Raw genomic sequence first — 70909 nt, 5'->3', positions numbered from 1 at the left:
CCGACTGGGATCAGAAAAAGTCAATCTCCCTCCACACCGTCCCATTGCACACTCCACAGGTCAAACACAGATTGAATCTCCCTGCGCATCGTCCCATCACACACTTCCGTGGTGAGACACAAAGTGAATCTCCCTCCGCACCGTCTCATCACACACTCCCGGGGTCAGACACAGAGTGAATCTCCCTCCGCACCGTCACATCACACACGTCTGGGGTCAGGCACAGAGTGAATCTCCCTGCCCACCGTCCCATCACACACTCCCGGGGTCAGACACAGAGTGAATCTCCCTCTGCACCGTCCCATCACACACTCCCGGGGTCAGACACAGAGTGAATCTCCCTGCCCACCGTCCCATCACTCACTCCCGGGGTCAGACACAGATTGAAGCTCCCTCCCAACGGCTCATCATACACTTCTGGGATCAGACAGAGAGCGACGCCCGCTTCGTCCGAGCTATCACAGAGCTCTGATGTTAAACGCAGAGTGAAGTTCCTTATGCATGATCTCTTCACACAGTCAGGATCCGACGCAGAGTGGCATGAACATCGACTTCTCTAACTTGCGCTAATGCCCCACCTCCCCCTCGTACCCCATCTGTTACTTATTTTTATACACACATTCTTTCTCTCACTCTCCTTTTTCTCCCTCTGTCCCTCTGAATATACCCCTTGCCCATCGTCTGGGTCCCCCCCTCCTTGTCTTTCTTCCCGGACCTCCTGTCCCATGATCCTCTCGTATCCCTTTTGCCAATCACCTGTCCAGCTCTTGGCTCCATCCCTCCCCCTCCTGTCTTCTCCTATCATTTTTGATCTCCCCCTCCCCCTCCAACTTTCAAATCCCTTACTCACTCTTCCTTCAGTTGGTCCTGACGAAGGGTCTCGGCCTGAAACGACGACTGCACCTCTTCGTAGAGATGCTGCCTAGCCTGCTGCGTTCACCAGCAACTTTTATGCGTGTTGCTTGAATTTCCAGCATCTGCAGAATTCCTGTTGTTTGTGAAGTTCTATCCAACGTACGCATCACGCACTCCCGGGGTCAGACAGTAGATGTCGCTCCCTCCAGACTGTCCCATGACACACTCCCGGGGTCAGACAGTAGATGTCGCTCCCTCCAGACTGTCCTATGACACACTCCCGGGGTCAGACACTAGATGTCGCTCCCTCCAGACTGTCCCATGACACACTCTCGGGGTCAGACACTGGATGTCGCTCCCTCCAGGCTGTCCCATCACATTTTATGCGGTCAGACACAGAGTGAATCTCCCTCCACACAGTCTCATCACACCATCCCAGGATCAGACACTGAATGAAATTCACTCCACACTGTCCCATCACACTCTCCCGGGTCAAGAGATGGAGGGAGGCTCTCCCTCTCGCCCCTTCTCTCACCCCCCCCCCCCCCAGTGATGAGGAGCAGGATTACGGGGGGATGTCGTCTCTCCTCTTCTCCTGTTGAGGTACTGGCAAATCTGAGCTTTGTTTTCGGAGATGGTTCTGTACTTCGTTTCGAGCTGATTGCATTCATGGCGGAGATCGGTGTGTGTTTGATTCAGTTCTGAGAGTTCGGAGTTGAGGACGGTAAGGTTGTTTTCGAGATTGGAGAGCTTGTTGCTGAGGACGGAAAGATTCTTTAGACAGTTTCTCTGGGATAGATCCAAGCGGGAGTTCTCAGATGTCCTGGATTGAAGGGTTGAGTTCAACTCACGGACTTGCTGTTGATATTGGTGCTGGGTCCTGTTCATCTCGTGATGTTGATCCCAAAGTCTCCGGTAATTTCCGTCACAGGTGATCAGAGACTGACGAGTCTGCGATACTGAGGGTGATAGCAAGGGGTGTGTCAGTGACACGGTGTGAGAAGTGTCGGTGTCACAGTGAGGGTTATGTGCGTTACAGTGAGCGGTGTAACAGTGTGACGGAGAGGGTTGTGTCGGTGTCACAGTGAGTGAAGTGCCGGTGTCACGGTAAACGGAGTGTCATTGTTCCGGTGTGGGTTGAGTAAGTGTCACGGTGAAGAGAGCGGCGTTGTCACAATGACGTGGAGTGTCCGTTACACACTGAGGGGTGTGACGATGTTACGGTGTGGGGCCTGTCGGTGTCACCGTGAAGGGCGTGACTGTGTCCCTGTGAGGGGAGAGTCAGTCTTATGATGTGGGGTGTGTCGCTGTCACTGTGGGGGTCGTGTCGGTGTCACGGTGAGGTTATGCGCTAACATTTCATCCCACTCTGTTTGTTTACAGTCTGACTCCACCCGGACCCCGTTCGACTCACCATGGATCGAGAGCCCGGCCACTATCGCGACGAGGATGGATGTAACGAGGCAGAGTAGGCAGATCTTACGGTACGGTCTATTTCCGATGTTTTCGTTCGACTCTTGTTTATGCGGACCTGTAGAGAGACCATTCAGTGTGCGTGTGAATTCAGCCGTGATTCCCACTGGGATTCCCTTCCACCAACCATCCGCGCTCTTTCCTTCCACCGCGATCACCCCCTCCCTCTGTCAGTTTCATCTACTGTCAGCCGTCATCGCTCAGTGTCCAAATTCCTTGACTTGGGAAAGGCTGACAGGCGTCTAACGGATTCCAGAGATCAGTCAGATCTACCCTGAGCCTCCTCTGCTCTAGAGAAAGCAACCCAGGTGTCCGACCTCTCGTTGTAACACATGGCATCGAATCCAGGCAGCGTCCTGTTGATTCTTTCTGGAGGCTTCCCGACGCCTTGACATCTTTCCGATAATATGGTGAACCAGAGCTGCATACAAAACGCCTGATTCTAACTAACTAGTGATTTTTATAAAGTTGCAACAGAATTCCCTGACATTTGTATTCAATGCCCCGACTAATAAAGACAAGAATGCCTTAGGCCGTCTAGAAGGGCAGATCGTATCTAACAAGCCTGATAGAGTTCTTTGAGAAAGTGGCCGGTCATATAGATGAGGGTATCTATGTGGAGGTGATCTACATGGATTTTAGTAAGACATTCGACAAGGTTCCACACAGCAGGCTTATTGGGAAAGTCAGAAGGCATGGGATCCAGGGAGTTTTGGCCAGGTGGATGCTCAATTGGCGTGTCTACAGAAGGCAGCGGGTCGTGGTGGAGGGAGTACATTCAGATTGGAGGGTTGTGACTAGTGGTGTCCCACAAGGATCGGTTCTGGGACCCCTAGTTTTCGAGACTTTTATTAACCAACTGGATGTGGGTGTAGAAGCGTGGGCTGGCAAGTTTGCAGACGGGACAAAGGTTGGTGGTGTTATGGAGAGTGTAGAGGCATTGTCGAAGATTGCAGAGAGGGAGACATTGATAGGATGCAGACGTGGGCTGAGAAGTGGCAGATGGAGTTCTACCGGGAGAAGTGTGAGGTGGTACACTCTGGAAGGACAAACTCGAAGGCAGTGTAAAAAGTAAATGGCAGGATACTTGGTAGTCTGGAGGAGCAGAGGGATATGGGGGTACATGTCCATAGATCCCTGAAAGTTGCCTCACTGGCAGATAGGTAATTAAGAAAGCTTATGGCGTGTTAGCTTTCATAAGTCGAGGGATAGAGTTTAAGAGACGCGATGTAATGATACAGCTCTATAAAACTCTGGTTAGGCCACACTTGGAGAACTGTGTCCAGTTCTGGTTGTCTCACAATAGGACGGATGTGGAAGCATTGGAAAGGGTACAGAGGAGATTTATCAGGAATCTGCCTGGTTTAGAGAGTTTGCATTAAGATCAGAGATTAATGGCTTTACTCTTTGGAGAGAAGGAGGTTGAGAGGAGACATGATAGAGGTGTACAAGATATTAAGAGGAATGGATAGAGTGGACAGCCAGCGCCTCTTCCCCAGGACACCACTGCTCAATACAAGAGGACATGGCTTTAAGGTGAGGGGTGGGAAGTTCAAGGGGGATATTAGAGGAAGGTTTTTTACTCAGAGAGTGGTTGGTGCGTGGAATGCACTGCCTGAGTCAGTGGTGGAGGCATATACACTAGTGAAATTTAAGAGACTACTGGAAAGGTATATGGAGGAATTTAAGGTGGGGGTTTATAAGGGAAACAGGGTTTGAGGGTCGGCACAAAATTGTGGGCCGAAGGGCCTGTACTGTGTTGTGCTATTCTATGTTCTATGTTCTATCACCATCTCGTCAAACTGTGCATCCGCGTTCTGGGAGCTATGAACATGAACCTCAAGATCCTCTGCCCATCTAGAGTAAGACACAGCATTGTGGGCCAAAGGGCCTGTATTGTGCTGAGGTTTTCTATGTTTCAACATTGTTTATTGTCTTGGCTTTGATCGTGTGCCATTTTTTTCATTTGACTTATCAAGTTGCAACATTTTAGGTTTGCCAGGGTTAAACTCCATCTGCCTGGTCTCCAAAACATATCTGTAACTAATCTACATCCGAATGAATTTTTCTGCCAGTCTTCTCCGCTCTCCACAGCACCGCCTCTCGCCGTATCATCTGCAAACCTACTAACCCACGCATCTAAAATTTCATCCAGATCATTTATATCCATTTAAGACCCGAGTGGTTATGCTGCAGCTACATAGGACCATGGTCAGACCCCACTTGGAGTACTGTGCTCAATTCTCCTCGCCTCACTATAGGAAGGACGTGGAAACCATAGAAAGGGTGCAGAGGAGATTTACAAGGATGTTGCCTGGATTGGGGAGAATGCCTTATGAGAATAAGTTGAGTGAACTCACCTTTTTCTCCTTGGAGCGACGGAGGATGAGTGGTAACTTGATAGCGGTGTCCAAGATAATGAGAGGTCATTGATCGTATGGATAGTCAGAGGATTTCTCCCAGGGCTGAAATGGCTAACACGAGAGCGCACCGTTTTAAAGTGCTTGGAAGTAGGTACAGAGGAGATGTCAGGGGCGAGTTTTTTTTTTTACACAGAGAGTGGTGAGTGGATGAATGGGGGACAGGCGGCGGTGGTGGCGGCGGAACCGATAGGGTCTTTGAAGAGACTCCTGGATGACAACATGGAACTTAGAAAAATAGAGGGCTATGGGTAAAGCCTAGGTAGTTCCAATGGAAGGACATGTTCGGCACAGCTTTGTGGGCCGAAGGGCCTGTATTGTGATGCATGCTTTCTATGTTTCTATGTTTCTAACCCACCCACTTACAATTTCGTCCAGATCAGTTATGCACATCACAGACAGGGATTTAACTGGGGAGCCGAGTGACAACCTTTTATTGCCCAGATGGCGCTCAGTCTGTGGAATGAGCTGTCGAGGCAGATGTATTAGAAACTTGATCACGTGGGAGTATGACACGTGTCCACTCCAAAATGACGTCATTTCTGCGAACTCTGACCTGTTTGTGCAGTGGTTGGCAGCCCGCCGGGTCCCGAGGGAATGGGAGGATCTTCGTCCTCATCGATGCGGGGTTCCTCTTTCCGAAAGTTCAGCTCTGAGTAGGTGGAGGTCAGATCGTCTGGGGGAGAGAGTCGGACAGGCAGATGAGGAAGAGAGTGAGAGCGGTAGAGAATGGAGGAGGGTCTCGGGGAGAGAGAGAGGAGAGAGAGGGGCAAGGGAGGGGAAGAGAGGGGATGAGACAGCGAGAAAGAGGGTGAGGGAGAGGGGACAGAGAGGAGAGACACAGTGAGGCAGAAATGGAGAGCGATGGACAGAGAGGGGGAGACAGCGATAGTGGTGTTGGGCGGGAGATGAGAGAGAAAGAATGGGGAGGGAGAACGGTGTGAGAGAGACGGAGACATGGAGAGGACAGGGAGAGGTGTGAGAGAGAGCGAAAGAGAGGGGGATTGAGACTGGAGAGGAGGGGAGAAGAAAAGTGGGAGAGGGATGTTGAAGAAAATTTAAGAGAGAGAGAAAAGGGCGAGGGGAGAGAGGGTCGCGGAATGGAACAGAGGCGTGGATAGAGAGGAAGAGAAGGCGCAAGGGTGATGATCGGCAAAGTTGGGGACAGAGAGAGGTGGGGAGACCGGGAGGAGCGAACTGGGAAGGATGAGAGGGAGAGAAGAGAGAGGGAAATGGCGCGAGGGGGAAACCGAGAGTGGTAGACACGGTGACTCTGATAGAGGAAAGATGGGAGGCAGTGGGGACATTGAGAGAGGGCGAAAAGAAGGGCAGAGTGGGAGACAGTAGGTAAAACAGGAACAGAGAGCAGGGGAGAGAGGGAGAGAGGAGAGGGTGGGAGGAGGCCAGGGAGGGGAGAGAGGGGGTAAGAGGGAAAAGAGAGTGGGGTTAAGAAAAGGGAGGAGGGGAGAGAGTGGTTAAGGCTTTAGACTGCGCTCCCTCCTCACAGTATCTTCAACTGTGTCCCTCCTCACCACCACTACACGAAGCTCACTCATCTCCGCCTGCCCCCCACCCCCCACCCAAGAGCGCTTTCTCCTCATTGCTTCTTCCACAACACGGCACATCCCATGCTATCTCTCCTCACCGACCCTTCCAGCAGCACTCTTTCCTCAAACCATCCCACGGCTCTCCCTCTATAGCGCCCCTCCCAGAGCGCTCACTGGTCACGGCAGCCTCCCACCGTCTCTCCCACAAAGATCCCCACCCTACCTCCCCCATCGTCTCTCCCACGTTTTCCCTCCGTCTTATGCTCAAACAGGGAATCATTCGTGTTAACTGAGATCTCTCGACAGGAAAGGACACATCAGCTAAACACAGTCAAATCAAGAAAGATGAAACTGACCTCCACCTGTCCGGACCCGGGGCGCCGAGAGGCTCTTGACATTAAGTTCCGCGTATGATACATCAGGCTCGTCTGGGGACAAAACAGTGAGATTCAGAAACAGAGTGATCCTCCCTCCACACCGTCCCATCACACACTCTCGGGGTCACACACAGAGTGAATCACCATCCACACCGTCCCATCACACACTCCCGGGATCACACACAGAGTGAATCTCCCTCTACACAGTCCCTTCACGCCCTTCCAAGGTCAGACACAGGGTGAATCTCCCTCCACACCGTCCCATCACACACTCCCGGGGTCAGACACAGAGTGAATCTCCCTCCACACCGTCCCATCACACACTCCCGGGGTCAGACACAGAGTGAATCTCCCTCCACACCGTCCCATCACACACTCCCGGGGTCAGACACAGAGGGAATCTCCCTCCACACCGTCCCATCATACACTCCCGGGGTCAGACACAGAGTGAATCTCCCTCCACACCGTCCCATCACACACTCCCGGGGTCAGACACAGGGTGAATCTCCCTCCACACCATCCCATCACACACTCCCATGGTCAGACACAGAGTGAAGCTCCCTCCACACCGTCTCATCACACACTCCCAAGTTCAAGCTGAGAGTGAATCTCCCTCCACACTGTCCCATCAGACACTCTCGGGGTCAGACACAAAGTGAAGCTTCCTCTACACAGACCCATCACACACTCCCAGGGTCAGACACAGGGTGAATCTCCCTCCACACCGTCCCATTACACACTCCCATGGTCAGACACAGAGTGAATATCCCTCCACGGCGTACCATCACGCACTCCCAAGGTCCGGTTCAGAGTGAAGCTCCCTGAACTCATTCCCATCACACAGAGCCGGGGTTAGACAGAGAGTGAAGCTCCCTCCACACCATCCCATCACACCCTCCCGGGGACAGACAGAGGGTGAATCTCCCTCCACACCGTCCCATCACGCACTCCCAAGTTCAGGCTGAGAGTGAATCTCCCTCCACACTGTCCCATCAGACACTCCCGGGGTCAGACACAAAGTGAAGCTTCCTCTACACAGACCCATCACACACCCCCAGGGTCAGACACAGGGTGAATCTCCCTCCACACCGTCTCTCTGTCCCTCTCACCTGGGGAAGGAGACCGTGCATCCGTTTTTGTGAACTTCACATTCATGTAAGTCTCGCTGTCGCCCATCCTGTCGAGGATTCCCTGCGTCTCTGAGCTCAAGAGGGGAAGCGACCGTTGTCAGAGGAAGCCCGTGTTGACAACGGAGTCAAACAGACACCAACAAACAACAGATGAGCAGTTGATAAGGAGAGGAACCGAGAACAAGTGGAGGAAGTGCGGGGAGGAGAGAGGATGAGGGCTTTGGGGAAGTGTTTAGAGTGGTGGGGAAGAGTAGTAAAAGTGGGGAGAAAGTGGGGGGACGAAGAGAGAGAGGGGAAGTTTGGTGTTTAGTGGAGAGAGTGAAGCGGGTGACAGGGAGTCTTTGGAGAGAGGGAACTGAGAGCGATAGAGATGAGGAAAGGAGGGAAGGAGAAAGGGGAGAATAGAGAGGGGGAGATTTGGAGATATTGGGAGGAAGAGGGAGAAAAGAGAGGGCGAGCGAACGGGGTGAAGAGAGCTTGACAGAGATGGAATCAGAGGGAGCGGAGACGAGGATAGGGAGGAGAAAGTGAGCGATGTACAAAGGAAAGGAGTGCAGGAAGGGGAGGGATGAGGGAGAAGGAATGCTGACGATGGAAGCAGAGAGGCATCGGAAGGGGAGGGGGGAAAGGAAAGGAAGGAGGGAAGTCGAGAAGGAGGGCAGGAATGAGGAAGGAGGGAATGTCGGAGGGATTTGTGTCACTCATAAAAGCCTCTCTTGTCCTGGAGATTTGCACCCCGTGATTGGGCACTGATTTGCGCGTCGGACGCTCACACAGCTCCGGACTATCGCCGGGGCTTCAGACGCTCTGCCTGGGAGAAACCACGGCCCCGGGACAAAGCCCCAGCATCCACCGAGGTGAATGAGTCCCCTCCCTCGGAGTGAGGTGAGCAGCTCCCCTCGAAACTCGGTCCTCGACTTCCTCGTCCAGTGACGCACTCTTTCTTTCGCACTCTCTCTTTCCTTCCTTATTCCGTGACATTCTCCCCCCCCCTCTCTATCTCTCGTTTCTGTCACCCACAAACACACACACTCTTTCTCTCTCAGCTCTTCCTCTTTCCCCATCACTCTCTCCATCTCCCCATCTCTCTCTCCCATTTTCTCCTACCGTCCTCTCTTCTCTCCGCCTCATCCCGTCTCTCCCTTCTCTCCACTTCATTCTCTCCCACCTTCCCCATTACCTTTCCCTACTCTCTCACCCACCTGCCCCGCACCGATTCTCCTCTCTAACACCCCCACCCCCATCACACCCGTCGCAGTGACCCAGAGATATCCCGACCCGCCCAGCCATTTCACCCCAACAAGGATCCTCACTGCATTTTCGGTCCCGTCCCTAACGCGTTTCCGGCGATGGGGGTGGGGGCGAGATTAGACACCGTTTTGCCCGGGGCATCCCTGTACTGCACCCTCCCCTCTCCAAATCTCCTATTAACCGCCATCACCGCTCCTTCGGTCGTGTCTTCTCTCTTCCCTGCAACCAAACCCTCCACACCAGCGGATCACACGCTCCCGGGGACAGGCACAGAGTGAATCTCCCTCCACACCGTCACACCAAAAACTCCAGGGGTCAGACACAGAGTGAAGCTCCTTCCACACCGTCCCATCACGCATTCTCGGGGTCAGACACAGAGTGAATCTCCCTCCACACCGTCCCATCACACACTCCCGGGGTCAGACACAGAGTGAATCTCCCTCCACACCGTCCCATCGCAGACTCCCGAGGTCAGACACAGAGTGAAGCTCCCTCCACATCGTCCCACCACAAACTCCCGGGGTCAGGCGCAGAGTTATGCTCCCTCCACACCGTCCCATTACACACTCCCGGGGTCAGACACAGAGTGAAGCTCCCTCCACACCGTCCCATCACACACTCCCGGGGTCAGACACAGAGTGAAGCTCCCTCCACATCGTCCCACCACAAGCTCCCGGGGTCAGGCACAGAGTTATGCTCCCTCCACACCGTCCCATTACACACTCCCGGGGTCAGACACAGAGTGAAGCTCCCTCCACACCGTTCCATCACACACTCCCGGGGTCAGACACAGAGTGAAGCTTCCTCCACACCGTCCTGTTGTTTCATGTTCTTTGTCAATGAAAAGTATTATTTTCTCGGGGTGTAGGGTCATAGTTTTAAGGTGCTTGGAAGATGGTAGAAGGGGTTGTCGGAGGTATGTTTTTCACACAGAGTGTGGTGGGTTGCCACAGAGCGAGAATACACTTCCATCGATGGTTGGCGATGCGGAATCAATGGGGTCTTTTAAGACACTCTTAGATGGGAACTTTTTTCTATGATTTTGTTAATGGACTTGACCCCGACTCCTACTTTCCACACAGCCATCTGTACCACAAAATCATTGACAAGCAATGTGATAAGTTGCAGTCCCAATACTGACTCCGTGACGAACACCACTAGTCACTGGCAGTCAACTAGAGAACGCCCCTTACATTCCCATTGGCTGCCTCCTGCCTGCCAGTCATTCCTTTAGACATGCCGGTCTCATTCCTCTAACACCATCGGGTTTTAGCTTGTTAAGCAGCCTCAGGTATGGCACTTTATCAAATGCCTTCTGGATTGCCAGTCAATGATATCAGCTGCCTCTGCTTTGTCCAATCTGCTGGTTACTTCCTCAAAGAAGATGTGTCAGGCAAGATTTCCCTTGACAGGAACCAAGCTGACTTCGAATTATTTTATCATTAGTCACCAAGTGCCTCACAACCTCAAATTTATTAATAGACTCCGACACTCCCTCAAACACTGACTTCAGGCTAACTGGCTAATAATTTCCTTTCTTTGGCCTTACTCATTTCTTAAAGTGTGCAGTGACATTTGCAATCTTCCAGTCCTCCGGACCATGCCAGAATCAAGTGATTTTTGAAAGATCGTGACCAATGAATCCGTTATCTCTTCAGCAACCTCACTGAGGACTCTGGGATGTAGTCCACCTGGCCCAGGTGACTTATCCACCTGAAGACCTTTGAGTTTGCCAGGCACTTTTTCCATTGTAGTCGCAATGACACTTATTCCTACTCCCTGACACTCACGGACCACTGGCACACTGCTAGTGTCTTCCACAGTGAAGACTGATGGAAAGTACCCATTAAGTTCATCTGTCATTTCTTTGTCGCCCATTACTACCTCACCACTCTCATTTTCCAGAGGTTCAATATTAACTCGGAACTCCCCATTACTCTTCATACATTTTGTTTTAAGTGTTAGTATCCTGCTTTATGTTATTGGCTTGTTTGCCCTCATATTCCATCTTTTTCCTTCTTATCGTTTTTTAGTTGCCTTTTGTTGGATTTTAAAAGTGCAACAAACATCCACCTTCCCAATTACTTATGCTACCTTCTATGCCTTTTCCTTGGCTTTTATGCAGTCCTTAATTTCCTTTGTCAGCCACGGTTGCCTACACCAGCCATCTGAGAACAACTGCTTCTGTGGGACATATCTATCCTGCGCCTTATGAAATATTCCCGAAATTCAGCCATCTCTGCTCTGCCGTCATCCCCGCCAGTATCCTCCTGCAATCCGCCTGGGCAGGCTCCTCTCTCATGCCTCTGACGGACACCACACTAAGCGCAGTCTCCCATTCTTTTCCCGCATCGAAGTGTCAGTCACCATACTAGTCCCACTGTCCCACTCTCCACCTCACACCCTGTATCAGTCAGAAGAATAATCGCACTGCTGCACTATCTCCCCGCAGCCCCATCTCAGTCCCAAAAGAAAAGGCATCGTCCCGCTCTCTCCCCAGAGCCCTGTGTCAGTCCCCATACTATCACCTTGCCCACTCTCCCGGTCGAGCCCCAAGTCAGTCCCCAAACTACTCGCACTGCCCATGCCCTCACCACAGCACCCTGTAAGAATCCAAACTGAACCCACTGCCCCCCTCTCCACACAGCCGTCAGTCACTGAGAACCTCACATGCATAGGCATTTTCCAATCCAGTAACGTCCGCTCCATCTAAGTTTTGGAAACAAAATCCTGGTAAATACATTTTCTTTCGTTACCACTCTGCATGGAACGTTATCGTTGGACCCTGGAAGTGTATAACGCAATAGGGCGGAGGGAATTTCGCACAGTTACTACCCGGTGGTGTGTGATGGGGCGGTGTGGAGGGAGATTCACTCTGTGTCTGACCCCGGGAGTGTGTGATGGGACGCTGTGGAGGGAGATTCACTCTGTGTCTGAACCCGGGAGTGTATGATGGGACGGTGTGGAGGGAGTTTCAATCTATGTCTCTCCCGGGAGTGTACGATGAGGCCGTCTGTAGCGAGCATCACTCTGTGTATGACCCCGGGAGTTTGTAGTGCGACGGTGTAGAGGGCGATTCACTCTGCGTCTGAGCCCAGGGTTGTGTCATGGGATGGAGTGTGGGAGCTTCACTCTGCATGACCCGTTGAGTGTCTAATGGGACGGTGTGGAGGGAGATTCGCTCCGTGCCTGACCCTGCGAGTGTGTGATGGGACGCTGAGGAGGGAGCTTTACTATTTGTCTGATCCCGGGAGAGTGTGATGGGACGCTGTGGAGGGAGCTTTACTATTTGTCTTATCCCGGGAGTGTGTGATGGGACGCTGTGGAGGGAGCGTTACTATTTATCTGACAGCGCAAGTGTGTGATGGGAAAGTGTGGAGGAAGTTTCTCTGTCACACCTCGTGGGTGTGTGATGGGACGATATGGAGGGAGCTTTACTATTTGTCTTATCCCGGGAGTGTGTGGAGGGATTTTCTCTGTCACGCCTCGTGGGTGTGCGATGGGACGATATGGAGGGAACGTGACTCTATATGAACCATGAAGTTTATGATGGGACGGTGTGGAGCGAGTGTCACTTTCTGTCTCACTCCGGGAGTGTGTGATGGGACGGTGTGGAGGGAGGATCGCTCTGTCAGGCCCCGGGCAGTTTGCGGACATCCTCACGTGGTATGGCACATACCTTTTCCTCGATTGAGTTCATTTCCAGCAGCTTTCAACCACACTTCGAATATTTTTGCTTCGCTCCAGCGTGAGATTTTGCCACCGTCGATATGAAATAACAAGCTTATTATTTCCAGGAAACAGGAAATATGTGTTTCCTGTTGACCCACCCCTGGAAACACACCTGTTCTGTAAATGGGGAACAGAGAACAGTGAGTGACGATATTGGGGTTTGCTGACCGAGAAACTTTGAACCCAGAGGGAGTCTTCATGTTGTTTCTGATATAAATAGTCGCGAGTACACTCACGAAAGGGAGATTACCCTGCAGCCATCCAGTTTTCGCAGAATCGCTCACTATAGATAACTGGCCTCATGATTTACAGACTAAGTTCAGGAACAGCTGTTACCCCTCAACCATCAGGAAGGAGGTCAGGAGCCTCGGGACTCACACCACCATGCTCAGGAACTGTTACTGGGGGAGATTCAGGAGGGAGTTCTCGGAAGTTCTGGATTCCAGGGTTGAGTTCACCTCATGAATCTGTTCACGATATAGGCGCTGGGTCCTGTTCACCTCCTGACGTTGTTCGCAAAGTTTCATTCACAGATGATCATAGACTGACGAGTCTGTAACACTGAGAGTGACGGTCAGGGGGAGAGTCAGTGGCACCGTGTTGAGGGGTGGGGGCGGGCGTTTCAGATTGTGGTGTGCTATCTACCCCTAGGGTTCATATTGTCTGTGGACTGTCACTTTAAGGAGAAAGAGGGAACCGAGACTGACTGTTTGGCTCTGTGTTAATTTCTACTGTCTGCAGAATTGCCTCGTAGCTCTGGTGACCAGCTCGTGTTATGTATTCTCTGCAGCGTGTTTACTTTTTTACAGGACAGTTACAGACAGAGAGAAACACATATTCAGACTCAAGATGGGTTCGATCAATTAAAGACAACAGTGAGGATCTTCCAGTGACGTCATCGTCCAAAATGGCAGCTCGAATGAACAGCTACTCCGGAAAAAAAACGCATATATTGCCGCGTTCATTTATCAAATATAAGATCTTCCGAAAATATCTGAATTGATAAGGGGGGCAAGAACGGAGAAAAAGAATGGAGATAAAAAAGGAATCAGTGCGGAGCCTATGGACGAGGGAGGTACAAGACGTGTCTCTACTACTCGAACGCGTGCTCGCCAGGCTGACGATGGGCCTCGTTCAGGTGAAGCGGCGAACATGATAAAACCTCTGGAAGAGATACGGGGATTACAAAGAGATATAAACGAGCAACTCAATGATATCAAGTCACAGCTTGACACCGTCAATCAAAAAATAGCGGTGCCCGAGACTCGAATTGAGAAGGTGATGTGATGGTGTGCAGGGAGCTTCACTCTGCGGCTGAGTCCGGCGATGTGTCATGAGACGGCGTGGAGGGAGCTTCACTCCGTATGACCCGGTGAGTGTGTAATGGGACGGTGGGGAGGGAGCTTCACTCACTTCCGACACCGGCAGTATGTGATGGGGCGATGTGTAGCAGCTTCAATCTGAGTCTGATCCAGGTATGTGTGATGAGACGGTGTGGAGGAAGCTTCACTCTGTATGACACCGGGAGGGTGTGATGGGACGGTGTGGAGGAAGCTTCACTCTGTATGACACCGGGAGAGTGTGATGGGACGGTGTGGAGGAAGCTTCACTCTGTATGACACTGGGAGGGTGTGATGGGACGGTGTGGAGAGAGCGTCACGTTGTGTCTGACCCCGGGAGTGTGTGATGAGACGGTGTAGAGGGAGCTCCACTCTGCGTTTCACCCCGGGAGTGTGTGATGGGACGGTGTGGAGGAGGATTCACTCTGTATCTGATCCAGTAATATTGCGATGGGACAGTGTGGAGGGATTTCTACTCTGTGTCTTTTTCCCGGGATGGTGTGATGGGACGGTGGGGAGGGAGCTTGACTACTTGTCCGTCCCCGGGAGTGTGTTACGGGACGGTGTAGAGGGAACTGACTCACTGTCTGATCCGGCAGTGTTTGATGGGATGACGTGCAGTGGCTTCGTTCTGTGTCTGATCCCAGGATGTGTGATGGGACGGTGTGGGCGGAGATTCACTCTTTATAACACCGGGAGTGTGTGATGGGATGGTGTGGAGGGAGATTCACTCTGTGTCTGACCCCGCGAGTGTGTGATGCGACGGTGTGGGCGGAATTTCACTCTTTATGACACTGGGAGTATGTGATGTGACGGTGTGGAGGGAGCTTCAGTCTGTACTACCACGGGAATGTGTGATGGGGCGGTGTTCAGGGAGCTTCACTCTGTGTCTGACCACGGGGGTGTGCGATAGGACAGTGTGGAGGGATTTCCACTCTGTGTCTTTTTTTTTCCCGGGATGTTGTGGTGGGACGGTGTGAAGGGAGCTTCACAATTTGTCTGACCCCTGGAGTGTGTGATGCGTTGGTGTGGGGTAGCTTCACTCTGTTTCTGATCCTGTGATTGTGCGATCGGACTGTGCGGAAAAAAAAAAAGTTTCACTCTGTGTCTGTCCCTGGCAGTGTGTGATGGGTGAGTGTGTGGGGAGATGTACTCTGTGTCTGACCTCGGCAGTCTCTGCTGGGACGGAATAGTGGGAGCTTCACTCTGTGTCTGATCCCAGAAGTGTGTAATGGGTCGGTGTAGAGGGGGCTTAACTCTGTGTCTGATCCCGTGATTGTGCGATGGGACAGTGTGGAGGGAGCTTCCCTCTCTGTTTGACCCTGGGAGGGTATGATGGAACGGTGTAGAGGGAGCTTTACTCTGTCTCCGACCCCGGGTGTATGCAATGGGACGGTGTGGCGGGAGCTTCACTCTGAGTGATCCCTGAAGCGTGTGATAGGACGGTGTGGAAGGAGCTGCATTAGTGTCTGGCCCCGGGAGCGTGTGAAGGGACGTTTTGGAGGGAGCTTCACTCTGTCAGGCCCCGGGTAGTTTGTGGCCATTCTCACGTGCTCTGTCACATACCTCTTCCTCGATTGAGCTAATTTCCAGCAGCTTTGAGCCACCCTTCGAACATTTTTTCTTCGCTGCAGCGTGAGATTTTGCCACCGTGATAAGAAATAACAAGCACCTCTCCTGTTGACCCATCCCTGGCAACACGTCTGTTCTGTAAATGGGGAACAGAGAACAGTGAGTGACGATATTGGGTTTTGCTGACAGTGAAACTGTGTCCCCACAGGGACCCTTCATGTCGTATCCGTATAAATAGTTACGAGTATATTCAGGGAAGGCAAATTTACCCTGCAACTATCCATTTTTCGCAGACTTGCTCACTATAGATAATTGGCCTCATGATTTACACTCAATGTTATGGAACAGTTGTTGCCCCTCAACCATCAGGAAGAAGGTCCAGGAGCCTCAGGAGTCTCACAACCAGTTTCAAGAAGATATACTATCCCTCAACGATCTGAAGGGTGGTACAGGAGCCTCAGGACTCACATCACCGGGTTCAGGGACAGTTATTACCCAACAAAAATCAGGAAGAAGGTACAGGAGCCTCAGAGCCCTACACTACCAGGTTCTGGAAAATTATTACCACTCAACCATCAGGATGGGTGTCTAGGAGCCTCAGGACTCAGACATCCAGGTTTCCTAACGGTTGCTACCCCTGAACCATCATGAAGGAGGTAAAAAAGGCTGAGGTCTCAGGCGGTCACCCATCCAAGTACTGACCAGGCCTGAGCCTGCTTAGCTTCGGAGCAGAGGGAGCTGGGGTTACATGTCCACTTACTTTTATGGGTACTGTAATGGGGACCCCCAACTCACAGGGAGGAAGAGCTATCCCCCACGGACTGATGTTTCCTCTAGCTGAACCCAGGTTCATCTAGAGACCCCAGCCTTGGAATCACACCTTCGTGGCATTTTGTATTATTATTCGCGATTCTTGGTTCTAATTTGTTCAGGCAGTAGATCGATTAAGCTTTATTCTGCTAATTTCAATGATATATTGACAGATGAATACACATGGCTAATGACAAAGTACAATTCATTTCTTAAAACCTACCACCATAAAACAGACAAGCCTCTAACCGTAATAAGGACACGACCTTCACCGTAACACAATCAAGACTCATCCTGACACTGACAGGCCATTCACCATAACATGAACAATGCTGTCACCGTAGCACGGTCACGACCTTCAACGAGACACAGATAGACTCCTAACCACGACAAGGACGTGAGCATCGCCGTGATACACACATGGCCGTCACACTGACCGCAACCAACCCCTCACTGTAACAGCGACAAGCCTTTGACCGTGTCAATGATAAACTGCTCAAGGCGACACCGAAACATATCTCACAATGACACCGACACGCTCTTCATCGTGACAACATCACATTCCTTAAGGTGATCCGCTCAGCACCGCCTCGTGACAAAGACTCAGATGCCAATGTAACAAACCTTACCGAGGCAGTATCGCCGAAAATAGCGATGCACCGCTCACTGAGGCAATTACCCACACCTCATCCTGACACAAGCAAACCTGTTAACGTGCTACCAAATCACTTTAGCCTGGCACCGTCACACCCACCGTGGAAATGACACGCCTCTTACCGTGCCAAAGACACACCCCCCTCTGTGAGACCAGCACACCCCACACCATCGCACAGATACTCACCATGACACCACCAAGCCCCTCTGACATTTCCCTCGCCCTGACATCGAGATACACTTCATTGCGGCCTGGAGCAACTCTCGCCGGGGCACAGAATCATCTATCACGGTGGCACGCCACGTCCTTCACAGCAACTCGAATATGCCCCGCATGATATTGCCGGAGACCCCCATTGGAACAACAACGTAACCTTCACCGACACATTAATATACCCGTCAGCGTGACACGACAGGCCGACGCCACTCACTGTGACGACCTTCAACGTGACACTGACACAAGACTCTCTGTGACCCGCTCGGTAACGTGATGCTGACTCACGTGTCACTGTAAAGGCTAAACATCCTTCACCATCTCTCTCAGTATCACAGATTCGTCAGTCTCAGACCACCCTCGACCGAAACTGCCATGAGTTGAACTCAATTCTTCAGTCCGAGATCAACGAGATGGAAACGAAGTACAAAGCTGTGAACGAAACCAAGGCTCAAATCTGTGAATTGTTGACCAGCAGAAGAGGTGAGGCATCATTCTCATCTTTAACCCGCTCCTCATCACAGGGCAGCCACAGACAGGGGAGGCGTCACTTTGTGTTTGACATCGGGAGTAGTGAAGAGGTGGTGTGGAAGGAGATTTCCTCTGTGTTTGACGGGGGAGTGTGTCATGGTGCTGCGTGGAGGAAGTTTCACTCTGTCACTGAACCCAGGAGAGTGTGACGGGACGGTGTGGAGGTGGATTCCCTCTGTGTCTGACCACGGGATTGTGTGACGTAACATTACAACTTCTGACTCCGGGAAATTCTGATGTGACGGTGGATCCAGCTGCACTCTGTGTCTGACAGGCGGACTGTGTGATCGGACAGGGCCCAGAGAGCTTCACTCCATGTCTGACCCCTGAATGGTATTATGGCACCGTGGAGAGAGAGTTTCACTTTGAATCCGGGAGTGTGTGAGGGGACGGTGCAGAGGGGCGTTCACTCTGTGTCTGATGGGATCGGGGAGAGAGAGAGAGAGAGAGAGAGAGAGAATGTGTCTGACTCTGGGAGTGTGTGATGGGAAAGTGCAGAGGGGAGGTCACTTTATGTTACATCAGATTGTGTGATTGGATGTTGTGAAGGTAGTCTGACCCCGTGAGTGTGCCATGGGAAGTGAGGGCGGAACTTCACTTTGTGTGTGAACACAAGTGGGTGTGATGGGACGGTTCAGATACAGTTGCCAGGGAGTGTGTGATGAAACGTAAGGAGGGAGAATCACACTTTGTTAGACTCGGTGGTGTGTGATGTGGCCGTGCAGAGGGAGATTCATTCTGTGTCTGACCACGTGAGTGTGGTACTGGACGTGAGGAGGGAGATTCGCACTGTGTTATTCTCGGGAGTGTGTGATGGGACGGTGAGGAGGCAGCTTCCCTCTGTGCCAGACAGTTTGCTCTGTGGTGTGTTGAGAAGATGTAGAGGGAGAATCAGTCTCCCTCTGACATTTGTCGTGTGCGCTAAGGGAATTTCTTTCCGTGTCTAACCCCTGGAGTGTGTGATGGGGTTGCAGAGAGAGAGAGAGATTCAGAGTGTGTCTGAACAAGGCTGTGTGAGATTGGACTTTGGGGAAGGATCTATATTCTGATATCTTACTCAAGGAGTGTATGAGCGGCCGAGGGGAGGTAGCTTCACTCTGTGTCTGACCCAGAGACTGTGTAATGAAACGGTGGGGAAGGAGTAACACCCAGAATCTGACACGGGAAGAGTGTAATTGGACAGTGTGCAGGAAACATCACTCCACGTCTGACCGCTGGAATGTGTGATAAGCCCATGAGAGAGAGATTCACTCTGTTTCTGACGCAGGGAGTACGTGACGAGGCTTTGTAGAGGGAACTAAACTCGGCGTCTGATTCCCGGAGTGTATGATTTGACAATGTGGACGTGAGCTTCACTCCACGTCTGACGCCTAGAGTGTGTGCTGAGACCGTGGAGAGAGAGATTCCATTTGCGCCTGACCGTTTTAGTCTGTGATCTGACCGTATGCAGGGAGCTTGAATCTGTGTCTCACCCCGTGTGTGTATCATTGGACTCTGTGACACGGTGTGCGTGTGATGGGAAGGAATAGCGGAGGTGGGGTGGTGGGTGAGTGCGTTTGGGAGGGAGGTCATGTGTGTGACTGACAGCGGGAACATTGACGCGTGCCTGGATGGTGTTCCGCTCTGTGTCTGATAACAGAAGTGTGAGATAGAACGATGCAGAGGGAGCATCTCTAGTTTTCTGACCCCTGTGTTGTGTGATGTGACGGGGTAGAAGGAGCATCATACTGTGTCGGACCACGGGAGTATGCGGTCGGGTGGTGCCGAGAGCATTTCATTTCCTATCTGATCACGGGCGGGTGTAACGGGGTAGTGTGGGCGGAGGTTGACTCTGTGTGTGCCCGCAGGACTGTGTGATGTGACAGTGTGCAGGGAGCTTCACTCCATGTCTGACCCAGGCGTGTCTGATAGTGTGGTGCAGAGAAAGCTTCAGTCTGAGGCTGAACCCGGGACAGTGCGGAAGGAGCATAACTCTGTGTCTGACACCGGGGGAGTATGATGGGCCCGTGAGACAACAGCGTCATTCTTCGTCTCTCCCCGAGAGCGTGTGACGGGTCATTGCGGATGGAAGGCAATGTGTGTCTGACCCATCAGGAAGTCTGTGACTGAATGGCGTGCGGAGACCAACACTGTATAACTGACTCCGGGTGTCTGTGATGGGTCTGTTTCTGATCCTGCTCGTGTGTCACGGGAGAGTGGAAGAGAGCTTCTCTCCATGTCTTTCACAAGGTGTCAGTAATCAGACGGTGCTGAAGCAGCTACACTGTGCCTGATCCCTGGAGTGTGCTCTATGCCTTACCGCTCGATTTTATGGTGGGAGGGTATGGAGCAGACGTCTCTCTGTTTTTCACCCGGGAGTGTGTGATAGGATGGTGTGGAGGGAGCTTCTTGCGTATCTGACCTCTGTGTTGTGTGATCTGACGGGAAAGAAGAGCAGCAGACTGTGTCTGACCACGGTGAGATAGGGCTGAAAGTGTTTCGTTTTCTGTCTTATCACGGGAGAGTGGAATGGGGTAGAGTAGACGGAAAAGTACCATGGACATGTGGTCGATGTTTAGAGATCTCTTGCAGGATGTTAGGGATAAATTTGTCCCGGTGAGGAAGATAAAGAATGGTAGGGTGGAGGAACCATGGGTGACAAGTGAGGTGGAAAATCTAGTTAGGTGGACGAAGGCAGCATACATGTGGTTGAGGAAGCAACGATCAGATGGGTCAATTGAGGAATATATGGAAACAAGAAAGGAGCTTAAGAAGGGGCTGAGAAGAGCAAGAAGCGTGCATAAGAAGGCCTTGGCGAGTAGGGTAAAGGAAAACCCCAATGCATTCTTCAATTATGTGAATAAAAAAAGGATGACAGGAGTGAAACATGGAAACATAGAAAATAGGTGCAGGAGTAGGCCCTTCGGCCCTTCGAGCCTGTACCGCCATTCAGTATGATCATGGCTGATCATCTAACTCAGAAACCTGTACCAGCCTTCTCTCCATACCCCCTGATCACTTTAGCCACAAGGGCCATATCTAACTCCCTCTTAATAGAGCCAATGAACTGGCCTCAACTGTTTCCTGTGGCAGAGAATTCACAGATTCACCACTCTCTGTGTGAAGAAGTTTTTCCTAATCTTGGTCCTAAAAGGCTTCCCCTTTATCCTCAAACTGTGACCCCTCGTTCTGGACTTCCCCAACAGCGGGAACAATCTTCCTGCATCTAGCCTGTGAAATCCCTTTAGAATTTTATACGTTTCGATAAGATCTCCCCCTCAATCTTCTAAATTCCGGCGAGTATAAGCCTAGTCGATCCAGTCGTTCATCATATGAAAGTTCTGCCATACCAGGAATCAATCTGGTGAACCTTCTTTGTACACCCACTCCGGCAAGAATGTCTTTCCTCAGATTAAGGCAGTGGTCCCCAATCACCGGGCCGCAAAGCATGCGCTACAGGGCCAGGAGAAAACGATATAATTTAGCGACAGGACTCATCCGAGCCTGTCCTCATTTACTGTCTCGGTCACTGAGGAGCTTGAAAGCACACGACGTCATTACCCGCGCGACATGCATGTCAGCGCGGGAAGGAGATCAACTCCTCAAGCTTACAAATGACGGCGGGCTGAAAAGTATGTTTGATATAACATCTCTGCCGGCATTCTGGATCAAAGTCACGGCTAAATATCCTGAGATATCATTAGGGTACCAAAACTGCACACAATACTCCAGGTGTGGTCTCCCAAGGACTTGTACAGCTGCAGTAGTACCTCCCTGCTCCTGTATTCGAATCCTTTTGCTATGAATGCCAGCATACCATTCGCCTTTTTCACCGCCTGCTGTACCTGCATGCCCACTTTCAATGACTGCTGTATAATGACACCCAGGTCTCGTTGCACCTTCCCTTTTCCTAATCGGCCGCCATTCAGATAATAATTTGTTTTCCTGTTTTTGGCACCAAAGTGGATAACCTCACATTTATCTACATTAAGTTGCATCTGCCATGAATTTGCCCACTCACCCAACCTATCCAAGTCACCCTGCATCCTCTTAGCATCCTCCTCACAGCTAATACTGCCGCCCAGCTTCGTGTCATCCGCAAACATGGAGATGCTGCATTGAATTCCCTCATCTAAATCATCAATATATATTGTAAACAACTGGGGTCCCGGCACTGAGCCTTCAGGCACCCCACTAGTCTCTGCCTGCCATTCTGAAAAGATACCGTTTATTCACACATTTTGCTTCCTATCTGCCAACCAATTCTCTATCCATAGCAATACCATACCCCCAATGCCGTGTGCTTTAAGGTTGCACACTACTCTCCTGTGTGGGACCTTGTCAAAAGCCTTTTGAAAATCCAAATATACCACATCCACTGGTTCTCCCCTATCCACTCTACTAGTTACATCCTCAAAAATTCTATGAGATTCGTCAGACATGATTTTCCTTTCACAAATCCATGCTGACTTTGTCCGATCATTTCACCGCTTTCCAAATGAGCTGTTATTACATCTTTGACTCTAGCATTTTCCCTACCACCGAAGTCAGGCGAACCGGTCTATAATTCCCCCGTTCTCTCTCTCTTTCTCTCTCTCTCTCTCTCTCTCTCTCTCTCTCTCTCTCTCTCGTTTAAAGCGAGGTTGCATTACCCTCCCTCCAATCCTCAGGAACTAGTCCAGAATCTAAAGAATTTTGAAAAATTATCACTAATGCATTCACTATTTCTTGGGCTACTTCCTTAAGCACTCTGGGATGCAGACCATCTGGCCCTGGGGATTTATCTGCCTTTAATCTCTTCAATTTACCTAACACCACTTCCCTACTAACATGTATTTCCCTCAGTTCTTCCATCTCACTAGTCCCTCCGTCTCCTACTATTCAGGGAAGATTATTTATGTCCTCCTTAGTGAAGACAGAACCAAAGTAGGTATTCAATTGGTCTGCCATTTCCTTGCTCCACGTAATCAATTTATCTGTGTTTCGTCTGCAAGCTTGCCAACCCAGCCTTCCACCCCCACATCCAGGTCGTTAATAAAAATCACGAAACGTAGAGATCCCAGAACGGATCCTTGTGCGACACCTCGAGTCACAACCCTCCAATCCGAATGTATGCCCTCCACCACGACCTTATGCCTTCTGCATGCAAGCCCTTTCTGAATCCACCTGGCCAAACCTCCCTGGATCTCATGCCTTCTGACCTTCTCAATAAGCCTGCCGTGTGGAACCTTGTCAAATGTCTTACTAAAATCCATAGAGATCACATCCACATCGATACCCTCATCTATATGCCCGGTCACCTTCTCAAAAAACTCTATCAGGCTTGTTAGATACCATCTGCTCTTCAAGAAGGCTTAAGGAATTCTTGTCTTTATTAGTCGAGGCATTGAATACAAATGTCAGGGAGTTATGTTGCAACTTTATAAACATCACCAGTTAGTATGAATCAGGCGTTTCGTATGCAGCTCTGGTCACCAGATTATCGGAAGTATGTCAAGGCGCTGGGTACCCACCAGAGAGGTGTAACAGGATGCTGCCTGGATTCGATGGCATGTGTTACAACGAGAGGTCGGACACATGGGTTGCTTCCTATAGAGCGGAGGAGGCTCCGGGGAGATCCGACTGATCTCTGGAATCCGTCAGACTCCTGTCAGCCAAACACAAGCCAAGGAATTTGGACTCTCAGCGACGACGGCTGACAATAGCTGAGATTGAGAGAGGGAGAGGGTGATCGTGATGGAAGGAGACAGCGTGGATCGTGGGTGGAAGCGAGTCCCAGTGGGAGTCACGGCTGAATTCACGCACAAACTGAAAGTTCTCTCTACAGGTCCGCATAAACAAGAGTCGAAAGAAAACATCGGAAATAGAGCGTACCATAAGATCTGCCTACTCTGCCTCGTTACATCCATCCTCGTCGCGATAGTGGCCGGCCTCTCGATCCATGGTGAGTCGAACGAGCTCCGGCAGGAGTCAGACCATAAACAAACAGAGTGGGATGAAGTGTTAGCGCATAACCTCACCGTGACACCGACACGCCCCCCACAGTGACACCGACACACCCCACATCATAAGACTGAGTCTCCCCTCACAAGGATACAGTAACACCCTTCACCGTGACACCGGCCGTCCCCACACCGTGAAATTCTCACGGCCCACACCGTGATACTGACACTCCCCCTCACTGTGACACGGACACTTCCCTCACTGTGACACCGCCTCTCTCTTCACCGTGACACTTATACACTGCACATAGAAACACTGACACGCCCTCCACCGTAACACCGACACTTCACTCACGGTGACACCGACACAACCCTTTCCGTAACACTGATAAACCGCTCATTGTCACACCGACACACCGTTCACTGTAACAGTGACAGAGCAATCTGCGTGATAGCGACACTCACATCACTGTGACACCGGCAATCCCCTCTCTGTGACACCACCACACCACTCACTGCGACATTGGCACTTCCAACACCGTGATCCCGAAGCTCTCCGCACCGTGACATTGACTGTTCCCTCACTGTGACACCGATACTCCCCACAACTTGACACTGAGACTGCGAGCACAGTGACACCGATACATTACTCACCGTGAAACCGACACATATCCCTCACCGTGACACGACACATACCCCGCACCGTGACACTGTCAAGCTCAAACTATTACACCGGCACTTCCCTTACCGTGACACTTACACACCCCACACTGTCACTGACACTGCTCTCAGAGTGACAGCGTCACGCCCCTCACTGTGACTCATGCACGCTCCACACTGTGACATCATCACGCCCCTGACTGTAACACCGACAGTCCCGTCACCGTGGCACCGACACTCTCCTCACTGTGACTCTTACACACTCCAGACCGTAACATTTGCCGTCCCTTCACCGTGACACGGACACTTCACTCACTGTGACAATGACACAACTCTCTCCGTGACACTGATGCACCCCTCTGCGTCACGCCGACATTTCTCACACCGTGTCAGAGTGAGACCCATCACTGTGACCGACACACCCCTCACTCTGACACAGACACACCTCACACCGTGTCACTGACACACTCCTTACTATCACCCTCAGTATCACGGACTCGTCAGTCTCCGATCACCTCCGACCGAAACTACCGGAGACTTTGGGAACAACATCAGGAGATGAACAGGACCCAACGCCAATGTCAGCAGCAAGTCCGTGAGTTGAACTCAACCCTTAAATCCAGGACATCTGAGAATTCCCGCCTGGATCTCTCCCAGAGAAACTGTCTGAAGAATATTTCCGTCCTCAACAACAACCTCTCCAAACTCGAAAACAACATTACCGTCCTCAACTCCGATCTCTCAGAGCTGAATCGAACGCAAATCGATCTCCGTCATCAATTCCAGCAGCTCAAAACGAAGTACAGAACCATCTCCGAAAACAAAGCTCAGATTTGCCAATACTTCACCAGCAGAAGAGGTGAGATAACGTCCCCCGCTTCCCCTTGCTCCTCATCCGCGGCGGTGAGAGACGGGGAGGGAGGAGGCGGAGAGCTGTGTGATGGGACGGTGTGCGGGGTGATTCCCTCTGTGTCTGACCCGGAAATCAGTGATGTTGCTGTTTCAAAGGATCTACACTGTGTTTTACCTTGGGATTGTGCAATGGGACGGCGTGGAGTAACATGACACTATGTCTGACCCAGGAAGTTTGTGATGGAACGGCGTGGAGGGAGATTCACTCTATGTCTGACCCTGGGAGTGCGGGATCGGACGGTGTGGAGGGAAATTCACACCATGTCCGATGCCCGGAGTGTGTGATGAAACAGTGTAGAGGGAGCTTCACTCTGTGTCTGATACCGGGAGTGTGTGATGGGACCGTATGACAGCAGCGTCACCTGCTGTGCTTACTGCGACATTTGGAGGGAGATTCTCTCCCTGCCTGACCCGGAAATCCTTTGATGTTACGGTTTCTAGGAATCTACACTTTTTTTTTAACCATGGGATTGTACAATGGCACAGTATGGAGTAAGCATGCCGCTGTAATTGACCACGGGAGTGTGTGATGCGACGGTGTGGAGGCAGCTTCACTCTGTTACTGACACCGGGACTGTGTGAAAAGACGTTGCGGAGGGTACTTCACTGTGTGTCTGATTCCGGGATCTGTGATGTGACGGAGTAGAGAGAGGTTGCCTTTCTCCGAGCCCTGCTGGTGAAATGAGCGTTCTGGCAAATTATTCACTATTTCCTGATTTGCAGGGCAAACGTGTCCCCAGTACTGGCAGAGAAATAAAGACCGGTGTTATTTCATATCCACGTGGGGGAAATCTTATGATGAAGCGAGGGAATATTGCTCAGACCTTGATGCAAGACTCCTCGAAATAAATTCAAAGGAGGAAAAGGTATGTGTCACATCGTGAGAAGAGATACCAATAACAATCACATACTCCCGGGTTCTAACATGCAGTAAATCAGTCCACAGCGTACCATCACACACTCCCGTGGAAGACTCGGTGAATGTCCTTCCACACTGTCCCATCACACACACTCGCGGTCAGCCAGAGAGTGAAGCTCTCTCCACATCGTCCCATCACACACTCCCGGGGTCCGACACAGAGTGAAGCTCCCTCCACACCGTCCCATCACACACTCTCGAGGTCAGACACAGAGCGAAGCTCCCTCCACACCGTCCCATCACACACTCCCGAGGTCAGACACAATGTGAAGCTCCCTCCACATCGTCGCATTACACACAGCCGAAGTCCAACACAGAGTTAAGCTCCCACGACACTGTCCCATTACAGACTCCTGGGATCAGACACAGAGTGATGCTCCCTCGACACCGTCAAATCACACATTCCAGGAGTCAGACACAGAGTGAATTTCCCTCCACACCGTCCCATCACACACTCCCGGGATGAGACACTCAGCGAATTTCCCTTCACACCGTCCCATCACACAGTCCCAGGGTCAGTCACAAAGTGAAGCTCTCTCCAAACCGTCCCACAACACACTCCCGAGGTCAGACGTAGAGTGCAACGCCCTCGACACCGTCGCTTCACACACTCCCGGGGGCAGACACAGAGTGAGGCTCCGACCACAATTTCCCATCACACACTCCTGGGGTCAGACAGAGAGTGAAGCTCCTTCCACACTGTCCCATCACATACTCCGGAGATCAGACGTAGAGTGAAATTCCCTGCACACCGTCCCATCATTCATTCCCGGGGTTAGACATAGAATGGAACTTCCTCGACACCGTCCCTTCACACACTCCCGGGGTCAGACACAGAGTGAAGCTCCCTCCACAATGGTCCCATCGCACACTCAAGGGGTCCGAGACTGGGCAATTCCCTCTTTGTACCAACGCTTCACATGCTCTCCTGTTCAGGCATGAAGAGAGGCCAAATGTAACCCTCAGGTTCGACCATCATGCGTTTGTCTGGGCGGGGTCGAGGCGAGACTGTCCACGGCCCGTCCATGCTGTGAAATATCATTTGTATGGATGCTGCGTGATGAGTTCCCCGGTTACAAATTGCTCGCACAAAGTAACGAGAAGTACACCATATGCAATTTAACCTGTGAGCTTTATATTTCTTCATTTGACTGTAGGGTTAGTGTAGAAAACAAGGAGAAAAAAGGCCCATTTTAACTAATCTGTCTAAAACGCTTGTTGTATCTTACTGCCTTCCCGTCCGTTCGTTCTCTATCGATTTCCCCCGGGGTGTCGTCGACTCCCGACACCATTCCAAGTCCGCTCAGGCCTGCAGTCTACGACTTCCCCGTTGTGGCATTTCCTATCTGTATCTTTTCTTGAAATAAAGCCCGAGGAACCTTCGCTGTCGGACACACAAGAAAGAAACCTCCTCCCATCATGGGACGCCGCACATTCCCAAGGCCCCCGTTATCTCTGGTCATAACCCAAACACACTACTGCTGCAGAGAAACCATTACATTAGTAGTGGAACATTTCCCAGCGCGTTACATGCACATTAATCGAAGGGATTTAATTTCACAGGATTTTGTTTCCAGCTCTATCGGCTATGCAGACAGATCTTACTGGATTGGAAAATGCAGAGACGGGTGAGGTTTGGACTCTTGCAGGTCGGTGGTTTGCGAGTGACACGAGGATGTGGGGAGAGCGTTTGAAATTGAGATTAGTTTGTTGACTGATACTGGCTTGTCGGGAGAGGCTGGTGCGGTGGGATTAATTTAGGAACTGACTCAGGATTGTATGGGACAGCACTGTAGTGGGATTCGTACGGCGTTGGAGCTGGCTCTGTACGGAGAGCGCGGTATCATGGGATTAGTTCAGAGTCTGACAAGGGGCTGTGGGGAGAGCGCAGGTTAGAGGGATGAGCTTGGCCACGTTCTCCGGTTGTCTGCTGGGTCTGCTGTGTCTCTGTTGAAATTGTCTAACCCTCTTTGATAGGAATGTGGCCTCTTATCTTCTCTACAAGATGTCCCATGGATCGCCCACCTGCAGTAAGTGCGACTCGTACGGATGGATTTACAATTGCAAAAGTAAATATGGATTCATCTGCGAGAAGACTGCATATTTATACCCGGATATTCCTGAAGAGATCCAGGATCTCTGTCAACAGCCTGACGGGCCGACTTCAATCAAGTGACTACACCCAACTTCTCCCCATTCAATCTACCCCACTCTCACTCTCCCATCCCTTCAATCCCCTCCCACCCTCTCTGCCCCTCCCTTCTACCCCATTCTCCTCCTCTTCTCGCATCCACATTCTCCCCAAATACTCTCCCTCTCCCCATCTGGAGCACTCGTCTCACTTCCCGGCCCCGTTCCCCCCATTTATTCCCCCTTTCCTCCCCTCTTCTCTCTCCGCCCTTCTTATCCCCAACTCATTCCGCTTCCCCTCCTTTCTCTCCCCCTCGGACCCCATTCTCTGCCTCTCCTCTCTCTTTTCCCTCCACCCACTCTGGCCTCAATTCTGTGCGCACTGGCCCTCAGTTCACAACGGCGGTGGGGCGGGGTGGGGGGGGGGGAAAGAATATTCACGTTCACCCAAACTGTGCCTCTCCTGGCTTCATACCAACGCTCCAAGTAACAAAGTTCCATCCTTCTTGCCTTCTCTCCATAACTCAGACCCTCGAGTCCCGGTAACATCTTCGTGAATCTCCCTCTGTACTCTTTCCAGCTCAGTGGCATCTTTCCTACAGCAGCGCGACCAGAACTGAACACCGTACTCCTCGCCGACGTTTTGTACAACTACAACGTGACCTCAGTGCGGTGCAAAGATGTAAAATTAACGTAAATAAGGAAAATTAATAAATACTGAAAAATAGGTGAGCACCATGGGAACGTTCGCAAACTGATACTGACAACACCCTGGAGAAATGCAGCAGGTCGGGCAGCATCCGTGGAAAAGATCGGTCGACGTTTCGGGCCCGAAAGTGAAGGGGCAGATGCCCTATAGAGAAGGTGGGGGATGGTGGGAAGGAGAAGGCTGGTAGGTTCCAGATGAAAAACCAGTAAGGGGAAAGATAAAGAGTTGAGGGAAGGGAGGCAGGGAGGTGATAGGCCGAAAAGGTGAAGAAAGAATAGGGGAAAACACAATGGGTAGTAGAAGGAGGCGGAACCATGGGGGAGGTGATAGGCAGCTGAGGGAGGGGGCAGAGTGACATAGGCCTAGGGGAAGGGAGGGGGAGGGAATTACCAGAAGTTGGAGAATTGTATGTTCATACCAAGGGGCTGGAAACTACCTAAACTGTATATGAGGTGTTGCACCTCCAACCTGAGTTTAGCCTCATCATGGCAGTAGAGGAGGCCATGTATGGACATATCTGAATGGGAGTGTGAAGGAGAATTGAAGTGGGAGGCTACTGGGAGATCCTATCTGTTTTGGCGGACGGTCCGGAGGTGCTCGACGAAGCGGTCCCCCAATCTGCGCCGGGTTTCACCGATGTAGAGGATGCCACACTGGAGTACCGGATGCAATAGATGACCCCAACAGACTCACAAGTGAAGTGTTGCCTCACTTGGGAGGACTGTTTGGGGCTCTGAATGGTGGCAAGAGAGGAGGTGTAGGGACGGGTGTAGCACTTGCGCTTACAGAGATAAGTGCCGGGTGGGAGATCCGTGGGGAGGGACATGTGGACCAGGGAGTCGCGGAGGGACCGATCCCTGTGGAAAGCTGAGAGGGTGGAGAGGGTAACATGTGCTTAGTGGTGGGGTCCTGTTGAAGGTGGCGGAAGTTGTGGAGGATAATGTGCTGGATCAGGAGGCTGCTGAGGTCGTAGCTGAGTAGAAGGGCAACTCTGTCCCTTCCGTGGTGGCGGGAGAATGGGATGAGGGCTGAAGTGCGGGAAATGGAGGAGATGTGAGTGAGGGCATCATTGATGACAGCAGAAGGGAAACCACGATCCTTAAACAAAGAGGACATTTGAGATGTCCTAGAAGTGAAAATCTCATCCTCGGAGCAGATGCGGCGAGACGGAGGAACAGGGAACAGGGAATTGCATTTTTCACGTGGCGGGGTGGGAAGAGGTACGATTGAGGTAGTTATGAGAGTCAGTGGGCTTGTAGAAGATATCAGTGGACAGTCTGTCTCCAGAGATGGAGGCCGAGAGATCGAGAAAGGGGAGAGAAGTTTCCGCGATAAACCAAGTGAATTTGCAGGCTGGGTGGAAGTTAGAAGTAAAGTCGATGAAATTGACGAGCTCAGCATGGGCGCAGGAAGCAGCACCAATGTAGTCGTCAATGTCCGGAAGGAAAAGTTGGGGAGCAGTACCAGAATAGGTTTGGAGCACAGGATGTTCAATATAACCAACGAAGGGGCAGGCATAGCTGGGGCCCATGCGAGTTCCCATAGCTACACCGTTAGTCTGAAGAAAGTGGGAAGGGCCAAAAGAGAAGTTATTAAGTGTAAGAACCAGTTCTGCCAACCGGAGGAGGGTAGTGGTGTTGGGGAACTGGTGAGGTATATTATCTAGAATGTAGCGGAGGGCTTTGACGCCTTCTTGATGGGGAATGCAGGGGTACAGGGATTGGACATCCATTGGGAAAATGAAGCGGTTGGAACCGGGAACTGGAAGTTATTGAAGTGGTGGAGGGCGTGGGATGTATCCTGGATGTAGGTGGGGAGGGACTGAACTATGGGTGATAAAATGGAATCCAGGTAGGCAGATACAAGTTCGGTGGGATAGGAGCAGGTAGAAACTATGGGTCTACCGAGACAGCCAGGCTTATGGATCTTGGGGAGGATGTAAAACCAAGCGGTACGGGGTGTGGGAATTCAAGCAACACACATCAAAGTTGCTGGTGAACGCAGCAGGCCAGGTAGCATCTCCAGGAAGAGATGCAGTCGACGTTTCGGCCGAGACCCTTCGTCAGGACTAACTGAAGGAAGAGCTAGCAAGAGATTTTTAAGTGGAAGTGTTGGGGTAGATCCAAAATGGTAGGGGAAGACAGGATGGGGAGGGATGGAGCCTAGAACTGGACAGTTAATTGGCAAAATGGATATGAGAGGATCATTGTACAGGAGGACCAGTGAGACGTAAAAGGAGGAAGGGGCGTAAACCCAGAGGATGAACAAGGGGTATATTCAGAAGGACAGAGGAAGGAAAAGGAGAGAGTGAGAGAAAGAATGTGTGTATATAAATAAGTAACGGATGGGGTACGACGGGGCGGGGAGGGTCATTAGCGGAAGTTTGAGAATAAGGTTGGAGGCAACCAAGACTGAATATAAAGTGTTGTTCCTCCAACCTGAGTGTACCTTCATCTTTACAGTAGAGGAGGCCATGGACAGACATATCAGAATGGGAATGGGATGTTGAATTAAAATGTGTGGTCACTGGGAGATCCTGCTTTCTCTGGCGGACAGAGCGTAGGTGATCAGCAAAGCGGTCTCCCAGTCTGCGTCGGGTCTCGCCAATATATAAAAGGCCACATCGGGAAAACCGGACGCAGCATGTCACCCCAGCCGACTCACAGGTGAAGTGTTGCCTCACCTGGAAGGACTGCCTGGGGCCCTGAATGGTGGTAAGGGAGGAAGTGTAAGGGCATGTGTAGTATTTGTTCCGCTTACACGGATAAGTGCCAGGAGGGAGATCAGTGGGGAGGGATGTGGGGGACGAATGGACAAGGGAGTCGCGTAGGGAGCGATCCCTGCGGAAAGCGGAGAGAGGTGGGGAGGGAAAGATGTGCTTAGTGATGGGATCCCGTTGGAGGTGGCGAAGTTACGGATAATAATATGTTGGACCCGGAGGCTGGTGGGGTGGTAGGTGAGGACAAGGGGGAACCCTATTCCTAGTGGGGTGGCGGGAAGATGGAGTGAGAGCAGATGTGCATAAAATGGGAGAGATGCGTTTGAGAGCAGAGTTGACAGTGGAGGAAGGGAATCTCCTTTCTTTAAAAAAGGAAGACATCTCCCTCGTCCTGGAATGAAAATCCTCATCCTGAGAGCAGATGCGGTGGAGACGGAGGAATTGCGGAAGGGGATGGCATTTTCATTATGAGTTTTGTGCTTATTGTTTTATTTTGTGTTTACGGTTCGCAAACTCATTTCGGAGAGGAAGCCACTGCTTGTAAATTGTTGAGTTTTCCGGCTCCGGTATCCTGATGGTACCGATGAGCACAGGACATTTCCCAGCTGGTGAGGGTCCTTTCAAATGTATGCTGTCTTCCGGAGGCATTCCGTCTTGAACATGTCATCGATGGATGGGAGGGTTGTACCCGTGATGGAGTTGATTCAGTCTAGAACATTCTGTAGTCCGTGGCGACCCTCTGCGTTGCAGCCTCCACACCAGACGGTCATGCATCAAGTCAAAATGCTGTCCACCGTACATCCCGAGAAAAATACGAAGCTTCAATGAGAGCCCTCATCTCCTCACACTCCTAACGCAGTAATCCCTTTTGTAACGAGAGAGATATGAATGATGGTGAAGGCAATTGCCGAGTAAGGTCTAGAATACACTCCGACTCAGACTTGTAATAAACAAGAGGACAGTGAAGAAATCCAGAGACAAAATCACAAACAGTAGTACTCGAACTGGGTCTCCTACGGTTGAGCATTGAGTGCTGGGCTCGAGACCTTCATGCACAGACATTCCATGCAGCAATGTTGACAGGCAATAATTGGCAGTCTGACCCTTAAAGGGAAGGTGGCAGCTAACAACACTATGGGGAATGCTGTGTTGCCTCCCAGGTGCCAGAGTACGGGATGTCTCGGATCGGGTCCAGAAAATTCTGAAGGGAGAGGGCGAGCAGCCAGCTCTCTTGGTACACGTTGGTACCAGTGACATCGATAGGAAAATGGAGGAGGTCCTGAAGAGAGATTTTCGGGAGTTAGGAAGGAAGCTGAGAAGCAGGACTACCAGGGTAGTAAACTCGGGATTGCTACATGTGCCACGTGCTAGCGAGGGCAAGAATAGTTGGATCAGTCAGATGAATGCGTGGCTGAGAGACTGGTGCACGGGGCAGGGCTTCAGATTCGTGGATCATTGGGATCTCTACTGGGGGAAGTATGACCTGTTCAAAATGGACGGGTTACACCTGAACCCGAAGGCGATCAATATCCTGGTGGGAAACTTTAATAGAGCTGTTAGGGAAGGTTTAAACTAATTTGACAGGGGGATGGGAACCGGAATGATAGAGCAGAGGAGGGGGAAACAGAATTATATCTAAGATAGTGAGCAGTGAAGATGTCAGGAAAGACAGACAGGCGTTTGGGCAAATTTGCAGCCATTGGGATAAATTGCGGTGCAATAAAGTTGCGGTGCAATCAAAGCAAAGGTACCGAGTACTGGTCTTAGGTGTTATACTTAAATGCACTCAGCATAAGGAATGAGGTGGATGATCTTTTGGTACAGTTACAGATTGGCAGGTATAATATTGTGGTCATCACTGAGACGTGGCTAAAAGATGCATGTCTCTGGTAGCTGACGTCCAAGGATACACGGTGTATCGGAAGGATAGGCAGGTAGGCAGAGGGGGTGGCGTGGGTTTATTGGTAAGAAATGATATTAAATCACTAGAAAGAGGTCACCTAGGATCGGAGGGTGCAGAATCATATGGGTTGAGCTACGAAATCGCAGGGGTAACAGGACACTGATGGCAGTTATATACAGGCTTCCAAACAGCTGCAGGGATGTGGATTACAAAATGCAACAGGAAATAGAAAAGGCTTGTCAGAAGGGCAGTGTTATGATAATTGTGGGGAATTTAACATGCGAGTGGATGGGAAAATTAGGTCGGCACTGGATCTCAAGAGAGAGAATTTGTAGAATGACTGCGAGATGGATTTTCAGAACAGCTTCTAGTTGAGCCCACTCGGGGAACGGCTGTACTGGCTGGGTATTGTCCAGAGAGATTGAGGTGAAGGAACCGGTAGGAGGCAGTGATCATAACATGATTGAGTTCATGAGAAGCTGAAATCCGATGTGTCGGTATTTCAGAGAAACATAGAAACATAGAAAATAGGTGCAGGAATAGGCCATTCGGCCCTTCGAGCCTGCACCGCCATTTATTATGATCATGGCTGATCATCCAACTCAGAACCCCGCCCCAGCATTCCCTCCATACCCCCTGATCCCCGCAGACACAAGGGCCATATCTAACTTCCTCTTAAATATAGCCAATGAACTGGCCTCAACTGTTTCCTGTGGCAGAGAATTCCACAGATTCACCACTCTCTGTGCGAAGAAGTTTTTCCTCATCTCGGTCCTAAAAGGCTTTCCCTTTATCCTCAAACTGTGACCCCTTGTTCTGGACTTCCACAACATCGGGAACAATCTTCCTGCATCTAGCCTGTCAAATCCCTTTAGGATTTTATACGTTTCAAACAGATCCCCCCTCAATCTTCTAAATTCCAACGAGTACAAGCCCAGTTCATCCAGTCTTTCTTCATATTAAAGTCCCGCCATGCCAGGAATCAATTTGGTGAACCTTCTTTGTACTCCCCCTATGGCAAGGATGTCTTTCCTCAGATTAGGGGACCAAAACTGCACACAATATTCCAGGTGTGGTCTCACCAAGGCCTTGTACAACTGCAGTAGTAACTCCCTGCTCCTGTACTCGAATCCTCTCGTTATAAATGCCAGCATACCATTCGCCTTTTTCACCGCCTGCTGTACCTGCATGCCCACTTTCAATGACTGGTGTATAATGACACCCAGGTCTCGTTGCACCTCCCCTTTTCCTAATCGGTCACATTTCAGATAATAATCTGTTTTCCTATTTTTGCCACCAAAGTGGATAACTTCACATTTATCCACATTAAATTGCATCTGCCATGAATTTGCCCAATCACCCAACATATCCAAGTCTCTCTGCATCCTCTTAGCATCCTCCTCACAGCTAACACTGCCACCCAGCTTCGTGTCATCCGCAAATTGGAGATGCTGCATTTAATTCCCGCATCCAAGTCATTAATATATGTTGTAGACAACTGGGGTCCCAGCACTGAGCCTTGCGGTACCCCACTAGTCACCGCCTGCCATTCTGAAAAGGTCCCGTTTATTCCCACTCTTTGCTTCCTGTCTGCTAACCAATTCTCCACCCACATCAATACCTTACCCCCAATACCGTGTGCTTTAAGTTTGTACACTAATCTCCTGTGTGGGACCTTGTCAAAAGCCTTTTGAAAATCCAAATATACCACATCCACTGGTTCTCCCCTATCCACTCTACTAGTTACATCATCAAAAAATTCTATGAGATTCGTCAGACATGATTTTTCTTTCACAAATCCATGCTGACTTTGTCCGATGATTTCATCGCTTTCCAAACGTGCTGTTATCACATCTTTGATAACTGACTCCAGCAATTTCCCCACCACCGACGTTAGGCTAACCGGTCTATAATACCCGGTTTCTTTCTCCTTCCTTTTTTAAAAAGTGGAGTTACATTAGCCACCCTCCAATCCTCAGGAATTAGTCCAGAATCTAACGAGTTTTGAAAAATTATCACTAATGCATCCACTATTTCTTGGGCTACTTCCTTAAGCACTCTAGGATGCAGACCATCTGGCCCTGGGGATTTATCTGCCTTCAATCCCTTCAATTTACCTAACACCACTTCCCTACTATCATGTATTCCGCTCAGTTCCTCCACCTCACTGGACCCTGTGTCCCCTACTATTTCCGGAAGATTATTTATGTCCTCCTTAGTGAAGACAGAACGAAAGTAATTATTCAATTGGTCTGCCATGTCCTTGCTCCCCATAATCAATTCACCTGTTTCTGTCTGCAGGGGACCTACATTTGTCTTTACCAGTCTTTTCCTTTTTACATATCTATAAAAGCTTTTACGATCCGTTTTTATGTTCCCTGCCAGTTTTCTCTCATAATCTTTTTTCCCATTCCTAATTAAGCCCTTTGTCCTCCTCTGCTGAACTCTGAAATTCTCCCAGTCCTCAGGTGAGCCACTTTCTCTGGCTAATTTGTATGCTTCTTCTTTGGAATTGATACTATCCCTAATTTCTCTTGTCAGCCACGGGTGCACTACCTTCCTTGATTTATTCTTTTTGCCAAACTGGGATGAACAATTGTTGTAGTTCATCCATGCAACCTTTAAATGCTTGCCATTGCATATCCACCGGCAATCCTTTAAGTGTCATTTGCCAGTCAATCTTACCTAATTCACGTCTCATACCTTCAAAGTTACCCCTCTTTAAGTTCAGAATCTTTGTTTCTGAATTAACAATGTCACTCTCCATCTTATTGAAGAATTCCACCATATTATGGTCACTCGTACCCAAGGGGCCTCTGACGACCAGATTGCTAATTAACCCTTCCTCATTTCTCAAAACCCAGTCCAGAATAGCCTGCTGTCTAGTTGGTTCCTCGACATGTTGGTTCAAAAAAACATCCCGCATACATTCCAAGAAATCCTCTTCCTCAGCACCTTTACCAATTTGGTTCACCCAATCTACATGTAGATTGAAGTCACCCATTATAACTGCTGTTCCTTTATTGTACACATTTCTAATTTCCTGTTTAATACCATCTCTGTCCTCACTACTACTGTTAGGTGGCCTGTACACAACTCCCACCAGCGTCTTCTGCCCCTTAGTGTTACGCAGCTGTACCCATATCGATTCCACATCTTCCCGTCTTATGTCCTTCCTTTCTATTGCGTTAATCTCTTCTTTAACCAGCAACGCCACCCCACCTCTCCTTCCTTCATGTCTATCCTTCTTGAATATTGAATATCCCTGAACGTTGATCTCCCATCCTTGGTCACTCTGGAGCCATGTCTCTGTGATCCCAACTATATTATAATCATTAATAACAATCTACACTTTCAATTCATCCACCTTATTACGAATGCTCCTTGCATTGACACACAAAGCCTTCACCGCTCTTTTACAACTCTCTTAGCCCTTATGCAATTATGTTGAAAAGTGGCCCTTTTTAATGCTTGCCCTGGATTTGTCGGCCTGCCACTTTTACTTTTCTCCTTAGTACTTTTTGCTTCTACCCTCACTTTACACCCCTATGTCTCTCTGCACTGGTTCCCATACCCCTGTTGTGAACTAACCTCCTCTCGCCTAGCCTCTTCAATTTGTTTCCCACCCCTCAACCAGTCTAGTTTAAAGTCACCTCAGTAGCCCTCGCTAATCTCCCTGCCAGGATATTGGTCCCTTTAGGATTCAAGGGTAACCCGTCCTTTTTGTAAAGGTCACGCCTGCGCCAAAAGAGGTCCCAATGATCCAAAAACTTGAATCTCTGCCCCCTGCTCCAATCCCTCAGCCACGCATTTATCCTCCACCTCATCGCATTCCTACTCTCACTGTCGCGTGGCACAGGCAGTAATCCCTTGAGGTCCTTTTTCTCAACTCCCTTTCCAGCTCCCTATATTCTCCTTTCAGGACCTCATCCCTTTTCCTACCTATGTCATTGGTACCTATATGTACCACGACCTCTGGCTCCTCACCCTCCCACTTCAGGATATCTTGAACACGATCAGAAATACCCCGGACCCTGGCACCAGGGAGGCAAACTACGATCCGGGTCTCTGGACTGCGTCCACAGAATCGCCTAATCTGACCCCCTTACTATCGAGTCCCCTATCACAACTGCCCTCCTCTTCCTTGCCTTACCCTTCTGAGCTACAGGGCCAGACTCTGTGCCGGAGGCACGGCCACTGTCGCTTCCCCCGGGTAAGCTGTTCCCCCCAGCAGTACTCAAACAGGAGTACCTATTGTTAAGGGGCACAGCCACCGGAGTACTCTCTATTACCTGACTCTTCCCCTTCCCCCTCCTAACCGTGAACCACTTGTCTGCCTCCCGTGGCCCCGGTGTGACCTCTTACCTATAACTCCTCTCTATCAACTCCTCACTCTCCCTGACCAGACGAAGGTCATCGAGTTGCAGCTCCAGTTCTGTAACGCGGTCCCTTAGGAGCTGCATCTCGATGCACTTGGCGCAGATGTAGACGTCCGGGAGGCTTGGAGACTCCAGGGCCTCCCGCATCCGACACCGAGAACAGCAAACTGCCCTCACACTCATACTGCCCCTCTCCTCTAATAACAACAGAAAATGAATCCCAAACCTTCCTCGTCTCGCCCGTTTCCGCCTAAGCCCGTTGAGCCGAAGCCCTTAAGTCTTCACTCTGCTCCCGGCTCACTCCGCCGCCCGCAATCTCCGCTGCCCACTATATGATGCGTGACGGGTAAAAGAAGCAGCAGAAATTGAAAGCACTTTGGAGCCCAGTGTTGCTATTAACTGATGGTATTTATTAGTAACTACGCAATAGAGTAATATAAATGCAGAGAAATCAGACAGGTTATCAATGAATATTTATTGATGGACAGAGAGACGGGGAGAGATTTGAGTCTGCAGGTGAGCTGACGCCGTCGATCTTCCAGTTATCTTTAGATCACCAGCTGTGAACAAAACAAAGGGTACCGTTCTTCTGTGGTGGAATTACCAACCCAGGCGATGTTTGGATACATAAACACCTCCCCACCAGTCTCTCCCTTTTCACACTGCGAGAGTCATTGATCTATTCGCCTGATCGATCCTCCAAAACAATAAACCTCACTCAGTTCCCAAAAACATGTCTGAGGTCTACTGCCTGACCTTTTATTTATTACCCCGTGTTGAATCCCAACTGTTACCCAAACAGTTCCTTCCTTCTCTATCTGTAAGAATGCAGAAGCTGAAAGCAGTGCCCTTGTACAGATGTAACCATGCTGTGAGCAGTCCTCGACTCTCTCTCTCTCTTGAAAACAAATGTCGGTGTTAAATAATTCTGTCTTTTTAACAAGGTTTTTGTGCTGGACACCTCTCTCTCTCTGTCTGTCTTTTTTAAAAGCACAGTACATAGGGGTAAATCAGGACCCCTTCATACAGATAGTACATGAAATTGCCATTCCGGTAGGAAACATCCGATACCAGTGGGCAGGGCACTTGGCCCGCTGGTCTTCACCACTGAGGGCACCGGCGTACAGGAGTGAGGAGCTCACATTGCAGTCGGTGTGGCCGCACACAGTTTTAGGGGAAAATGCCATTGAACTGGATAGAATGTACAGGGAGTTCTACGGGGATATTACTAAACTCGGAGGACTGAGTTATGGAGAGAGGAAGGGTAGGTTGGGACATTATTCCCTGGAGCGTAGTTGTAAACTTACACAGTTCCATAAACACCAGAGGGGCACAGAAAAAGGGAATAGGCATAGCGTCTTACCCAGGGTTGGGTTATCGAGCACCGGACGGCACAGGATTGAGCTCAGAGTGGGTGGAAAGGCGAAAGAGAGAGGGATAAGGGAGACAGATTGTTTAGAGAGAACAGGGAGGGGGGAGAGAAAGAGTGCCGTGGGGGGGCGTGAAAGAAGTGAAAGAGGTGTGCAGAGGGAGCAGGGAAAGAGCGGGCGGAGAAAGCTCGAGGAAATGAGGGGAGGTGAGGGGGTAGAGAGAAAGGTGGAGGGAGCGGGGAAGAACGGAACTGGGGGAATAGTGAGAAATGTGGGGATAGATGGCGAGAGAGGTTTGACGATGTTTCGCAGGGAGAATATGATGGCGACAAGAGGAGGTGTGAGACTAGGAGGGAAGGGGCAGAGAATGTGAGGAGGGAATTTGAAAGGATCGGGGAGTGAGAGTGAAGGGCAAACAAGGAGGAGAAATTGGGGTAAATGACTTGATTCACTTCGCCTCCAGTGGCTGTCGACAGAGATCCTTAATCTTTTCAGGAACATCCGGAAACAAAGGTGCCGACTTTTCGTAGATGAAACGCCAATCACGATTGCAACGGTCGTTCCCTAGATGCGAGTTGCAATCTAAACAGACGGAAGATCTAGAGAACACGCTGTGCAGGAGACTCGGGCCCACATTCCTGTCCAACAGGGATAAACAATTTAAACAGAGACAAAACAGCTCCAGCAGAGAACCCGATCCGAGATCGTCCACAAGCTAACCCATGAAATCGCTCTCTCCTAACAGCCTGAGTCAGTCCGCAAACTCATCCCACTCATCCACTGTCACGCCAGTACCCAGACAGATACCACGGTCCCAATGTCTCCCCAGAATACTGTGGCTGTCCCTAAATTAATCGTACTGATCCAATGTCGCCCCACAGCCCTGTGTCTCTCCAAACTAACTCACCGAACCACTTTTTCACCACAGTCCCCTGTCACTCCCCATACGAATCAAACAGGCCCACCCTCTCCCCTCAGATCTGTTTAACTCCCCGAACAAACCCCACTGTCCCACCGTCTCCGCACAGACTTATCTCTGTCCCGAGATGAATCCCACTTGTCCACAAACTTCCCTCAGCCCTAGTCGGTCCCAGATTAATCCCGTTGCTCTTCCCTCTACCCAGAGCTTCGCGCCAGTCTGCTAACATATCCCACTGCACCGCACTCTCCTCATAGCCTTGGGTCCATCTCCAGACTTACACCACTGGCACCCTCCCTCCCACACCCGTGCGTCAGTTCGCAAACTAATCCCATTAACCCACTGTGTGTCCACCGCCTGTATCGGTCTCCAAACTGATCCAGTTGTCCTACTCTCGGCCTTCAGATCTCTGACATTCACCAAACTAATCCTGCTGTTGCTCCCCCTCCTCACAGCCCGGCGACTATCTCCAAAATGATCCCACTCCACCGCGCCCTCCTCACCGACAATCGTCAGTACCCAAATGACGTAATCCCTGTGTTCTGAGCTCTCCCCACTGCCCCCTGGAGGTTTCCGAAATATTCACACTGCTCCGTCCTTCCCCGACAGACACATGTCGGCCTCAAAATGTTCCCATTGTACCAAACTCTCCCGACAACCTCATACACTCTCATCGTAAACGAATCCCTTTTCCCTCCGTCAGGACTATTTCAATGCCCAACTCTCACCCCACAGACCAGTCCAAATCTCACCCGTCTTCGCATTTTCCAATCCAGTATGCACGGTATCGGTACACAAGTTCCTGGGATAGAAAACTCTGGGAAATTAAATTTATCTGATTAATTCTAAGAAACGAAAACTATTTAGAGAGCTTCTTTCGGTTGACTACACCAGGAATCTGTGATGGGACGGTGCGGAGGGAGGTTCACTCTGTGTCTGACCCCGGGTGTGTGTGATGGGACGGTGCGGAGGGGGATTCACTCTGTGTCTCACCCCGGGATTGTGTGATGGGACGGTGTGGAGGGAGATTCACTCTGTGCCTGACCCCGGAGTGTGTGATGGGACGGTGTGGAGGGAGATTCACTCTGTGTGTGACCCCGGAGTGTGTGATGGGACGGAATGCAGGGAGATTCACTCTGTGTCTGAACCCGGAGGTGTGTGATGGTACGTTGTGGATGGAGCTGCACTCTGTGTCTGACTCCGAGTATGTGTCTTGGGAGTGTAGTATGGGTGTCACTCTGTGTCTCACCCGGCACTGTGTGCTGGGAGTATATTGTGGGTGTCACTCTCTGTCTGACCCCGGGAGTGTGTGATGGTACGTTGTGGAGGGAGATTCACTCTGTGTCTGACCCCGGGAGTGTGTGATGGGACGTTGTGGAAGAAGATTCACTCTGTGTCTGACCCCGGAGTCTGTGATGGGACGGTGTGGAGGGAGATTCACTCTGTGTCTGACCCCGGAGGTGTGTGATGGTACGTTGTGGACGGAGCTGCACTCTGTGTCTGACCCCGAGTATGTGTCTTGGGAGTGTAGTATGGGTGTCACTCTGTGTCTCACCCGGGACTGTGTGCTGGGAGTATATTGTGGGTGTTATTCTGTGTCTGACCCCGGGAGTGGGTGATGATTCCTGTGAGATCTTCTTGTGCCGTGGCACATACCGCTTCATCCCTTGATTTGATTTCAAGCAGCCTTGCATTGCGGTTTGAACATTCCTGCACCGCTGTGTTGAAAGATGTATCAAACATGGATACGTAATAACATTGGTCTTTATTTTGGATCCACTCCTCGGAACACGTATGCTCTGGAAATTAGGAATAAGTAGCAGTGAATATCATTCCCTACCGTCTCATCACGCACATCGTGGTGAGAGATAGAGTGAATCTCCCTCCATTCCGTCCCATCCAACACCACACGGGATCAGACCCTTCTACCGTCATCAATGATGCCCTCACACGCATCTCCTCCATTTCCCGCACTTCAGCCCTCACCCCATCCTCCCGCCACCACAACAGGGACAGAGATCCCTTTGACCTCACCTACCACCCCACCAGCCTCCGGATGCAGCACATTATCCTTCGTAACTTCAGCCACCTTCAACAGGATTCCACCACGAAGCACATCTTTCCCTCTATAGCCATCTCCCCTTTCCGCAGGGATCGTTCCCTCCGCGACTCCCTAGTGTACACGTCCCTCCCCACGTATCTCCCACCCGGCACCTTCCCTGGTAACCGTAGGTGTTACACCTGTCCCTACATCTCCTCTTTCACCATTTCTCCGGGCCCCAAACAGTCCTGCCAGGTGAGGCAACACCTCACTTGTGAGTTTTTTCGGGCTATTTTTTGCATTCGGTGCTCCCGATGCGGCCTCCTCTACATCGGTGAAAGCCGACACAGATTGGGGGACCGCTTCGTCGAGCACCTCCACTCCGTCTGCCACAAAAGACAGGATTTCGCGGTTGCCACTCACTTCAATTCTGCTTCCGACTCCCATTCCGATATGTCCAGACATGGCCTCCTCTACTGTCATGATCAGACTAAACTCAGGTTGGAGGAGCAACACCTCGTATACCGTCTGGGTAGTCTCCAGACCCTTGGCCTGAATTCTCTAACTTCCGGTAATTCCCATCCCCTCCCTTCCCCCATCCCATTTTCCTTCTGCCCCCTCCTCCAGCTGTCTGTCACCTCCCTCATGATTCTGCCTCTTTCTACTACCCTTTGTGCTTTTACCTACTCTTTCTACACCTTTCCTGCCTATCCCGTCCCTTCTTCCCCTCCCCCACCCCTTGATCTTTCCCAGTACTGGTTTTTCACCTGGCTTCTACCCGCCTTCTCCTTTCCACCCTCTCCCCACATCTTCTCATAGGGCCCCTGTCCCCTCCCTCTTCAGTCCTGACGAAGAGTCTCGGCCCGAAACATTGACTGCTCCTTTTCACGGATGGTGCCCGACCTACTGAGTTCCTGCAGCGTGCTGCGTGTGTTGCTTTGCTCCCATCATCTGCAGAGTATTTTGTGTTTACAGAGTGAAGCACCCGGCGTACCATCCTATCACGCACTACCGAGCTCAGACACTAGGGGTCGGGCTCGCCGCCCCATCCCACCACACACTTCCGGGATCAGACTCAGAATATAGCTTCCTCTCACTCTGCTCAGCGATGAGTAGCGGGAGAACGTGTGCGGGTTGGTGTGTTAACTCACTTTTTCTGCTGAACAGCAGTTGACAGATTTGAGCCTTGACTTCGCTGAGAGTATGGTACTTCATTTCGAGGTCTGAGATCTGTTGATGGAGATCAGTTAGTGTCAGTTTGGAGTTCAGGGCGGAGTTTGTATTTTCGTTTACGAAAAATTCGCTTTCGAGGATGGAGAGGTTTCAACTGAGGACAGAAATATTCCTGAGACAGGTGCTTCGGGAGACAACCAGACGGGAATTCTCAGTTATATTGTATTCAAGGGTTGAGTTCAATTCATTTACCTGCAGTCCACACTGGCGCTGGGTACTGTTCATCTCCTGGTATTGTTCACAATGTTTCTGGTGCTCTCGGTCGAAGGTGATCAAAGAGTGACGAATCTGTGATACTGAGAATGATGGTTAGGCTGTGTCGGTGTCACGCTAAGGGACGTGTAGTTGTCACACTGTGGGGCTTAACGGAAACACGGTGAGCGGTATGTCAGTATCACGTTGAGTGTCCTGTTGGAGTCACGCTGAGGGACTTGTCGGTATCATGGAGAACAATGTTTCGGGGTCACATTAAGGGTCCTGTCGGTGCTGCGCTGAGGGGCTTCTCGGGTCACAGTGTGGTGCATGTCGCTGTCACGATGCGGAACGGTGAGGGGTAATCGGTGTCTGACGTATCTATCCCTTTAAAAAATTTATATGTATCATAAGATGTCCTCTTAATCCTTGCGAAAACAGTGCCAGACGATTCAATCTTTCCTCCTTGTCTATCCACCCTATTTTATGGAATTAACCTGATGAACCTCTTCTGCAGCGCCTCCAAGGCCGGTATACCGTTCCTCACGTGAGGAGACCAGAACTGCACATCGTACTCACGATGTGCAGTTGCACAGGTGCACAGTACCCTGTGAAGTTGCAGCTTAAATCCCTGCTCCTGAATTCAATCCCTCCAGCAACGAAAGTCAATATTTCATTTGCAATTTTTTATTCATATAAATAGTTATATCCTCACAGAGGTAGTCGAAAAGGATCTGCCTTTGCTGAATCGATGGTGCGCCTGCTTGATGGATCCATTTCCTTCCACATGCCTCCCTATTTCTTATTTAATGATAACTCAAGCATTTTCCCAAGACCAGATGTAAAACTAACTGGCCAAGAGTTACGCAAACACGAGGATATCTGCAGATGCTGGAATTTCAAGCAACACATATATAAGTTGCTGGTGAAAGCAGCAGGCCAGGCAGCATCTCTAGGAAGAGGTACAGTCGACGTTTCGGGCCGAAACCCTTCGTCAGCACAACCTGAAAGAAGAGCTAGTAAGAGATTTGAAAATGGGAGGGGGAGGGGCATAGCCGAAACGTTAGGAGAAGACAGGAGGGGGAGGGATGGAGCCAAGAGCTGGAGAGTTGATTGGCTAAAGGAATATGAGAAGATCTTGGAACAGGAGACTTAGGGAGAAAGGAAAGTGGGATGGGTGTGAAAACCCGGAGGATAGGTAAGGGGTATAGTGAGAGAGACAGAGGGAGAAAAAGGAGAGAGAGAGAAAGACTGCGTGTATATAATGCACACATTCCTCGGACTTCGCCGCATCTGCTCTCAGGATGAGGCTTTACATTCCAGGAAGAAGGAGATGTCCTTAACTTCCGGCACCTCCAACGGTATCCCACCACTAAGCACAACTTTCCCTCCTCCCGTCTCTCTGTTTTCCGCAGGGATCGCTCCCTACGAGACTCCCTTGTCCATTCCTCCACCCCATCCCTCCCCACCGATCTCCCTCCTGGCACTGATCCTTGTAAGCGAAGCATGTTACACTTGAATCCTAGGGCGACCAATATCCTGGCAGGGAGATTAGCGAGGGCTACTGAGGTGACTTTAAACTAGAATGGTTACGGGGTGGGAAACAAATTAAAGAGGCTAGGTCTGAGGAGGTTAGTTCACAACAGGGGGATGGGAACCAGTGCAGAGAGACGGGGGGGGGGGGTGTAAAATGAGGGTAGAAGCAAAAAGTACTAAGGAAAAGAGTAAAAGTGGCAGGCCGACAAATCCAGGGCAAGCATTATAAAGGGCCACTTTTCAACATAATTGTATAAGGGCTAAGAGAGTTGTAAAAGAGCGCCTGAAGGCTTTGTGTGTCAATGCAAGGAGCATTCGTAATAAGGTGGATGAATTGAAAGTGCAGATTGTTATTAATGATTATGATATAGTTGGGATCACAGAGACATGGCTCCAGGGTGACCAAGAATGGGAGCTCAACGTTCAGGGATACTCAATATTCAGGAGGGATAGACATGAAGGAAAGGGTGGTGGGGTGGCGTTGCTGGTTAAAGAAGAGACTAACGGAATAGAAAGGAAGGACATAAGCCGGGAAGATGTGGAATCGATATGGGTAGAGCTGCGTAACACTAAGGGGCAGAAGACGCGGTGGGAGTTGCGTACAGGCCACCTAACAGCAGTAGTGAGGTCGGAGATGGTATTAAACAGGAACATAGAAATATGTGCAATAAAGGAACAACAGTTATAATGGGTGACTTCAATCTACATGCAGATTGGGTGAACCAAATTGGTAAAGGTGCTGAGGAAGAGACTTTCTTGGAATGTATGCGGGATGGTTTTTTGAACCAACATGTCGAGGAACCAACTAGAGATCAGGCTATTCTGGACTGGGTTTTGAGCAATAAGAAAGGGTTAATTAGCAATCTTGTCGTGAGAGGCCCTTTGGATAAGAGTGACCATAATATGGTGGAATTCTTCATTAAGATGGAGAGTGACATAGTTAATTCAGAAACAAAGATTCTGAACTTAAAGAGGGGTAACTTTGAAGGTATGAGACGTGAATTAGCTATGATAGACTGGCAAATGACACTTAAAGGATTGACGGTGGATATGCAATGGCAAGCATTTAAAGGTTGCATGGATGAACTACAACAAATGTTCATCCCAGTTTGGCAAAAGAATAAATCAAGAAAGGTAGTGCACCCGTGGCTGACAAGAGAAATTAGGGATAGTATCAATTCCAAAGAAGAAGCATACAAATTAGCCAGAGAAAGTGGCTCACCTGAGGACTGGGAGAAATTCAGAGTTCAGCAGAGGAGGACAAAGGGCTTAATTAGGAAGGGGAAAAAGATTATGAGAGAAAACTGGCAGGAAACATAAAAACGGACTGTAAAAGCTTTTATAGATATGTAAAAAGGAAAAGACGGGTAAAGACAAATGTAGGTCCCCTGCAGACAGAAACAGGTGAATTGATTACGGGGAGCAAGGACATGGCAGACCAATCAGCTCTTCCAGGTGAGGGGACACTTCACCTGTGAGTCGGCTGGGGTGATATACTGCGTCCGGTGCTCCCGATGCGGTTTTCTATACATTGGCGAGACCCGACGCAGATTGGGAGATCGGTTCGCTGAAGACCTACACTCTGTCCGCCAGAGAACGCAGGATCTCCCTGCGGCCACATATTTTAGTTCAAGGTCCGATTCCCATTCTGATATATCTATCCACGGTCTCCTTTACTGTAAATATGAAGCTACACTCAGGTTGTAGGAATAACACATTATATTCCGTTTGGGTAGCCTCCAACTCGATAGCAGGAATACTGACTTTTCAAACTTCCGCTAATGCCCCACCTCCACCTCGTACTCCATCCGTTATTTATTTATATACACCCATTATTTTTCTGTCTCTCCGTTTTCTCCCTCTGTCCCTCTCCCTACACTCCTTGTCCATACTCTGGACTTTTCCCGCACTCCTCCTTTTCTTTCTACGTAGTCCTCCTGTCCTATAAGCCTCTCATTCCCCTTTTGTCAATTAACTGTCCAGCTCTTGGCTCCATCCCTCCCTCGCCTGTCTTCTCCTATCGTATCTCATCTCCCCCTTCCCCTCCCACTTTCAAATCTCTTACTAGCTCTTCTTTTATTTCGGCCTGACGAAGGATCTCGGCCCGAAACGACGACTCTATTTCTTCCTAGAGATGGAGCCTGGCCTGCGGCGTTCACCAGCAACTTTTCCATGTGTGGCCTATAGTTACATGCCTTTTGCCTACATCTTTTTTTTTTTTTCAACACTGGCCTGACATTTGCCTTCTTTCAAACCGTTGAGATCTGCCCAGCTTCCAGAGAATTTTGGTAAAATTTTGCCAACGATTCTGCCATAACCTCTGCCATACTTCTCAGTACCCTGGGGTGCATTCGATCAGGACGAGGGGAGTGGTCTATCTCTAGGCCCACAAGTTTCCTCAGCGCTACCTCCTTAGTGATAGCTATTGTATCGAAGTCCTCACCTCCCATCGCATCCATAACATCGCACTTTGGCATACAAGACCGACACAAAATAGTCATTCAGAGCATCTGGCATTTACTCACTATCAAATATCAATGCCCCTTCTCGTCTTCCACGGGACCTACATTCACTTTTACCAACCTTTCCTCTTTATAAAGTTATAAACCTTCGACTATTCGTTTTTTTTATATTTTATGCTGGTTCATTTTCATAATCTAGCTTCACTTTCTTTATTGCTCACTCAATAGCTTCTTTGTTGTTTTTTTATTTTAATATTTCCCCAAACACACTCCTCCTGGCGAATTTGTACGCATGAGTTTTTAATCAGATATCTATATAACAATTACAGCACAGGAACAGGCCATCTCTGCCCTTCAAGTCCGTCCCCAACTCTTACTCTCACGGACTTGCACTTAGCCCATAACCCTCCATTATTTTCCTGCCCATATATCGATCTAATTTAACTTTAAATGACAACATCAAACATGCTTCAACCACTTCTGCAGGATGCTTGTTACACGCAGCTACCACTCTCTGAGTAAAGAAATTCCCGCTCATGTTACCCCTAAACTTTTGCCCTTTAACTCTCAACTCATGTGCTCTTGTTTGAATCTCCCCCACTCTCAATGGAAAAAGCCTATCCACGTCATCTCTATCTATCCCACTTACAATTTTAAACACCTCTATCAAGTCCCCCTTCAACCTTCTACGCTCCAAGGAATAAAGACCCAACTTGTTCAACCTTTCTCTGTAACTTAGGAGATGAAACCCAGGCAACATCCGAGTAAGTTTCCTCTCTACTCTCTCAATTTTATTGACATCTTTCCTATTTTTCGGTGAAAATAACTTTACACAATACTGAAAATTTGTCCTTACCAATGCCTTATACAATTTCAACATTACAACCCAACTTCTATCCTCAATGTTCTGATTTATAAAGACCAGGACACCAAAAGCTTTCTTCACCAGCCTATCCACATGAGATCCTCGGTCAGGGAACATTGCACCATTATTCCTAGATCCCTCTGTTCTACTGCATTCTTCACTGCCCTACCATTTACCATGTATGTCCTATTTATTAGTCCTACCAAAATGTAGCACCTCACATTTATCTGCATTAAACTCCATCTGCCATCTTTCAGCCCACTCTGCTAAATGGTCCACATCTCTCTGCAAACTTTGAAAACCCACTTCATTATCCACATCTCCACCTATCTTAGTATCAGCTGCATACTTACTGATCCAATTTACCACCCCATGATGCATATCATGAATATATAACAGAAACAACTTTGGATCCAGTACAGATCCCTGAGGCACACCACTAGACACTGTCCTCAAATCTGACCCACAGTTATCCACCACCACTCTCTGGCGTCTCCCATCCAGCCACTGCTGAATCCATTTTATTACTTCGATAGTAATGCCTAACAATTGAACCTTCCTAACTAACCTTCTGCGTGGAACCTTGTCAAAGACCTTACTGATGTCCATATAGACAACACCCACCGCTTTACCCTCGTCATCTTTCCTGGTAACATCTTCATATGTTCAATAAGATGCGGAGCGTGTAAGTGTCACGGTGAGTTTGTGTCGGTCTGATGGTGAGGGGCGTGTCTCTGTCACAGCGAGGAACGTGTCGTCACAGTGCTGGGCTCGTGTCAAAGTGAGTGGTGTGCTGTTATCACAATGGGGGGTGAATAGGCGAGCTGTGAGGGGTTTGTCGGTGTCACGGTGGGGGATGTGTTGTTTTTACGGCGACCATTATGTCAGCGATGCAGTGGGGTGAGTGTTGGTGCCACGATAAGGGAGGAGTCCGATTCAAAATGAGGAACGTGACTATGTCACAGTGAAGGATGTGTCCACGTCACAGTGCGGGACGTGTCGGCACCACGGTGAAGGGCGTGTCGGTGTTACTGTGAGTCTTTATTACAGTATGGAGTGTGTCGGTATCAGTTTGAGGGTTTTGTCGCATCATGTTGAGGGATGTGTTGATGGCGGTCGTGTCGGGGTCACAGTGATTGGTGTGTGGTGGTCATGGTACGGGGCCCGTCAGTACCGCAGTGAGGGGTGTGTTGTTATCACTGTTCCGGGTGTTTCGGGGTAATGTAGGGGAGTGTCGCTGTTAGAGTGGTCATTTTTATTCTCTGTGGTTTGGTCGGTACGAACGGTGTTGAACTCACCATGAATCCTCCAGCAGATACCCGTGATAATGAGAGTCGCTGTTAAAACGCCGATTAGCCATATGCTTGAGTCTGATCGGTCTCTCCATGTGGATCGTTCACTGCCCATGTCGTCTGTCGAAAAATCGTTCCTCGACATTGTTATTCGTCACCTTCCCTGATCTAATCCAACCCTGCACTTCCCACTCTCTGAGTTCAAATCCGTCTCTCCCCTCCTGAAGAGCAGTGCACGTAAATCACATAAATGTACAGGGCCTTCGGCCACAATTTTGTGCTATGCCATGAATCCTTTCTGCCGACGCAATGTCCATCTCCCTCCAGTCCTTGTCACCGCTCGAACGAAATACACCGGCTGTCAGAACTCCCTGTACCTCTCATAATGATATAAACCTGCGTCTCCTCCCCGACCCCCCACACCCCCAGACTCCGCTGCTGCAGAGAAATACACCGGATATACGGTGTACCAGTGTATATCGTAATGATACAGAACTGTATCAGTTCACCCTACAGACTCCACCGAACCAGGTAAACACACAGTCTGTCTGGGCCATCTGCTTATAGATTATACTCTCTATTCCAGGCACCCCCACACTCTTCCCGTAACCGGGCAACCAGAAATCAATTAGTGAATTCAGAAATGTCAAATTCTTTCCCAATTCCTATCTGCCCTGTCGCTCGTTTCCTTTGTTCTCCTCTGCATTCTCAGTGTGTGAAACCCATCCGTGTACACAGAAGTCACCCTCTCCTTCAAGATTTACCACTAGTGCCGGTCTAGGACTTCCCCTAGGGCACTGTGGTTAAATAGCGCTTGGGCTTCAAATTACCAGCTATATTATTAAGGCATCTGTTAGTCTTTCGAGACCATGGATCTGTGCCTGGAAAGTCTTCACTATCCAGGGCGCAGGCCTGGGCATGGTTGAATGGAAGACCGGCAGTTGCCCATGCTGCAAGTCTCTCCTCTCCACGACACCGATGTTGTCCAATTTGCCGATGATACAAAGATTGGAGGAGTAGTGGACAGTGAGGAAGGTTTTCAAAGTTGGCAGAGGGACTTGGGCCAGCTGGAAAAATATCTGAAAAACGGCAGATGGAGTTTAATGCATAGAAGTGTGAGGTATTGCACTTTGGAAAGACAAACCAAGGTAGAACATACAGGGTTAATGGTAAGGCTGTGAGGAGTGCAGTAGAACAGAGGGATCTGGGAATGCAGAGACAAAATTCCTTAAAGTGGAGTCACAGGTAGGTAGGGTCGTAAAGCGAGCTTTTGGTACATTGGTATTTATTAATCAAAGTATTGAGTATAAGAGCTGGAGTGTTATCATGAGGTTGTATAAGGTATTGGCGAGGCCAGATCTCGACTATTGTGTTCAATTATGATCACCAAATTACAGGAAGGGTATTAATAAGTTTGAAAGAGTACAGAGAAGGTTTACAATGATGTTGCCGGAACTTAACAAGCTCAGTTACAGAGAAAGGTTGAATAGGTTAGGACTTTATTCCCTGGATCGTAGAAGAATGAGGAACAACAATTGTTCATCCCAGTTTGTCAAAAGAATAAATCAGGTAAGGTAGTCCACCCGTGGCTGACAAGGGAAATTAGGGATAGTATCAATTCCAAAGAAGAAGCATACAAATTAGCCAGAAAAAGCGGCTCACCTGAGGACTGGGAGAAATTCAGAGTCCAGCAGAGGAGGACAACGAGCTTAATTAGGAAGGGAAAACAAGATTGTGAGAGAAAACTGGCAGGGAACATAAAAACTCACTGTAAAAGCTTTTATAGATATGTAAAAAGGAAAAAAATAAAAAGACTGGTAAAGACAAATGTAGGTCCCCTACAGACAGAAACAGGTGAATTGATTATGGGGAGCAAGGACATGGCAGACCAATCAAATAACTACTTTGGGCCCGTCTTCACTAAGGAGGACATAAATAATCTTTCGGAAATAGTACGGGACTGAGGGTCTAGTGAGATGGAGGAACTGAGGGAAATAAATGTTAGTAGGGAGGTGGCGTTAGGTAAATTGAAGGGATTAAAGGCAGATAAATCCCACGGGCCAGATAGTCTGAATCCCAGAGTGCTTAAGGAAGTAGCTCAAGAAATAGTGGATGCATTAGTGATAATTTTTCAAAACTCTTTAGATTCTGGACTAGTTCCTGAGGATTGGAGGGTGGCTTATGTAACCCCGCCTCTTAAAAAAAGGGAGCGAGAAAAAACCGGTGAATTATAGACCGGTTAGCCTAACATCGGTGCTGGGATAAATGTTAGAGTCAGTTATCAACGATGTGATAACAGCACATTTGGAAAGCGGTGAAATCATCGGACAAAGTCAGCATGGATTTGTGAAAGTAAAATCATGTCTGACAAATCTGAAAGAAATTTTTAGGATGTAACTAGTAGAGTGGATAGGAGAGAACCAGTGGATGTGGTATATTTCGATTTTCAAAAGGCTTTTGACAAGGTCCCACACAGGGGATTATTCTGCAAGCTTAAAGCACACAGTATTGGGGGTAAGGTAGTGATGTGGATAGAGAATTGGTTGGCAGACAGGAAGCAAAGACTGGGAATAAACGGGACCTTTTCAGAATGGCAGGCAGTGACTAGTGAGGTACAGCAAGGCTCAGTGCTGGGACCCCAGTTGTTGATAATATATATTAATGACTTAGATGAGGGAATTAAATGCAGCATCTCCAAGTTTGCGGATGACGCGAAGCTAGGCGGCAGTTTTAGCTGTGAGGAGGATGCTAAGAGCAGGCAGGGAGACTTGGATGGATTAGTTGAGTGGGCAAATTCATGGCAGATGCAATTTAATGTGGATAAATGTGAGGTTATCCACTTTGGTGGAAAGAACATGAAAACAGATTATTATCTGAATGATGGCCGATTAGGAAAAGGGGAGGTGCAACGAGATCTGGGTGTCATTATACACCAGTCATTGAAAGTGGGCATGCAGGTACAGCAGGCGGTGAAAAAAGGCGAATGGTATGCTGGCATTCATACCAAGAGGATTCGAGTACAGGAGAGGGAGGTACTACTGCAGTTATACAAGGCCTTGGTGAGAGCACACTTGGAGTATTGCGTGCAGTTTTGGTCCCCTAGCCTGAGGAAAGATATTCTTGCCACCGAGGGTGTCCAAAGAATGTTCACCAGATTGATTCCTGCGATGGCAGGGCTTTCATATGATGAAAGATTGGATCAACTAGGCTTATACTCGTTGGAATTTAGAAGATTGAGCGTGGGGGATCATATTGAAAAGTACAAAATGCTAAAGGGCTGGACAGGCTGGATGCAAGGAGATTGTTCCCGATGTTGGGGAAGTTCAGAACGAGGGGTCACAGTTTGAGGATAGAGTGGAAGCCTTTTAGGACGGAGATTAGGAAGAACTTCACACAGAGACTGTTAAATCTGTGGAATTCTCTACCACAGGAAACAGTTGAGGCCAGTTCATTGGCTATATTTAAGAGGGAGTTAGATATGGCCATTGTGGCTAAAGGGATCAGGGGGTATGGAGAGAAGGCTGGTACAGGGTTCTGAGTTAGATGATCAGCCATGATCATACAGAATGGCGGTGCAGGCTCGAAGGGCCGAATGGCCTACTCCTGCACCTATTTTCTGTGTTTCTATGTTTCTATTTGATAGAGTTATATAAAATTACGGTGGGTATAGATAGAATGAATGCAAAAAGGATTTTTCCACTGAGGCAAGGGGAGATAAAAAAAAGGACATGTGTTAAGGGGAGGGCTTCTTCACACAGAGAGTGGTGGGAGTATGGAATGAGCTGCCAGACGAGGTGGTAAATGCGGGTTCTTTTTTAACAATTGAGATTAAATTGGACAGATACATGGATGGGAGGTGTATGGGGTGATATGGTCTGTGTGCAGGTCAGTGGGACTAGGCAGAAAATGGTTCGGCACACCCAAGAAGGGCCAGAAGGCCTGTTTCTGCGCTGTAATTTTTCTACGGTTTCTATGGTTCACAACAGTCTACGATCTCTCGACAAATTTGTTTCCCTTAATCGAGCGGACTGTTGTCTGGTCCATAATGCAGCACCATGAAATGGTCATATATTTCTTATTCCTCATTCTCACCCATAATGCCTCACTTAGACGAGTTCTCTTGCCTGTGCTGACAGGGCTCTCCGGAGACATTTTCTCAGCCTGGTAATGTCACCCCTCCTCCATTGATTCCTTCCGCTTTTTGACCACTAAAAATAGGGGAACCCGAAATCTCGTGCTGTCCGGCTTGCTCCGCCTGCAACCAAGTCTCAATAATGGCAACAGTATTATAATTCAATGTGTTGATTCATGCCCTGAGCACATCCGCCTTTACTTAAATCGTCCAGCATTGAAGGTTACGCAGATTAGGACACCAGTAACAAACATGCTGCAATCTGAGGCCCACGTCCCTGCAACTCGAGTTTAACAACTGTCCCCAAAACCCTCATGCACAGTTCTGGCAAAACTTCTCGCTGGGATATTCGTTCCTCTCCAGCTTAGGTGTAAACCTTCTCCATCTCTTCCGTAAAGATCCCACCTTCCTTGGAAAGGTCACAGTGATCCAAAATTTTGAAACCCTCCCACCTACACTTTTTTTTTGACCACGCGCTAAACTGTACGGTCTTCCTATGTCTGATCTCACTGTTGCAGTGGTCCTATCCTTTAATTTAAAAACTGAATCACTGACGTCACTTTGTCTGAACACTTCCCTATACACACCGATGTTATTGGTACCTATATGGGTCAGGACCACTGGCAACTCACTACCTGAGTTAAGAATCATAGAGAAGGAATTGTGTGCTGTGGGAAAAGGGAGGGAATGGAGGAGAGTGGAGGCCACAAACTCCCGGGTGAGACACAGAGTGAAGCTCCCTTCAAACCGTCTTATCATCTCATCACACACTTCCGGGGTCAGACACAGAGTGAATTCAACCCACACTGTCGCATTAGATACTCCCGTAGTCAGACACAGAATGAAGCTCCCTCCACACCGTCCCATCACACACTCCCGTGTTAGACACAGAGTGAAGGTCCCTCCACACCGCCGCATCACACAATCCCGGGGTCAGACACAGAGAGAAGCTCCCCCCACACCGTCCCATCACACACTCCCGGGTCAGACACAGAGTGAATCTCCCTCCACACACTCCCGGGGTTAGACAGAGAATGAAGCACCCTCTACACCGTCCCATCACACACTCCCGGGGTCAGACACAGAGTGAATCTCTCCCCACACCGTCCCATCACACACTCCGGGTTCAGACACACATTGAATCTCCCTCCACACACTCCCGGGGTTAGACAGAGAGTGAAGCACCCTCTACACCGTCCCATTACACACTCCCGGGGTCAGACATGTGTTGAGGCTCCTTCCACACTGTCACATCACACACCCTCGGGTTCAGAATTGATTGCAACTCCCTGAAGACCGTCTCTTCACAGAATGCCGGAGTGAGAGCCAAAGTCAAGCTCCCTCCGCACTGAAAAATCACAAGCCCCAGGGTCAGACGAAAAGTGACGCTGCGTCCACACTGTCTCATTAACAAGCCCTTGGGGTCAGACAAAGTTTGAAACTCTCTCCCTCCATCCTTCTGTCCCACTCACCTCGGGAAGGAGACAGTGAGTCCGTTTTGTGAACTTCATATGCAGGTAATTCTGCTGTCGTCCTTCCTGTCGGCGATTCTCTGTGTCTCTGAACTCAGAAAGGGGAAGCAACCTTGGTCTGAAGAAACCCGTGATGATAAGGGAGTCAGACCGAAACCTGCAAACAGCAGATGAATCGCCGATGAAAAGAGGAACCGAGAGCAGGTTGTTGCGGGAAGTGTGGGTGGAGTTCGTGCGAGAGGGTTGTCGAGAAAGATCAGAGTGGCGGGGGGAGCAGTAGTGAGAGTGGGGTGAAAGAGGGGAAGAGAGATAGAGGGGGTGATTGGGGGTCGACAGGGCGATTTAAGTGGGTAACGGTGGACTGAGTAGATAGAGGGCATGAGAGAAGAGGGAGTGTTGTGAGATTGGACGGTGGGTGTGAAGGGGGTGATGGAGATGGAGAAACGGGAGGGGACGAGGGAGATGGATAGAGAAATAGAGTGGTAGTGGGTGCGTGGATAAGGACGGGAGAGAGGGAGAGATGGAATAAGAGAGAGTGGAGAGGAGGGTAGGGAGCAGAGAGAGGGAGAGAGATGGAGTGAGAAGGAACGAAGAGGAGGATATGGAGGAGAGAGAGGGTGGTACAGATGAGAGAGAAGAGCGAAGGAAGGGACGGATGAACGAGAAGGAATACGGACGATTGAGGGAGAGTAGTGGAAGGGGAGTGACAATAATGGAATGTAAGAGTATACGGAATGTCAGAGGGATTTGTGTCACTCACAGAGAGCCTATATTTTCCCAGAGATTTGCATCCCCTGGTTGGATTCCCTTTTCCGCCTTCGACGGCCCACTGCTCCTGCCCATCGCCGGGAATTCAGACCACGTGTCTCCGAGAAACCACGGCCCCAGGGCAAACACCCAAACCCCACGGAGGTGAGTGACCCCTCTCACTCCGAGTAGAGTCAACAGCTCCCCACCAAACATTCCCTCCACAGCTATTCCTCGTCTTCCACTTCCAGTGACGCAGTCTATCTTCCCTCCTTATCCCATGTCTTTCTCTCTCTCTGTCCCTTCTCTCTCACCACTTTGCCTCCACCATTCATCTCTCCTCTTCTGTCCCACCTTCCCCCAATCTCACCTCTTCCCCATTACCTTACCCCTCTCCCACATCTGCCTGCCCCTCTCTCTTTCTCCCCTGCACCACCAACTCACTTGTCACCCCGATTCAGAGATATCGCCCTGCCCAACCATTCCCCGACTCTTCCGCCTTTCTAGTGGAGGCGGGCGTGTGGTGGTTGAGTTTGGGAACTTGATACTATTTTCACCGATTCAACCAGCCATGTCTCAGATTCCTTTTTTCCTCCCCATTACCCGCCCCTCCTTTGCTCCATATCCCCCCCACCCTTCCTCACTCCTCCACTCAACCTTCCTCTTTCTCTTGCAGCACTTCATTCCTGTTTCCCGCTTGCCCGCTCGCTCCTGCTTTCGTCTCCCACTCACCGTCCTTCTCTCCCCGCAGCTCCCAGCCTGCAACTGCTCCTTCTGCCCTGCTTCCCTTCTTTCCGTCCCCACCACCTCCCAACCCGTCCAATGCGCTCACCCCAACTCCCTCTCCCAGACCTATATTCCCCTCCCCATACCAGTATCCCCTTCATTCATCTCTTCCCTCCTCTTTCTTCATTCAACTCCCTCATCCTCCCTTCTCATTCTTCTTACCTCCCTCCAGACCACTCATTCCTCTGTCTCAGGAGCCGGGATTCCGAGGAGGAGTTTCCTCCCACCTTTGTGCTCCGTCTCCTTTTCACCTCCCAACTTCAGCGCCCCCCACCTCCCATCCCTCTACTTGACAATCCCTTTCCTCATCTCTCTGCCTCTCTCTGTCGCCTTGTTTTCTCCTCCATCACTCCCGTCCGTTCCTCCCATATCCTACTCCCCCTGCTTCTCCGCTTCGCTCCACTTTCCGCCTCTCCACCCTCCCAATATTGGGAACGTACCTCCTCTGCTCCTTCTCATTATGGGCCTCTCCACTCACCACCATCCTCCATCCCTCTTCTATTTCTCCATCATCCTCCATCCCTCTTCTCTTTCTCCATCATCCTCTCTCGCTCCCTCACCCTCCCACCTTTCTCCTTCCCTACTTTTTTTCACCTCTTTGCCACATCTCCCTTCCTCTACTTCCCACTGTCCATATCGCAACCCTTCGCCTTCTCTTTTCATTCCTCTTGCCCGCTCCCTACCCTCATCTATCCCTCACTCTTTAGCCCGCCATCGACTTCTTCCCTCACCCTCCCTTCTCTCCCTACCGATACATCCCGCCCGCTGCATCCCTCCCTCCTTCTACGACAGAAAACTCTGTGTCCACTCTCCACCCTCCCCACAACTCCCCCGCGCCCCTTCCATCCTTTGTAAATTGGTGGAAGGATGGGTTTCATATTATTCTCTGATGGGCTTTGTGGAGAGGCGAGGAGAGGAAGGGAAAGAGAGGAGGGTTTTGCATGGGAGGGAGGAGTGAGGGTGGTAGAGGGTCAGGTTATGGGAATGGAAAGTGGGAGGGAGGGACACGCAAGTTGTATGAGAGGGCGGTAGGTCAATGGGAGGGAAGCGGAGGGTGGAGATGGGTCGGAGGGAGTGAACGTTTCGAGAGGGAGACAAAGGGCATCAGGACAGAAGGAGATAAGATCACGGAGGTTGGATGAGAGATGATTGTGGAGTTATCCCGGGGGCGTTGTGGAGCTTTGGTTCAAGATTAGCTGTGGGGTAGAGGGTGGATTTGAGGCTTGATAACACAGGCGAGGTCATCTTTTCCCCAGCCCTGATGGTGCCTCGATCAGAAGGAGAATGGGGATCTGAAAAAGAGGGAGAGGTAGACGGGGTAGAGAGGTGAGGAAGAGGACAGAGGAGATTGGAAGGGTGTTAAGGGGGCTTTGAATTGGGGTAATTCTGCCAGGTCACCCTATCCTACACTCTTGCAGTCTCTGCCTCTCTGTGAAGGTTTGAAAAATCCGGTCAGGAATATCCCAGGAAGGGACGGCGCACGGCGAGGTGAGAGCCAGCGTGGATTCCCCTCCACGTCCCTCTCCTTTTCACTACACCACCCCGTTTCTTCTAGCTCTTTCTGCACCCTCCTTGTCGCCTTTTCCTCTCGCTTTAACTCATCAGGCTCTCTTCCCACTCAGCCTCCCTCTCCCTCCCCGATCCCTTCAGCCTCCCTCTTACTCTCCCTCCATTCTCCTGCTCCTTCCTCCCTGTGTCTTACTCAGGTTCGCTGCCCACCAGCCACGCCATCTCTGTCAATTTCACTTCCTCTATTTCCATATCTTCTCTCTCCGTCAACCCACCCCCACTGTGACACCTGTACCTCTCCCTCTCCCTCTTTCTCTCTCTTCAACCATCTCCAAATTTCTCTTACCTCACTCCATCCATTCTTCTTCTGTCGCCATCATTCTGTACCAACTCCTTTCTCTCACTTCGACCACCCTCAATCTTTTCTCTCCCCACCTTCCCTTCTCTCCCCTACTCTCTACTCTCTTTATCTTCTTTATCCTACCTTTCTCACCCTCTTGAACTGCCCCTCACTCTCCCACTCCCCATCCTACTCCCCTTTCTCTGCCCTTCCTTTCCCCTCTCTCCTTCTCCAACTCTGTCCCTCTCTCTTTCTATCTCTCTGCCTTCCTTCTCAATCCAAGTCCTTTTCCCTCGGTTTACACTGTTTTTTTTTTTCTCTCGGTATTGCTCAGTGCCTCCCCCTCACTATCCTTCATGAATGACCCTAACCTGCTCCTCTCTTCAGCTCCCACCCGATCTCTATCACCTCTCTCCCTATGCCTCTCTATCTCATTGTCCCTCTACATCAGCTCTCTGTTTCTCTCTTCCCTCTCCCTTGCTCCACCACCCGAACGCTCATCTTTTCTTTCTTCCCAGTCTCTCCACTCGCACTGAACTCGCAGCTGATGGTTGTCTGATAACTAACCGGCCGGCTGTTCTCTTCCCAGGAAAGGCGCCACCCGCTGGACAGGTCGTGAAATGGCCGGACATCCCCGTCACCATTTTTATCATCACAGTCGAGATCGGTCACATTCTCCGTTCTACGAATACTGGGCCCGTGTACCTCCCTCAGTAACTGGATGCGGGACATCCTCACCGGGAAACCTCAGTCAGTGCAGATCGGCAGTGACATCACCGATCTGCAGATAGCGCTGAGGAAGCAGAGAGGCTAAAGTCAGTTTTAGAGAGATTGGACGAATGGGCAAGGAAGAGGCAGATGGATGAAGTGTCGGGATGTGTATGGTCATGCACTTTGGTACAAGAAATGAAGCCGTAAGCAATTTTCTAAATGGAGAGAAAATCCAAAAATCTGCAGTGCAACGGGAATTGGGAGACCTCGTGCAGGATTCCCGAAAGGTTACTTTACAGTCGATTTGGTGGACAGGAAGCAAAATATCATGTTCGCACTGGGGTCATGTCAAGAGGTTTAAATATAAAAACAAGTGTAACGCGCAGCAAGGTTTCACTACTAAAGCTGATGTAATGGCTGGTCGAAAAAGTTGCACTGTTAGGGTAATGGTTTCTCTGCAGAGCAACGTTTGGGTGATGACTGGAGATAACAGGACTTTGGCATGCAGGGGATATTCAATGGGGGAAATGTTGTTCTTTCCTGTGTGTCTGGGAGCCGGATTGTTCGCGTTCGTTCGTCGGAGAGCGATGGAGAGAGAGGACACGAATGGAGAGGGTCAGAAGACCACGGGGCGGAGTGGACTGAGGAGCGACGGTCCAAGGTCCGGCTACACTTGGAAGCTGACGGGACCAAATTAAAGAAAGTGAGCCCCAACGATGGGCAATGGACTGCTTCATGAGAGTGGGCCCTCTTCTTTTTTATTGTTTTTTTTTACTAACCATGTAGTTCAAACTAAGAATTATAAAGATCAATCGTTTAATCGCATATTGTGTAGTGTTTGATATTTTGCGGTGCGGATTTGTAACCGGGCAACAGATCACGCAGCATCCACACGAAGGAGATTTCTCTGTCAGGCGGCGCCGGAAGTTGTTTTCCCCTTGAAGATCCCGTGCGAGCCGAGGCTGAGGATTACAGAAGGATGTGACACTGAGGCTCTATAAAGCATTGGTGAGGCCTCACCGTGTATTGTGAGCAGTTCTGAGTCCGTTTCCAAATTCGGCCAGATGCGCTTGCATTGGAAAGGGTTGAAAGGAGGTTCACGGGAATAACTCCGGAATTGAAATGCTTATCAAATCAGAAGCGTTTAATGGCTGGAACTCAGAATAATGAGGTGACGCTGAAACCAATCTCATGTTTAAAGGCCTCAACAATGAATATGTGGAGAGAAAGTTCCCCGTGGTGTGAAAGTCTAAGATCAGTGGAGACACAACGGAATGGAGTTCTGACCTTTACGAACGGATTAGGGAGGAATTTATTTCGCCATAGCTTGGTAAATCTGTGGAATGTGTTATACGGGCGGCTGTGAAGTCTGACATTGGGTATATTGAAGTGAGAGTTTGCCAGTTTCTTGATTTGTCAGGGCATGAAGGAATACGGTTCAAATGCAGGAAATTGGGGCTGTGAGGGAAATGGATGAGACATGATGGAATGGCGAGCAGACTGGATGGGCCAAATGGCATAACACTGCTCCCATATCTTATCGACTTTCTTTTTTTTGAAGTTGCTGTGTTGCTGGATGTCACCATCTCAGTGGATCTATTCTGGGCCAAACACATTCATGCAAACACGAAGAAGGTGTCATGTTCCCGACTGAACAATGTCGGGACGCCCATTCTCCAAATGTGGTGAGCTGACCCTTTAAGACTCAGGCTGCCAATTATTGTCCGTCAGCATATCTTCATGGAAAGTCTGTCGTTAAAGGCTACTTGTTAACCGTGGGAGACGCGTTGCTGGTACGACTGCTTGTGATTTCGGTTTTGGATATCATTAGTATTTCGAGTCTGTGTCGGAGTGTTTTCCAGACCACACTGTGCACTTGTTTTCACCACCACCCGAAGCTCTCTCCTTGCAGAAGGGTTTGCCACGTCTTTCACTGAAGACTCGCAACGTTCTACAGATGACCGTTTGACATGTCGCATCGCCGGCTGGTGTGGAGGCTGCAACGCACAAGGTCGCAAGAGGCTGCGGAGAGACGTATACTGACACTCCCAACACGCTGGAGGAACTCAGCAGGTCGGGCAACATCTGGTCGGACTGTAGAGGGAAGGGGCCCTATAAAGAAGGTGGGGGGAAGGTGGGAAGGAGAAGGTTGAGAACACCTCAACTCTGCTGGATCTCACAGTAGACACCCACTTGAACTCTGCTTCCCACTCCCATTCATCCTGTCATGATGAGGCTAAACTCAGGTTGGAGGAGCAACACCTGATATACCGTCCAGGTAGTCTCCAGCCCCTTGGTATGAACATAGAATTCTCCAACTTCCGGTAATTCCCTCCCCCTCCCTTCCTCTATCCCCATGTCACTCTGCCCCTCCCCCACCTCCCTATCACCTCCCTCATGGTCCCGCCTCCTTCTACTACCCACTGTGTTTTCCCCTACTCTTTCTTCACCTTTCCTGATATCAGCTCCCTGCCTCCCCTCCCCCACGCTTGATCTTTCCCCTTATTGGCTTTTCACCTTGAACCTGCCAGACTTCTTCCTACCACCCTCGCCCCAGGTTCTTTATAGGGCCTCTGCCACTTCCCTCCACAGTCCTGACGAACGGCTCCAACCCGAAACGTCGACCGATCTTTTCCACGGATGCTGCCCGACCTGCTGAGTTCCTTCAGCGTGTTGTGAGTGTTGCTTTGATCCCAGCATCTGCAGATTATTTTGTGTCGGGATGTAGACTGAACCAGCTCCATCAGGGGCACAACGCTCTGCGGCATCGAGGACATCCTCACGATGCGATGCTTTGAAAAGGCGGCGTCCATTACTGAAGCTCCTCACCACCCGGGACAATCTCCCTGCTCTTTGCTACCATCGGGGAAGAGGCACAGGGACCTGAGATCTCAGCCATTCAGGAACTGCTTCTTTCCCTCGTCCACTTTATTTTGAACACATGAGCACCAACTCCACATTTTTTTGCGGTATTTATTGTCGTTTTGTACTTAACATTAATTTCACATTTTTGCGCCTTACTATCCAGCAAAAGATTAAATCTCAGGCGGTATAGGTCACTGATAATAAATCACCTGGGAAACATGCGATACATTCTCTCTATGCTGGGAGAGTGGGCACGCTGGCCTTCATCAGTCAGGGCATGAGTACAGGAGTCGGAAGGACACGTTCTAGTTCGACAAGATATCTGTGAGGACGCACTTGGAGTACGATGTTGAGTTTTGGACGCCCTGTTGTGGGAAAGATGCCACTGATCTGGAAAGAATGCAGGGGGACATTTACGGGGATTTTGCCTGGGGTCGAGGGACAGAATTATGCAGAGAGGTCGGAAACGTTGAAGCTTTATTCTGAAAAAGGTACGGATAGGGCGAATGCGTGTTCTCTTTCTCCTCAGGGCTGGGGTAGAGAGAACATTAGGACACATGATTGAGGTGAGAGTAGCTGAAGAGAGAAGAGGGAGAGCGATTGGATTTTGTAAAAAAGGAGAGAGGGAGTGGGAGAGAGACGGAGTAGAGAATCGAAGGATTGGGAGGTAAGAGGACGGGGAGAGTGAGACAAGAACGTGAGTGGAAAGAAATTCGGATGAAATGGGGAAATGGGAGGGGAGGAGATATGAGGGAGAGAAGGAGTTTAGAGGGACGAGGGTAAAGAGAAGGCGAGATGGCGAGTAAGATTGTGATGCAGAGAGGGAGCAGAATAGGGTAGGAGCGAAGGGCAGAGGATGGGGTTTGTGACAGTCGGGGGGAGAAAGAAAGTGTAGTCATTTGATTCAAGTAGGGCCGACAGGCTTTTGACAAAGTCTCCGGATCTTTTCAGGAATATCCAGGCACACGGGTGCCGTCTTCTCACAGATGAAACGGTGCTGATCATTTTTGCAATTGTGAAGCCAACTGGATTTACACTCACTGCATTCGAACTTTCCAGAGTTCACCTTGTACACGACATTAGAGGCCACCTTCCTGTCAAGGAGGGGTAAACAATTTCAAAAGGAGCAACACAATTCCAGCAGACAGTCCTGTGTCAGTCTCCAAACTACTCCCACTGACTCAATCTGTCCTCACCGACCGGTGTCAGTTCCGAAACTACTCCCACTGACTCAATCTTTCCTCACCGAGCGGTGTCAGTCCACACAATACTCCCACTGACTCAATCTTTCCCCACATAACTCTACCAATTCTCAAAACACTCTCACTAACCTCCTCTCTCCCCACATACCTGTACGAGTTCCCAAAACACTCACTGACTCATTCTCTGCAGCCCTGTGTCAGCCCCAGATTGATCCCTTGCTCAACTCTCTCCCCACAGAGCTCCGGGAGTCCTCAAAATAACCCCACGATCCATTTTCCCCCTACAGTCCTGTTACTTCCCCATTACTCTCAAAGCCCGCCTCTCCCCACGGTCCCGTGTTAGTCCCTAGGATACTCCCACACTCTGAACGTCTTCCCACGGAACCGTGTCAATCTGCAAACTAATCCCACAGCTCCACTCTCCCCACAGGCCGGTCTGATTCCCCAAAATACTTCCCCTGATCCACTTTCTATCTGAAGGCCGCGTCTTTTTCCCCGAAATACTCGCACTCCCCTTTCTCACCCCACAGCCCCATGACATTACCCAATATAATCCCAACGTTCACTCCCTTCTCGCAGCCCGTATCAGTCCCCAAATAAAACTCACGACCCATTCTCTCTTCAAAAACCTACATGAACCCTAATCTCACCCGGCTTTGCATTTTCCAATCCAGTATGAATTATTTTGGTCGCCGACAGCTTTGTTAATAAAATTCTGTGAAATTAAATGGCTGTCATTAATGATTCAAAATGAGCACAATTTAAGGAGCGTCACTCACTTTCTGACCGCCGGCGAGTGTGATGAGACGGAGTGGAGGGATCTTCACTCAGTGTCTGCCCCAGGAGTGTGCGATGGGACGGTATGGAGGGATCTTCAATGAGTGTCTGCCCCAGGAGTGTGCTATGGGACGGTGTGGAGGGAGATTTACTCTGTGTCGGCCCCGGGAATATACGATGGGACGGTGTGGAGGGAGCTTCACTCTGCGTTTGCCCCCGGGAGTGTGCGAAAGGACAGTGTGGAGGAAGAGACGCTCTGTGTCTGACCCCGGGAGTATGTGATGGGATAATGTGGAGGGAGCTTCACTCTGTGTCTGACCCCGGAATATGTGATGGGACGGTGTGGAAGAAGCTCCACTCTGATGTGGATATGTCTTCTGACACATACCTCTTCCTCATTTGAATTTATTTCAAGAAGCTTTGAGTCAGAGTTTGAACAATTCTGTTTCGCTCCGTCGTAAGATATTTCAAATGTGGATATGAAGTAACAAAGGTCTTCATTTCTGATCCAATTCCGGGAACACGCTTGATCTGGAAATCATGAACACGGAACAGTGAATCCTCCTTCATTACTTCCGCTGGGGGAAAAAATCCCTTCACACCGTCCCATCACACTCACGCAGTGTCAAATACAGAATGAAACTCCCTCCACACCGGTCCCATGACCCATTCCGGCGTTCAAACACAGAATGAAACTCCCCCTGACCCTTCCAACACACACACCCGGTGTCAGACACGGAGTGAAGCTCACTCCGCGCCGTCCCATCACAGACACTCGGCATCAGTAACAGGCCGAATCTCCATCCACACTGTCATATCACACATACCCAGGGTCAGACAGTGAGAAGCTCCCCCGCACGGTCTATCAGAAACACACGGTTTCAACCGCGGAATGACGCACTGCCGGCGTCAGACCCTGAGCTAATCTGTCTCCGGAGCACCGCATCACGCACTCCCGGGTACAGATACTTGGTGTCTCTCCCTCCACACCTCCCCATCACACATTCTCCATGTAGGACACTAGGTGGCGCTCCACCCCACCGTCCCATAACACACACTCGGTGTAACCCTACGGGTGTCGGTCCAATCGCATCCTCATAATGAACATTCCCGAGACCAGCCACAAGGTATAGATTCCTCTTTCTATCCCGTGATTAGGAACTGGTGAATGGCGGCTGTTATCTCACCTTTCCTCCTCGTCAGCAGATGGCAGATTTGAGCCTTGGTTTCGTTCAGAGCTCTACACTGCATTTCGAGGTAATTGAAAATTCGGCGGAGATCGGTTTGCTTTTGATGCTGAACAGAGAGATCGGTGCTCAGGACGGAGAGGTTGCTTTCCAGGACGATCGATTTGTTTACTAGGATGGAGTAGCTGCTTTGGAGGTTAAACAATTTGTGTTCGAGGATGGAGACGTTGTTGCTGGGGACGGAAACATTATTGAGACATTTATCCTGGGGGATGTCCTCGCGGGAATCCTCTGATGTCATTGGTTCAAGGGTTGAGTTCGGCTGGTGAATTTGCAGTGGACATTGGCACTGGGTCCTGTTCATCTCCTGATGTTGTTCCCAAAGTCTCTGGTACTTTTGATCGGAGGCGATCAGAGACTGACGGATCTGTAACACTGAGAGAGAGAGAAGGTGAATGGTGTGTTGGTGTCAAGGTGAGTGGCGTGTCGGTGTTATATTGAGGGATGTGTCGATGTCACGTTGATGAGTGTGTCCATGTTCCGGTCAAAAGCCTGTCACTGTCGCGGTGGGATTTGTGACGGCGTCAAGGCGAGAACCGTTTCCGTGTTGTGGAGAGGCGCGTATCAGTGTTACGGTAAAGGCTGTTTATGTGTTCCTGTGAAGAGCGTGTCGGTTGTCACGGTGAGAGGTGAGTCGGTGTCACTATGAGGTACATTTCTGAGTTATGGTGATGGGCGTGTCGGTGTCACTATGAGGTACATTTCTGAGTTATGGTGATGGGCGTGTCGGTGTCACTATGAGGTACATTTCTGAGTTATGGTGATGGGCGTGTCGGTGTCACTATCAGGTACATTTCTGAGTTATGGTGATGGGCGTGTCGGTGTCATGGTGAGATGCGTGAAGGTGTCAGGGTGAGTGTTATGTCGGTGCCTGACTAATTGCTGTCGGGGGCAAGGATTTCTAATTCCGGATCATTGAGATCTCTTCTGGAGGAGCTACGAACTGTACAAATGGGACTGTCTGTAACTGAACCCGAGGTGAAACAAAATCCTTAGTAACAGATTTTCTGGAGCTGTTCTGGAGGGGTTAAATAAACTCAGCGGTGAGATAAAACTGCATATATGACGTCGTGGATATCGTTCAGTCGTGGCAGAAGGAAGATTACAGCTGGGAGCTTAACGCCCAAGGACAGACATTGTATTGAAAAGACAGGCAAGTGTGTACAGGGAGCGGCGTGACTCTGTTGGTAAAAACTGGAATAAAATGATTGGAAAGATGTGGCATAGGATCGTAAGTTGTAGAATAATTGTGGCTCGAGTTACAAAACTGCAAAGGTAAAAAGCTAAGGATATCAAACGTTTCTTCAGGTATATAGAGTGTAAAGCAGAGCCGAGAGTAGATATCGGATCACTGGAAAAGGATACTGGGGACATAGTAACGGGGAAGGGGAAATGGTGAAGGCATTGAAGAAGGATTACGCAACAGGATTTATGTGAAAAACACTAACATTATGCGTGAGATTTGAGATTGCCGGGGAGCTGAAGTGACTGAAGGTGGCACTGGTACAGAGAGGGTGCTTGTGAAACTGAGAAGTATGAGGTAGACAAGACATTTTGAATAGATGGTCTACAACCCAGGATTCTGAAGGAGGTGACTGAAGAGATTGTGGAGCATTACAATTGCTTCTTCAATGATCATTGGATTCTGCCATGGTTCCGGAGACTCGGAAATTGCAGATGACACTCCACCCTTCAACAAGGGAGATAGGCAGAAGGAAGGAAATCACTGGCCTGTCACTCCGATCCCTGTAGTTGGCAAGATATTGCAGTCGATTATTAAGTGTGTGCTTTCGACGTACTTGGAGGCCCATGATAAACTAGGCCGAAGTCAGCATAGTTTCGATCAAGGAAAATCTTAGAAACAGAGAAAGTCTGCAGCACAATATGGCCCTCGGCCCACAATGTTGTGCCGAAAATGAAATTACTTTAGAAATTATCTCGGGTAACACATAGCCCTCTACTTTTCTAAGCTCAATGTACCTGTCCAGTAGTCTTTTAAAAGACCCTATCGTATCTGCTTCCACCAACCTCGCCGGAAGCCTATTATACACACCCACCACTGTCTGGGTGAAAAAAAAAAGCCCCTGACATCTCCTCTGTACCTATTTTCCGGCACCACAAAGCTGTGCCCTCTCGTGTTAGTCATTTCAGCCCCGGGAAAAAGCCTCCGATTATCCAAACGTTCAATGCCTCTCATCATCTTCTACACAGATTGAGATTTATCAAAATCTTGCATGATCAGTCCTTGAAATTCTTTGTAGGAACATGGCTCAGGTTAAACAAAGGGGAATCGATGCATTTTGTGTACTTGGATTTTCAGAAGTCCATTGACAATGTACCACACATGAGGCTGAATAACAGGATAAAACCCTATGTTGTTACAGGAAAAAAAATTGATAGAGCAGTGACTGATTTGCAGGACACAAAGAGTGGGAATGAAATGACGGGAGAAACCTCTGGTTGGCTGCCGACGACTGGTGGTGTTCCAGAAGGTCTGAGATGAGACCGCTACCTTTTACATAAAATGTCAGCAATGTAGATGAAGGAAATAATAGGGTTTTGGCCATGTTTGCGGAAAGTGCAAAGATAAGTAGAGCGGCTGGTGTTGCAGAGGAAGAGGAGAGGACATAGAAAACCTACATAGGTGAGGAGAATTGACCAAGAAGTGTCATGTGGGAATACAATGTCTGTTCAGGCACTTTTAAGCAAGAAGTAAAAGCGTAGATTATTTTCTAAACGTAGGGAGAATTGCAAAGGGACTGTAGAGGGCGATATTGGGTTTATTTAGTGCAGAGGTTAATAGATTCTTGATTAGTCAGTGTATGAAGGGATACGGGGAGGAGGCAGCAGATTGGGGTTCAGAGGGAAATTGATCTTCCATGATCAAATGGCGGAGCAGGCTGGAAGAGCCAAGCGGCCTAAGCCTGCTCCTGTGTCTGAATGTCTTATGGTCGTATACTCATGGCGAAACTGTGTGGGTGTTACTGTGAGAAATGTGCCAATATGACTTTGAGAGCGGGTCCCTTATTCGGAACCGGGCATTTCCAGGTCACGGAGACGGGTGTGTCAGTATCACGGTCACGGCAGTTTCCGAATGAGCGTGTCACGAGGAGGTGCGGGTTCCTGCCCGTGTCGCTGTACGGGTAGCGATGTTGTCACGCTGAGGGGCGGGCCGGTTACGGCGTGACCGCGTCACGGTAACGGTCCTCTTAGTGTTACGAAGAGGGTCATGTCGTTATGACATTGAGAACCGTGTCGGCGTCACTGTGAGGTTTTACGCGGGCACTTCAATCCTTTCCGCTTCCTAATGGTCGGACACCATCCGGTTCCCGTTGGACTCACCATAGATCAAGAGCCCGGCCACTATCGCGACGAGGACGGACGTAACTAAGCAGAGCAGGCAGATCTTCAGGCAGGATCTATTTCCGATGTTCTCTTTCGGCTCTTGTTTATGCGCACCTGTAGAGAGACCATTCAGTATGTGTGAATTCAGCCGTGACACCCACAGGGTTTCGCTCCCACCCAACATCGGCGCTCTCTCCGTCCACCACGATCACCCCCGCCCCCGCCCCCCCCCCCCCTCAATCTCATCAACTTTCCAGTCGGCATCGCTGAGAGTTCAAATTCCATGACTCTGGAAAACTCTGACTGTTGTCTCACTGATTCGAGGGGTGTTTTACTGTCTTCAGTGTGATCGATGAAGTTAGAGTCCTGGATGTTGTCCACATGGACCTGAGTTGGGCGTTTGAGTCAGTCCCTCAGGAGAGCCTTATCCAACAGATCATGGGGAATTGTCCGTTAGCATTCGGAGTTTGTTATTTTTCAAAGTTGTAAATTGTTCGGAAATTAGTTTAGGATTACATTGAAGAATTGCTTTGTCCTGAATGGCGGGGTGGTTCAGGGTTAAATATAAAGAAATAAAGAAAGAAGATTTGATAATAAATGTATTTTGAATACTGAGATTTTAACTTTGAGTTGGCCTGCTTACACAGGGCACAGAGTGCTGACGGATGGGACTTATTCTCGCTTGTGGTCTGTGATTAGTGGCGTTCCGCAGTGACCAGCGCGGGGACCTCTGGTATTGTTGATGGATCGGACTGACATCGATGAAAATGGAGTTGTGTGGGTTGGTAAATTTGCAAACGAGCCAAAGTTTGGTGGCATTGTGGCCAGTGTAGAAAATCGTCCATGGATCCAGTGGAATATCGATCAGTTGTTAATGTGGGTGGAGAAAAGGCAGATGAAGTTTAACCCGGGTCAATGTGAGGCTTTGCGCTTTACCAAGTAAATGTGAAGGGACAGGAAACAGTTAACGGCAGAACTTAAATGGCGACATACAGAGGAATCTTGGGATTATCGTGCAGGGCAGTAGGGTGTTAAAGAGTTAACTTTAGACTGGCCTTTGGCAACGTCTCTGTCATGGAAGAGTCATTCATAATTTTGTGATGCATTGGATCTACAGTGAATTGGCCATTTGGAATCCGAATTGGCTTGTCTACAGAACACAGAGGCCGGAGGCCGTTGGTTGGTCGTCAGTGACAAGTGGTGTTAACTACTGATCCGCAATGGGAAATCTGCCGTCTGTGGCAAAAGCTCAGATGAGAACATGGATAATAATCTAGCCATTGTATGTTTAGGACATCCCGCCTGGTAGATTTCGTAAATTGGTTTATTATTGTCACACAGAGAAGGCAGACCAAGCTTTTCACCACATAACAGACTCACAGTGTTATTCTGAGTACATTCCCTTTGGTATTAGACATTTCAACTTTGGTGAAAAGATACTAACAGTCTAATCTCTCTATGCTTCTCATATTCTAAAAAAAGAATCCTCTGTCTCAACTTCCGCCGTTCCAGAGAAAATAAACCAAGTGTCCAACCTCTCGTTGTTACACATGTCATCTAATCTAGGCAGCGTCCTGTTCAAACTCCTTGGAGACACTCCAAAGCCTTGACATCCTTCCTGTAATGTGGTGACCGGAACGTTGTACAATCCGCCTGATACAGCCTAATTTGAGCATTATAATGTTGCAACACAGCGTCCTAACTTGTT

General features: G+C 49.7%; 4 protein-coding genes across 7 annotated transcripts in view; 1 reads left to right on the top strand and 3 right to left on the bottom strand.

Annotated features, from left to right (window-relative positions):
- The window catches only part of LOC140192471 (uncharacterized), a 7758-nt gene extending 1829 nt beyond the window's left edge, over nucleotides 1-5929 (bottom strand). For all 3 annotated transcript variants that reach the window (XM_072250070.1, XM_072250071.1, XM_072250072.1), the window contains exons 1-3: nucleotides 5305-5929; nucleotides 2270-2386; nucleotides 851-1814 (exon numbers count right to left, since the gene is read on the bottom strand). In XM_072250070.1, coding sequence (XP_072106171.1) covers nucleotides 1387-1814; nucleotides 2270-2386; nucleotides 5305-5707 — 948 coding nt within the window. In that variant the 5' untranslated portion in view covers nucleotides 5708-5929 and the 3' untranslated portion in view covers nucleotides 851-1386. The remainder of the gene's footprint in view (nucleotides 1-850; nucleotides 1815-2269; nucleotides 2387-5304) is intronic.
- A 19116-nt stretch (nucleotides 5930-25045) lies between these two features.
- Nucleotides 25046-29175, top strand: LOC140192469 (C-type lectin domain family 9 member A-like). The gene is made up of 4 exons (XM_072250066.1): nucleotides 25046-25346; nucleotides 26123-26265; nucleotides 27882-27946; nucleotides 28296-29175. The coding sequence occupies exons 1-4, from the start codon at nucleotides 25046-25048 to the stop codon at nucleotides 28492-28494; spliced, it is 708 nt and encodes a 235-aa protein (XP_072106167.1). The 3' UTR covers nucleotides 28495-29175.
- Nucleotides 29176-40823: 11648 nt separating this feature from the next.
- On the bottom strand, nucleotides 40824-55767 carry LOC140192470 (C-type lectin domain family 9 member A-like). 2 transcript variants are annotated; one of them, XM_072250068.1, is made up of 6 exons: nucleotides 55673-55767; nucleotides 50075-50188; nucleotides 43914-44017; nucleotides 43640-43718; nucleotides 42104-42246; nucleotides 40824-41264 (listed from the first exon to the last, which is right to left on the bottom strand). In XM_072250068.1, exons 2-6 carry the CDS (start codon nucleotides 50181-50183, stop codon nucleotides 41196-41198), a joined length of 504 nt encoding a protein of 167 aa, XP_072106169.1. In that variant the 5' UTR covers nucleotides 50184-50188; nucleotides 55673-55767; the 3' UTR covers nucleotides 40824-41195. The 2 variants fall into 2 exon arrangements, with proteins under 2 accessions (XP_072106169.1, XP_072106168.1); XM_072250067.1 differs by lacking the exon at nucleotides 40824-41264 and having other exon boundaries at nucleotides 41741-42246.
- Nucleotides 55768-63806: 8039 nt separating this feature from the next.
- LOC140192468 (uncharacterized) lies at nucleotides 63807-69315 on the bottom strand (the record flags this gene model as incomplete). Its single annotated transcript, XM_072250065.1, has 4 exons — nucleotides 63807-64547; nucleotides 64998-65140; nucleotides 65797-66231; nucleotides 69199-69315. Coding segments are annotated over 4 exons (764 nt in total), but the record flags the coding sequence as incomplete, so codon positions are not given.
- Nucleotides 69316-70909: the final 1594 nt, after the last annotated feature.

The sequence above is a fragment of the Mobula birostris genome, unplaced genomic scaffold (assembly GCF_030028105.1).
Source record: "Mobula birostris isolate sMobBir1 unplaced genomic scaffold, sMobBir1.hap1 scaffold_1453, whole genome shotgun sequence".
NCBI classification, from domain to species: domain Eukaryota; kingdom Metazoa; phylum Chordata; class Chondrichthyes; order Myliobatiformes; family Myliobatidae; genus Mobula; species Mobula birostris.
The sequence above is the reverse complement of the archived record's forward strand: the minus strand, read 5'-3'. Positions and strand labels throughout refer to the sequence as shown.

Excerpts from the sequence above, each read along its gene's own strand:
- LOC140192469 (XM_072250066.1), top strand. The coding sequence starts at position 25,046 with ATGAACAGGACCCAACGCCAATGTCAGCAGCAAGTCCGTGAGTTGAAC. Across the intron at positions 25,347-26,122 it reads ATACTTCACCAGCAGAAGAG|GGCAAACGTGTCCCCAGTAC; the intron begins GTGAGATAACGT and ends CCTGATTTGCAG. Across the intron at positions 27,947-28,295 it reads ATTGGAAAATGCAGAGACGG|GAATGTGGCCTCTTATCTTC; the intron begins GTGAGGTTTGGA and ends CCTCTTTGATAG.
- LOC140192470 (XM_072250067.1), bottom strand. The coding sequence starts at position 50,183 with ATGGGCAGTGAACGATCCACATGGAGAGACCGATCAGACTCAAGCATA. Across the intron at positions 44,018-50,074 it reads TATCTGCTGGAGGATTCATG|TATCACAGATTCGTCACTCT; the intron begins GTGAGTTCAACA and ends CATCATTCTCAG. Across the intron at positions 43,719-43,913 it reads AGCGCCAGTGTGGACTGCAG|ATCTCAGACCTCGAAATGAA; the intron begins GTAAATGAATTG and ends CTCCATCAACAG.